Source organism: Lepidochelys kempii, chromosome 1 (assembly GCF_965140265.1).
Source record: "Lepidochelys kempii isolate rLepKem1 chromosome 1, rLepKem1.hap2, whole genome shotgun sequence".
NCBI lineage: Eukaryota > Metazoa > Chordata > Testudines > Cheloniidae > Lepidochelys > Lepidochelys kempii.
The window spans coordinates 123,935,218-124,007,306 of NC_133256.1; the positions used below are offsets into that span (position 1 = coordinate 123,935,218).

At 42.3% G+C, this 72,089-nt stretch overlaps 1 protein-coding gene across 1 annotated transcript; it reads right to left on the bottom strand.

The window, feature by feature from the left end:
• Positions 1 to 5,112: 5,112 nt before the first annotated feature.
• CRLF2 (cytokine receptor like factor 2) lies at positions 5,113 to 35,311 on the bottom strand. Its single transcript, XM_073327755.1, has 8 exons — positions 35,236 to 35,311; positions 22,583 to 22,694; positions 21,429 to 21,604; positions 19,982 to 20,121; positions 18,786 to 18,948; positions 11,049 to 11,169; positions 6,654 to 6,738; positions 5,113 to 5,370 (listed from the first exon to the last, which is right to left on the bottom strand). Exons 1-8 carry the CDS (start codon positions 35,309 to 35,311, stop codon positions 5,113 to 5,115), a joined length of 1,131 nt encoding a protein of 376 aa, XP_073183856.1.
• Between the last annotated feature and the right edge of the window lie 36,778 nt (positions 35,312 to 72,089).

Sequence of the window (72,089 nt, forward strand, 5' to 3'; positions counted from 1 at the left end):
ATAGCAGGTGACTGAGCCTTTCACTGCTGCAGGCAGAAGGGAAAGCAACAACAAAATGTTAGGAAATGGTCCGCCGGGAAATGAAATTGTAAAGAGAGGCTTCAGCTCTTGCTAGTCACGCTCTGTCACTACTTCAGAAAATATCTAAACTAGTAGGCAAGGGCTGTGCAGCACGGCATATCACAAGGCCTCCTGATTTATGCCACAGTGAAGCACACAGTTCTGCCACAGCATAGGCAGTAAAGCTAATTGGTTACAACAGCGTTTCTCAAACTAGGGTCTGCGAGGATACTCCAGGGGGTCAGCGGGCCCCCCTGATCAACTCTTCCTCCTTCTTCCCTCAACTCCTCTCCCTCCCTCCCAGGGCCTCCTGTACGCCACAGAACAGCTGTTCAGCAGCATGCAGGAGGCGCTGGGACGGAGGAGGAGGAGCGGAGATGGGGTGAAGTCAGGGGAGGGGGTGGAAAGAGGTGGGGAAGAGGAGGGGAAGGGGTGGAATGGGGGCAGAAAGAGGTGAGGTAAGGTGGGGCCTTGGGAGAAGGGGGTGGAGTGGGGGCGGGGCCTGGGGCTGAGCAGGGCGGCTTGGTGGTCTGTGAAAAATTTTAAATCAAAATGGGGGTCCTTGAGTTAGTAAAGTTTGAGAACCACTGGGTTACAACATCATTTGACAACTTCCAGGTTCATAATCTGAACAATGCACCACAGAGTGGAATTGTAACCAATGCACAATGTTTAATGGCACTGTCGGAGGCTTGGGAGGATCTTTTTTAGACTGGCAGAAGGTGTCAGCCTTCTTGGACTCCTGACTGGCTCAGGAATACAGCTTTACTCCTGCTGGGCTGCCTCCTGTAGGCTTCCACGTGCTCCTCACCAGACAGCACTTTCTGTCCTCCCATCCCTGAGTGGGGCTCCAGGAGTCCTTTTTGTCTGGAATCACAAATAATCTCTTTCTCCTTATCTGTCACTCAGTGCAAGAGCAGGGGCAACCAACCCACTGTTTTCCACTCAGAAAGGCGTTCAAAAAGAAATAAATAGGCCTGGAGGAAGAAGGTAAACTGACAAAGAATCAAGTGAAGGAGTGGGCAGGCAAATGGTCAGGCCTATGCATCTGAGCAATTCAGGTAGAAAATTGTGCAACATTTTTTTTTAGTCACCTAATCACATTATACAAGTTGCTTTAACAAAAGCACAGCATCATAGCACCACCAAAGGGCTGGGCTCAGCTAAGTGCGCTCTGCGTGGGTAGAACTAGGGCAAGGGAACACAAATGTGTGTCACATGAATGTCCAGGAAGAAGGGACGTCACTGCACTCATTAAAGTGGCTGCCCTACTGCTTGTAATCCCTGGACTTAAAATGAAACAAAACAAAACCAAACTTGCTGTAATGGGCTATAAATTACCCTGAGGTGACAAACCACTTGTACTGAAAAGACCAGCAGATGTGTGGATAAGAAAATCAGCTGGGTTAGCCTGGGCCCTGTTCTCAGCCCCTTAGATAGTATTAGGCTCCAGCCCTGCATTATGATCCATGCAAACAGACTACTGTGCGGGTGTGAATTTCAGTATGATAAAGCATATGTGTACTGCTACAAAGAAGCTTGTTTGTTTGCAACAAAGGGAAGAAAAACTCAAAGCCCTGAAAGTGTCCACATAATAAACTGCATGAAGTGGCCTTCTAGTCCCCAACTAGGGTTGTCAAGTGTCCAGTTTTCAACCGAACACCCGGTAGAAAAGGCACCCTCCCCAACCCTCCCCAGCCTGGTGAAAATGAGCTGGTGAGTGATGTTGGGGGAGAGCGAGCGACGGAGGGAGGGGGGATGGAGGGAGTGGGGCAGGGCCTCGGAGAAGGGGGTGGGGGGCAAGGGTGTTCGGTTTTGTTCAGTCAGAAAGTTGTCAATCCTATCCCCAACACAAGAGAAGAATAAAATATAAAAAGTGGATTCCAGATTTTCATGCCTACATTTTCAAGTGATTTTAGGTACCTCCACTGTGGGGAGGAGGGCCCAGCTGCAGACACCTGGCAGGGCTGGATGCTCAGGGAGAGCTGAGCACCCATGCACATGACATGAGACCCCTTTAAGGTATCTCAAGTCGGGGACCAAAAAATTAAAACACACAAATTAGTAATCACGTTTGAGAAATTTGGTTTTAAAATATAAAGTCAGTTGGAACTGGGGAGTCTAACAAAAGAACTCTTAAAACAATCATTGTTCTTTAATCTGCTGTGTAAAAGAATACCACATTTTAAAATTAATGTTAAAGTCTCTTAAATTCCCTTGTATGCGTCTTTAAGAAAATAAATTATGATAAGATGATGAGACTGCCTACAATAGCATGTAGCTAATCTCCATTTGCTAGCAGAAAATATCTCCAACAGCCAGTGATGGGACACTAAATGGGGAGGGCTCTGAGTTACTACAGAGAATTCTTTCCCAGGTGCCTGGTTGTTGGGTGTTGCCAAAATGCCCCAGGACCAACTGATCACCACATTTGGGGTTGGGAAGGAATTTTCTCCTGGGTCAGATTGGCAGAGACCCTGGGGGTTTTTTTTGCCTTCCTCTGAAGCATGGAGCATGGGTCACTTGCAGGTTTAAACTAGTGTCAATGATGGATGCTCTGTAACTTGAAGTCTTTAAATCATGATTTGAGGACTTCAGTAACTCAGCCAGAGGTTATGGGTCTATTACAGAAATAGGTGGGTGAGGGTCTGTGGCCTGCAATGTGCAGGAGGTCAGATTAGATGACCATGATAGTCCCTTCTGGCCTTAAAGTCTATGAGTCTAAAATACTCAAATCTGTACCTTAAGTTATGGGATGACCATAGGAAGAACTTGGAAGGTTAACGCAACATCCTGTTGGTTTTTGTTTTTCCCACTACATACAGGGGGGCAGAATTGGGATCTGATTCACTTACTCATATAACAACATCATGGAAAAGAAATTGTCCTCAGAAGTATATTTGGGTTTGCAATAAGATTTGAAGTACCTCAGACAGTCTTAGCACAATAATTTGCATATCTTGAACACTTGATGTGGCAATAATTTGGCTACGATAGCAGTCAAGGGATTTTCTGAAATCTCTGAACCATCTATATTTCAGTTATAAAATGTCATACCTCTTAATTGGCATCATACATATTCTCACTCCCCCCCCCAAAACTGTATATATAACATATTTTTGGCTAGTTCCTCAGACACCACAGAATGACTAATGCCTCATCACATGTAACCATAAGAATCAACTTCAACACTAGTAAAAAAACATCTTTTTTATTTCTTTAATCAATATTTTTAACAGCTTTGAATACATATGTCTAGATGCATGTGGAGAAATTCTGGTTTGCAAAGGATTTTGAGATTAAAAAATTTGGCTTCCTTCTGAATCAGAACAAACTCCCAAATGTAAAACTTATTCAGAAAGCTCCAAAAACAACAAATTGATCAAAATGTTTTGTTTCTATTTGACTTTTTATTTTATATTATAATATATAATGTAATACATTACAAATTAAAAATGAAAAGTCATTTCAAAATTTCAAAATTGATTTATATTCCTGAAAAAAGTCAACATGACATTTTGACTTTGTGGTGACTTTTCTTTTCTTTCTTTCTTTCTTTCTTTCTTTCTTTCTTTCTTTCTTTCTTTCTTTCTTTCTTTCTTTCTTTCTTTCTTTCTTTCTTTTGTTTTGTTTTCATTTGTTTTGTTTTTTTGGTTTTCTCCACAATGAAATTTCAGTAAAATCAACATTAGTTCATACAGCATTTCTATTTCAAAGGCACTTCACTGTCTCACAGAAAATGACTTCATCTGTGGTTTTTCTGACCAGCTCCATTTCCAAACAGTAATGTCAATTTACACTAACTGAGAAGCTAGTCCAACAATCTTAATCCTTGGTGTAACTACTTTGCCTTAAATAGACTTGTGCCAGGGATGAATTTCATCCTAAATGTTTGACTACAATGTTTGCTTTCAAGAAGCATGCACATTAAATGATGTAGGAAGATATTCAAAACACAGTTTGCAAGAATCAAGTGGGTTTTCCCGAGTCCGCTATCTAACAAAATGAGGTTAGAGAAAAAAAATATGACATAGTTTAGCTGAAGTTGGAACACATACAATAAAAGGCTAATAAATGAACAGCTATATCCGGTATAGCATAGTCATTAATAAAATCTACAGTTGCTGAACATGCTAGAAGATGTAAAATATCGAGCAAAGATGAGACTTTCTCAGTCAAATTAATCCACCATTAAGGGTGAATTATCCCATTTGTCTACAAGAATGTGTCTACTATATGAAGAGAAAACCTAAGGACATGTACATGACTAGATGCTTCGAGCCCGATCTTGCAATAAGGTCCACATGCACAGACTTCTGTGCCTGCATGGACCCCCTAGCGCATTTGAAAGGGCTGCCCAAACAGAGCTCATTGCAGGATCAGGACCCAGTGTGACTCTGTACATCCTCACTATCATATTCTTGGGGGCAGATTCTGGTTGGTTTTTTTTCAGATCCTAGCTCCACGAGGTGCGGTGCAAATGTTCACCTCACCCATGAGAGCTGCTGGAAGCATTGTGCACAGCTCCTGCCACCCCCTTTGGAAAGGTGTCGCATGTACTCCACCACGTTCTGCTACCAGATGAGAAGGAGAAGGTAGGTCGATGGCGCTGCCCTAACTCTTACATTTTCCGCCCACTCGGATATGGCTAGTGCAGTTGTTTTCATTACCTGCACATAGTGCGTGCACTCCCTCAGAACAAGGACTGAGTTTGTGCCCAGCTCTTAAAAGGTGTGCAGTGAGTGAGAAGGATTCCTTGAATGCTCACCATGCAGGATGGGGCTCGGTTTAGCCAAAGAGATGGGCCCAAACTAGAGCCCCACATCCAAATACACCTGAATTGCCATGCCTTCTTGTTTCTCTAATGGACCTGCATAGGTTGTCCCTGAATTCTGGGAAAGTTGCAATCCAGATCCAGATTGGATAGTTTTGTATGTTATGCCAGGCAAGCCTGATTCTAACTTTTTACTCTACTCAGATAGCTTCTTTAAACTCATCAGGATCCTGTGTACCTTTTCCCGACACCATATGTTCCTACTGCATTATATAGTTTCATAAGATGACATACATGTCTTCATTCATACAGAACTTAAAACTCCCAAAAGAAACTGTATCACTGGCTGGTGGTTGCAGGCAAGTGTTCTGAGCAGAACTCAGATAATCTCTTTCATTCATGTTTGACAATTCACAAAGCTTTTCACTAGCTTCCTTCTCATCTTCCAGCTCAGTTCTCTCCTCAATGATGCACTCATGTTCTACACATTCCATCTTGGTGTGGCCCATTGCATTGTCAGTTTGGTCAATCCATTCCTAGGAGAATGAAAGGTTGGTGTCAGCACACTCCCTAATTTCATTTGAAACAAGCACAGGCTACACTGACCTTCATCATTGCTCCAGTAATGGCATGACCCCAGGACCTATACATTTGGGGGATGTCATGTTGGAGAGAAGGAAATAGCAGGCAAGCAGAAAATAAGACAAAAGCAAAAAACATGAATGCACACAAAGAACAAGGAAAACTTCAAGAAAATTACCACTGAGGACACCTTCAATGTTGGATTTAATTTTATATAGCACTTACAGTGATAGGTGCTTTCAACACACACTAGATGAATACATTACCTCCCTCTCCCCCTCCATTTGTCAGGGTTTTGCAAATCCTTTAAGCCAAGTCCTACCTCAATCAAAGCTTCAGTGGGAGATCTGCCTGATTAAGGAGTTCAGGATCAGGCCCTTTATTATTATTTTGTATCTTTTCAAACTTACCTTGGGCAAGTACATTTTTGACTCACAAGTAAAACATTATTATTGGTTTTCATTTTCATCACTGTTGTAACGGTGGCCCAGTAGCTATTATGCATCAGATAGTGAATATTCCTAATTATTTTGCCAGGCTGCTTTCCGGTATAGCATAGTCTAAATAGTAAGGTGCTGGGCAGATTCAAGAACATTCAAATAACAAATGCTCTTCAGGTAAACTACATACATTTCAACATTTCAATTTAATGGGAAGCAAACAAAAAGTTTGTTCCTCTGTCAGGCTGTGTGAAGATTTGCTGTTTCACAGCAAGCTGTGTGCTAAAGGATTGGAGGGCATAGTGGTAAATCAGGCAAGTTGGGAAACCATGGTTAGTTTTGTAAAGGACAAAGCCTTTTATGACAGGAGGGCTGGAAAGAGGATTGTACAATAATTTGGCCTGTTGTGATCTCTGCTTTTCATGCTGGCCACCATTGCTTCAGTCTTACCCTGTCTGTCTGTATGTTTCCACATATCTTCTCTTCTACTTTCACTGCAAACTCCCCTGGGCAGGAACTGTCTTTGTACAGTCCTTAGCACATTAAGTCCTCTTCTATGACTGGGTTCTCTATGTGCTAATACAGTGCAAATAAGTAATAATAATCATTCTTCTGTAAGACCAGGTGGTCACGTAGTAGAGCGAGAGGCTGCTTTTGGATCAGAGAGCACTGAGTTTAAACTTCAAAAGAGACCACAAAGGTAGGCTACATTTTTTAAATTATGTGCAAGGTAGGACTGTTGTGTTGGAATGAATGCAACCTCACCAAGGGAAGTTCAAGAGTGCTTGGATATTTACCTGGAAGTTTCCATTATGATCATTAAAGAGATCAGAAAATATATGCTTTGGGTCTGGTATAACAGGCATAACTGATTTCTGCAATCTGTAAACAGAACAAAACAAAGTAAGCATTCAGCTGCTCTAAACTCTGCCAGCTGGTAGCAGTCCCAAGGGAACTATCCACTGGCTGGGAATTACCTGAGCACAGCACATCCCGCCATGTCCCCTCCCTTCTGGAGTGGTAGTGTAGGAGCCAGTCATAGTAGCTGTATGCCTGCTATGGAACTGAGGCCTGTTTCTGCTTTTTTGCTATTCAGAGTGGCATAAACAGAATGAAGAGGAGAAGCAATTCTGGGCCTGTAACATCAGTGGACTTTCCAGTAACACTTATCTCCAGTAATGTAATTGTGGTTCAACAGCATGGGATTTTTCAGAGAGAAAAAAGGCTAATTCAGTGGTTTTGGCAGTTGGCAGCTTTTGTAGAGCTGTAATATATGTCCTGTAGATCTGAATTGATGAGCACAGGCATGCAAACCATAAATCTTAACATTGGCATCATCTTGCATGTGCTGATTTTGCTCATCAGTGCAACAGAGACTGATGCCAAGATCACTGGTGCTCTGATCGTGTCCAGTACTGAAGCAGGCAGTTGACGGAGAAACAAAGGAGTGAAAGTCAGCTTATCAGTAATAGGAAAAAACAGTTAGTTTGAAAGATTTAATTTTGGCTCTATGTAGGAGCAATAAAAAAAGTGGAACAGACAGCATTTTGCCCTGAAAAACTGTCTTTTAATTTCCTCTGGAAAACTACTCTAGTACTGGCCTACGTAGGCCTCGTAGGACTAGAAGAGTCACCTCTGCATCCTCACAATCACCCTTGTGGTCCTTGAAAATGAAAGGAAGAAAAGTCTGGGGAAGTACAAGGAAAGGAAGTTCCACGGTGCGGCATATCCGGAAGCCTGAATTAAGGTGTTGGCTTCCAGCTCCTCAGCATCCATTAAAGCTGACTTCATTATCAGATAAGTAAATGAGTGCCAAGTAGTCTAATCTTGAAGTCAAATCCAGCGATAGCATGGGAATTAAAGGTAGCTCCTTCCTGGCAGCCAGTGTTCAGATGGGATTCTACATTTGGCAATCTGAGCAGTTTCAAGTACAAATCAAGAGGTGCTGCAAGGCCACTGTATGGAATTTCATAGTTACTCTGGGAAGGACTGAGGCTGTCTACACGAGCGGTTCTTAAAGCCGGTCCGCTGCTTGTTCAGGGAAAGCCCCTGGTGGGCCGGACCGGTTTGTTTACCTGCCGCGTCTGCAGTGTGGCTGATCGCGGCTCCCACTGGCTGTGGTTCGCCGCTCCAGGCCAATGGGGGCTGCGGGAAGTGGCGCGGGCCAAGCGGCGGACCAGCTTTGAGAACCACTGGTCTACACTACAGACCTTACAATGGCACAGCTGTATCACTGCAGCTGCTGACTGTAAGGTCTCCCGTGCAGCCGCTCTATGCCGACGGGAGAGAGCTCTCCTGTTGGCATAATTAAACCACCCCACAACGAGTCAGCGGGAGAGCTTCTGTCGGTGAAACTTATGTCAGTCAGGGGTATGTTTTTTCATACCCCTGACCAACAAAAGTTTTACCAACAAAAGTGCTAGTGTAGACAAACCCTTAGCTTTCAAGGGCTAGAGCCCTCTCACAATTCACACATTGTTGGAAGGCTGGCAGAAATTCAGCTGGGAGAGACTGTCTTTCTATTTTATTTTTAGGTCATATTGATAATTGGAAAGAGATGGTTTGTGTTATATTAAATGGGCAGATGGGACCCTTTAAGGTCAAGCCTTCCAAAATGTAGCCATTAGCTGTATTATTGTTATTTGTATCACTGTAGTGCCTGGCAGCCCCAGTTATGGATCAGGACCCCATTGCACTAGGACAGGGGTTCCCAAGCTTGGTTTGTGGCTTGTTCAGGGTAAGAGATGCTTTGTTTACCTGGGCGTCTGCAGGTACGGCCACTCGCAGCTCCCAGTGGCCGTGGTTCGCCATTCCTGGCCAATGGGAGCTGCGAGCGGCCGTACCTGCGGACGCTCAGGTAAACAAAGTATCTCACGGCCCGCCAAGGGTTTACCCTGAACAAGCCACGGACCCTGAACAAGCTGGAAACCAAGTTTGGGAACCCCTGCACTAGAACAAATGTTTTTGTTCATGTAGCCTTGGTGCCCAGGGGCCCTTTCCCAGGCCCACCTGCCATGCTTCCACTCTTTCCTATTCTACTGCTTTGTCAACACAAGAAAGTTGTACTTGTTTAACTTAAATCAGTTTTTAGAATAATTTGCCTAAACCAATGCAAACTCTTGTATGGATGCTCTTATTTCAGTTTAAGGGTGGCTTATTTTGGTTTAGCTGAAACTGATTTCTAACTCATTTGAGCTAGACCAAAATAAAAATGTCCACACTGGGCTTCACCCCAGTTTAACTAAATGTGTTTAGTTAAACCAATGCATCTTTCTTAAGTAGGTGAGGCCATGGGGTATGTCTCCACTGCAATCAATGGTGGGATTGCAGCTCAGATAGGCATACCCCTGCTAGCTTTAATTTAGTTAGCACAGCTAAAATAGCAGTGAAGACAGGGCAGAACACACCCTAGCATGGGCTAGCAATGCAAGTACACAGTCAGGATTCTTGAAGCTTGTACAGCCTGCACCGAAGGCCAGGCTGCTGGGTCTACACTGCTATTTTTAGCAACCTAGTTAGATTAAAGGAAGCATGAGTATGCCTACCTGAGCTGCAAATCACACCTTTGATTGCAGTATAGACATAGCCTGAGTTACTTCACAAAACACACTTCTTCAAGGAGAATTTTAGTCTATGGTCACATATATATATGTTTGACTAAAGAGAAAAGACGGAACTCTTTGTATTCCTCAAGGTGCACACATTATTCACTGAAACACATTATCTCTTTCTTTTCACCACCACCATCCCCTCACGCATCCCTGCCCTATATTTGTCCCCTTGTATTGTGCCTGTCTTAATTTATGTTGCTAATTACCGTGCATAATGGTTATACAATAGAAATAAACAAACAATGATGAATATTCTCAACTGCAGCTTCTTTAAACATGTTTCAAGTTCCGTAATAGCTATCACTCTTGCAACATGCACCCTTTTAATATTTAGTACTGTAGCTCAAAAAGTTAACAGAAACAGCCTAAATTCTCCTTGGAATTGCAAGCCCAAAAGACTGTTTGCAAGACAGAATGCTCATAAAATGGATTTTCTTTTGAACGCTCACAGATGTTACGATTATGTTGCTTCCAACGTGCACCTCAGTGCCACAAAGTTTCAGTTTTGGTTTCTCATGTTTCATTTGTAATAGATCAGATGAGGCAGGAAGGCAAGTGAGGGAGTTGGTAAGAAGAATCTAGTGCCAATGTTTTATAAACCCCAGCCAGGAGATGCTATTTTTAAACTATCTTTACGATTTATAAATGAAAGAGAAAAGCAAATGCAGATGTCTTGGGGCTTTGATCCCACATTTGTCATTCAAGCAGTATTGTAAGTAAGGATTATTACAATAATACTATTTCCATGCAACGGGCCCAAAGTGCTTTCCAGGTACTACTGACAAAATCTTCACAACGTCACTGAAGGTTATGGTAGTCTTGTTAAGACCATTAAATAGATCAGGAGACTGCCACTCACTTCACCTCACCTATCCCCTGCTCCTCTACCACTATTTGAAGCTCTCCCATTTAATCACCCTTTACAACTTTTCATCTTTTACCTGCCTCCTTTTCTTGGTCATCCATTCCACCACCACCTCCCCTATCTTCCCCTTTAACATCTTTTGCACTCCTCCCCTTTACTTTTGTCATCTTTTCTTCTTTGTTACCCTGCCTTTCTCACCCTGTGGCTCCATCACCCTTCCAACTGTCACTCTTCAGGTAGAAGGAAATTCTCACCTTCTGTTCTTAGCTCCTCTAGTAGAAAGTATGTGTCTGCAGCTGCAGAAGCTCCCTGCTTCTATGGCAGTGAGGGTTGGGATCTCTGATTACAGGCACTCCAGAGATGTGCTCTCTACAAGTATGGCAGCAGGAAACTAAAGAGCAAATGACTGGGTCTGCAGTCTGCAGACTTTAGGCTGAAGGTGCCAATGATTCCATGGCATCATAAAGACCAGTGGGAGCCTATTAGGTTGGGGAGTATTTAATATTTAATTATTCTTTGTTTTCCAGTAATACCTACAATGTGCAAGGCACAGGACACAACCATAAGGAACGCGCCATCCCTGCCCTCAAGAATTTGCACTTTCAGAGGACAAACAACAATGGATGGTGGGAGAAGGAGAGGATCAAAATATGCACATTTTTTGCGTACGTTGCATTATCATGACACAAATATCAGTAGGGACCAGTAACACTTACCTTTGGCACTTGCGCACAAAAATCAGAAGGAGGATTATGACTAGAAGGGCTGCCAGCACAGAAATTAAAAGGATCACATTGTCTGACAGAGGCTTTTTTTTTATATCATCAGCACATGAATCTAGGAGTAATCACAAAAATAATATTTTAAAATGTCATGTTTCTATAAATGTAAATTTATAAATGTACCTATTGCAGATGTTCTCTTTAAAACAGTAGCAATGTTAGGTAAGAAACTAGACAAACTAATCGAAAACTGCAAAAGAAAATCACAGTTCCTTCGCTCTTGCAATGAAATGCTTTCTGGTGGTGTTAGACAGAGAAGGTGGGTGAGGTAATATCTTTTTACTGGACCAACTTCTGTTGTGAGAGAGGCTATGTCTACAGTACCGACCTCACATCAGCCCAGCTGTACCACTATAGCTGTGCTACTGTAAGGTCCCTGGTGTAGCCGCTCTGTGCCGAAGGGAGAGCTCTCCTGCTGGCATAATTAAACCACCCCAAGGAGTGGTGTTAGCTATGTCAGCAGGACTCCTGCCAACACAACACTGTCCACACCAGAACTTTTACTGGTGATACTTATGTCGGAGGAGGGAGGGGTGCCAACAAAAGTTTTACTGACAAAAGTGGTAGAGTAGATAAAACCAAAGGCAAGCTTTTCAGCTGACACAGAGCTCTCTTGCAGGTCTGGGAGACTAAGACCATATCTACACTACACAGTTGTGTTGACACAGGGCAGCTTACATCAACCTCACTCTGGAGGTGTACACAGTGCAATGCTCCTGCTGCCAGTTTAACTCACCTGCTACACCGACATAATAAAATCACCTTGACGAGAAGCATCGAGCTTAGGGCAATGTAGTTAGAGTGATGCAGTGTCAGTGATGCAATGACACCACATTGCTTACAGTGACTTCCAGGAGGTGTCCCACAATGCCCACCTTGACTGCTTTGGTCACTGTTTTGAACTCTGCTGCTCTGCAGCAAGGGACACAGGTGAACACCCCTCCCCTGTTAAAGCCCCGGGAAGTTTTGAACTTGCTCTTCCTGTTTGCTCGGTATGGAGAGATCACATAGCAACTGCCCAGCTGAGCATGCCGGCTCCATGCAGCAAACCCACTTCTGCCTGAAGTACATGGGAGGTGGTGGATTTTCTGGGTCTGTGGGGAGAGGAGGCTTTGCAGTCACAGCTCCGCTCCAGCTGCAGGAACTTGCTCAGGGTATGGAGAAGGGCTATGATAGGGACACACGGCAGTGTCCTGTAAAAATCAGAGAGCTGCAGCAGGCATAGCAGGAGGCAAGGGAGGCAAATAGTCACTTCTACAAGGAGGGGACTGGGGTCAGAATGGTGGTGAATAGCCCCTCCCCGCACATTGAGCTCCTCCTAAAGCCTTGTATTCATAATGCACAGCACAAGACTAAAGGGCAGTGTGGGATCCATGCTTTCTGACACAGATGGCTGGCTCGCAGGTTACCAGGGCACCTGAAAAGCAGCTGGAAACCTAGTAGGATGCCCATGCAATGCTGAGATTGAGAAACCTGCATCATGTGATGCTTACCTGCCCCATGAGGCACTGCAAACCCTTTCCAAATCACCCTGCAGCCAGTTGCACAGTGGGATAGCTACCCACAGTGCACTGCTCCTTGTGTTGATGCAAGAGCTGCTAGTGTGGATGCGCTCTGCCAACAGAAGGTGCATAGTCTGGACATGCAACAGCAGTTTAATTATGGTGGTGGCTGGATGTTGCCGTAACTTAAGTCGACTTAACTTTGCACTAAGAAAAGGAGTACTTGTGGCACCTTAGAGACTAACCAATTTATTTGAGCATGAGCTTTCGTGAGCTACAGCTCACTTCATCGGATGCGTACCGTGGAAACTGCAGAAGACATTATATACACACAGAGACCATGAAACAATACCTCCTCCCACCCCACTGTCCTGCTGGTAATAGCTTATCTAAAGTGATCATCAAGTTGGGCCATTTCCAGCACAAATCCAGGTTTTCTCACCCTCAGCCCCCACCCCCCGACACACAAATGGATTTGTGCTGGAAATGGCCCAACTTGATGATCACTTTAGATAAGCTATTACCAGCAGGACAGTGGGATGGGAGGAGGTATTGTTTCATGGTCTCTGTGTGTATATAATGTCTTCTGCAGTTTCCACGGTACGCATCCGATGAAGTGAGCTGTAGCTCACGAAAGCTCATGCTCAAATAAATTGGTTAGTCTCTAAGGTGCCACAAGTCCTCCTTTTCTTTTTGCGAATACAGACTAACATGGCTGTTACTCTGAAACCTAACTTTGCACTGTAGACATAGCCTTACTCAGAGTGTCACTGCTAAATACAAGGAGGAACAGATTGTTTATCATAAGTAGTTAACACATTTCAAGGGACCATTCAAGGTGAAGTGACCTGATAACACCCCTCCAGTCATAGGGAGGAAAGGAAGGGGGTGGAGAAAGCAGCTGGGAGTGCAGGGGATTGCTAGTGGGTTACAGATTGTTGTAATTAGCCATAAATCCAGTGTTTCTATTCAGTCTATGATTGTTAGTGTCTAACAAAGTTATGAATTTAAGGCTGTGGTATTATCCATTAGAAATAGCCTTGTGTGTGATTAAAAGGAGGTCTTAGGCATCATTTGGGGTATTCCATATCATGTTCAACAAACAGTACTGATTAAACAATAATGCAATAATTATGGACAATGGTACATGTTTCTACTCAAAATTGCCCCCCAAAATGACCTAGTTTTCACATGTAATCCCTGCTTTTTATTTCTCAAAAACAGAACAAACAAACAAGACCTCCAAATGTTTCATACCTAAACCCAGAGAGAGTTAGGGAGAAGACTACTGGCGCAGTGTGACGCATTTACAAACCTCCTGGAATTCTTAGTTTTCCTTGTAGTAAAAACCTTTTATTGTGCCAGCTCAGCACTCTAACTGGAGCAAATAGGGCTTGATTCACAGAGGGACTTGGGTGTTGTGATATTCAGTGTCACAACACCTCACTTTTAGGTGCCTAGAAAATCACAGGAACACACTGCAATCTACAAAGCCTGAGTTAGGCCCTAGCTCCTTACACAACAAATGGGGAGAAATACAGGCGTTAGACTGTGATTCATAAAAGCCGGCATCTGAAGTGGGGCGCTGCCTCAGCTAGCAAGGGAGATGCTGCCAAGAGGAGTGTGTGGTAAGCCCCGCCTTTCTCCTACAGATAGGTGCCTAAATCCAGATTGCAGGGAGGAACTTATCTCCACTAGTGATTTCCAGTTATGGGTCCTCTTTGAAGTCAGATGCCTAAGGAACTTTTTGCAAAAAGCAGAGGGGAGAAGAGCTATTCCCTCATAAATATTAGCCCAGTGATTAGAGTATTCACTAGGGATGTGGGAAACCACCAGTTCAAGTCTCCCTTCCATTTCTTGAAGAGAAGGGACTTGAACAGAGGTGTCTTATCACTCAGATGAGTGCCTAACAACTGGATGAGGGGATATTCTGATGTGGGGCTCTCTTAATCTCTCTTGTTGAAGCTGGTTTCATTTAGGCCACACACAGAGAGGGTTAGCACATACTCCCAGAATGTGAGAGACCCAAGCTCCAATCCCCTTGCTCCAATGACTCTTTAAGGAATTAGCCACAGTGGAACAGCTTCAATAGGAGAGACTGAAAGAACCATACATCAGAATACCATATAGCTCAGTGGTTGGGGCGCTCCTCTGAGAGGTAGCAGAGGCCTTTTCAAATCCTTTTTCCACAGCTGGTGGAAGAGGGACTTGAACCCAGGGTCTCCCACATGAATAACGTAACCACTGGGTAAAAGTTATGAGGGAGGTCCTCCCATGGCTGTTGTGTGTGAACTTCTCTGAGGGGCCTAAGCCAGTAGGTGGCCTTTGAGCATGCCTACCAACTCAGGCCCTGCACATGCTCTTGGGCTTTGGAAGAGATAGATGTCCAGACTCCTTAAGTGAGGCAGCTGTGCTCAATTCCAGGGGCAGAAACATAGGCACTGAAGGAAAGTCTTACTGAAGAAACTGAGGTGCCAAGTGAGTTGAGGTGCCTAGAGGGTTCAGTGGGAGTTTTGTGAATCACAGTGAAGCCTAAAACTAAACTCAGGATCCTAAACCCAAGACTTCTGCTCGTAAGTACTTTTGTGAATCTAGTCCATGAGCTTCTGCTCTTCGAAAGGTAACATAACTTATATATTGATATAATTTAAATATTATTTAATATTTAATATATTGGAATGACTGCATTATGGGTAAAGTTCCAGTTTTACACCCTACCCAACAACAGAGTTTTCCACCTGCCCATCTGGTCCATATTCACAAAAAGCCACAAGGAGAAGGGATGATGTCTCTAGACAGTACTTGGATTCAGACATTATGGAATTTTAAGAGACTCTTCTTGGCTTGCCTTTCAGATGTTATTTAGTATGCAGGCACTGAAAACTTTGGTATGGTCCCAGAGTGAAATCCTGGCTGCACTGAAAACAATCAGAGTTTTACCATTGACCTCAATGAGGCCAGGATTCCCACCCTAGTGTTTCGTGTAGACAGATTTTCCCCAGGAAGTTACTATCCCCATGTGTCAAAGTAGAGATATCTTTTTGGGGAGTTAGAAATCTGAGTCTCTCACAGTTCCTATAAAGCCTAGTGGATGGCACCTTGTGGAGATCTGATTTGAAGGTGTGTGGACTGAGTGACTGCCTGTGTTCATGTAACTACAGCAACTCTCTCTCTATTGGTTCATGGCACTCATTGGGAGTATTGCTTTCCAGCAAAGCGATAAGGAATAATCCAGACCTACTAAAGCTTGTGAAAAGTGTCCTCTAACTTAATGTGATCTGTCTTTGAGACTGTACTTAGAAGAACGAGGCACAGGATGGCACTAGGGGGTCTTGTTAGATCCAAAGCTTACCTGATGTTCACGTAACAGCTGCTGGCAAGAGTTCTGGTTTTTTCATTGTGCTTGGCGAGGAATGAGCAAAAGAAAAGGTCAGAGGCAGACCTAGCCAGACACTTGATATTCTGGACTGCACTCTAGAGGGGGCTGCATCTTGAGACCACCAAATACTGAAGCTGGTGCAGCAGCTGTAACACCAGCGATCAGTGAGCTCCACTGTCTGCCTGTTACTTTGTAGGTGGAATATAAAGTGTTGATTTTAACTTACAAATCCTTAAAAGTGAGCTGGCTACTTGGAAGACACCTTCTCTCAGCCTACACTGATAGAGTTCTCTCATTTTAAACCTGATGGGATTGCTGGTGTGGCATTTTCTGTGAAGGCCACACAACTCTGGATTATACTTCCACTTTTGGCCTGCCAGAACCTGGATCTGTTAACCATACAGACATGCTGAAAAGCCCTTCTGTTTTCTGAGGATTTAGGCCAGTTGTTCTTAACCAGGAGTGCACGCACCCCCTGGGGGTGCGAGATGCCCTTTCTGGGGGTGAGAGACATGCCAGATTTTTTTAGAAGGTAAATCATCAAAAACACAAATTAAACACAGGCACGTAAGTACAATTACTTTGTTTCATCAAACCTAAATGTTAATTTATTAACATTATACATTTTTAAATTATTACTGTAATATACAAACAAAAAATATATCTAGGTTTAAAGAACTGACCTACTTCAACTATTTTTGATAAGGGATGTGGGAACATATTTTGATTTTTTGATAAGGGGTGCGAGAACATATTTTGAGAACCAAAGGGGTGCAGGCTGCAGTAAAAGTTAAGAACCACTGATTTAGGCAATGGTTGGCTGATGGTTTAAGGCTTTTCAACTTAATTGGCTGTGAGTATTTCAATTTCATTTTTATTGGAGGTTATTGTAGTATTCTATTTTATTCCATTACTTTATTGCACTATATTCTTTGTACTAGTCTCATAATTATAGTGATTATTGGATGTATGAACTATAGCTAAATTTCACAGAGCTGTGGATGGGAATTTTGCATTTTTAAATCTAAATAAATAAATAAATAACATTGAGGAACCCTGAAGAGTTCCTTCAAACAGGGATGTCAGCAGCATATATATCTCACAGACAAACCAGACAAGGTAAACAAAACTGTGGGAGAAAGGAAAAAGTATTATCTAGAACTAAAAAAATTAAATCATGTGTATAAGTTCTCAATGGCACAGACAGTATCTTTTCCTTATTTATCTCTGTCATTGAAAAATTGCACACATCATTTGAACAATCCATGAATCAACTTTGTGTATAATTATTAATGTCACTGTAATTCTGAAATAGTGTACTGACAAATTTTCCACTTTAGAGGGAAATTGTACAGGGCTTAGCACAACTGGAAACTAATTTCATTTAGGGTATGTAGGTGCTACTGTAATACAAAGCCTATTTGTTACTGGCCAAATCAGTAGTTTTCATAGATTCATAGATTCATAGCTATTTAGGTCAGAAGGGACCATTATGATCATCTAGTCTGACCTCCTGCACAACGCAGGCCACAGAATTTCACCCACCACTCCTGCAAAAAACCTCTCACCTATGTCTGAGCTATTGAAGTCCTCAAATCATGGTTTAAAGACTTCAAGGAGCAGAGAATCCTCCAGCAAGTGACCTATGCCCCATGCTACAGAGGACGGCGAAAAACCTCCAGGGCCTCTTCCAATCTGCCTTGGAGGAAAATTCCTTCCCGACCCCAAATATGGCGATCAGCTAAACCCTGAGCATATGGGCAAAATTCACCAGCCAGATACTACAGAAAATTCTTTCCTGGGTAACTCAGATCCCACCCCATCTAACATCCCATCACAGGCCATTAGGCCTATTTACCATGAATATTTAAAGATCAATTAATTACCAAAACCATGTTATCCCATCATACCATCTCCTCCATAAACTTATTGAGTTTAATCTTAAAGCCAGATAGATCTAGTTGCTTGGGACATCTACAGCAACATAGATCTGAACTGAAGGATCAGGCCACCAACCCAATTTGCACTCATGAATCAAATTATTTTTGAAAGGGCTATGAATTAACCTGATCCATCCATCATCATGATGGCAAATTGCAAAGGGACGTATTCTCCTTGCAGATTGAGCACCACCCACATAAATCTCTACCTGGTCCTTTAGGTGGTCTGCCTAGATATTCAGTTTATGTCTATTGCTGGCAAATTTATTCCGCCACCAAAGCTTTTGGTGACTAGATGATTGCCAGCTGTGTAGCAGCATTCCTAGATAAACATGCTTCGTAATTCATTGGTATTCCATCCTATTAATATCTCTGTACCAAGAAAGTCACTGAAACCAAACCAACATTGATGGAGGTGGCTGTTGGTTTCAGTTTCAAATATCCTCATTTCTGATCTTGTCCTGCCACTTGATATGGAACAGTGATCAAGTTCCCCTGCCATTTAATAGAGTCAGTATAACCATGGTTGTGTAGATCCACAACTTCATAGCAAGCTTGATGTCACGACCTCCCCCCATAAGTCACTGAAGAGCCTGAAACATGGCAGCAACTGTCTATGTCACTTCCCAAGTATTTGACAGATTCAAGGGAAATTTCCACTTCCATGTCAATGTCTTAAATCAGTGGCAAAGGCCAGAATACTCAGTGTGGCTTTAGACTCGGTTGTTCCATTGTTTGACTAGATCTTTACTTTGAATTAACCTGATGCACCACCTGACATCCCCTCTCCCAGCCTCCCCTCCCCTGATTATATTCCCAGCAAAGAACATGAATGTAGCTTAGCATTTACCTAGTAAGCTGCCATTTCTCCAAACTGTTGCCTCTGCCCATTCACTGGCATAAGGAATTCTATTGCAAAAAGGAACGAGTCTTTCCAATCTGACCCGGAAGGAGTAGCACTTTTCCAGATCAAATCCTTGCTCTTCAACTTTGCAACATGCAGATTTTCTAGACTGGACAGGAAGATATTTGATCATTAATTATTATTTCCAACATATATTTTTCTTCTCACAGTATTATACTATATCATTGTAATAACAAACATAGGAGATGGGCTGACACAAGTAGAACATCCCCAAAAATTTTAGGAGATCTGGATCTTGGATGGATTTTCCTGGTTCAAACTGATTTCTAGCCTTAAACAATGTTACAGTTAAGTTAACGTATAAGTTCTTTGTTACATTTATGTCTCAATAATTATTTGCAGTGAAACAAACAGAATTAGCTTTGGTCCACAAAGCATACCCGTTAGTTATGAGCCTAGGAAGAATTAATCCATGAAATGAAATGTAAAGCTGGTATTCATGTTCTAGATAAATAAGTTGCCTGAAACATTGTCTCTTCCCCATCTCCTGTTCTCTGTTGTTTTTCTTCTTTCTCCCATTTTTCATCATCATTTCCCATTTATGATTCCCCTCCCTGCTCCCATTCTTTATATATGGCCTTTCCCCTATGTCTTCTTGATATGTGTGTATGAGGTGAAGTGAATCTCCCTTGAAATGTGGCCATTTACTGGAATGCTGACATTCAGCACACATTAGATATCCAGGAGTCTAGCAAATGTTAGGGCTTGCCTTCACTGCTAAACAAGATGTGTTTTTTACTGGGGATAACTAACACTGTCTTGAGGTAAAAATACACTGAAGACCAGCCACTTAGTTTACCATGAAGTAAACTCCTCAAGGCTAATCCCTGGAGGAGGTATAGGATTGTTTTGCTTGACAACTTTACCTTTCTTTAAATTAAAGTGTCTGGCCTTCAGCATGTATTTACCTCAGGGTAGCACATGTGTGTTAGTTACCCCAAAGGAAAAAATGCACCTTTTTTGCAGTGAAGACTAGACATTATTCTGCTGCCAGCCCATCAAGTGTATGTTAATGGGATGGGATGGGATGGTCCTGTTGGGAAAACCCATGCTTTCTGTTCTGTGGAGGTGCCACTCCCATCTCTTTCCTGTGCTAAGTGAGAATTCCAAACTCTACCCACCTGCCATTCTTTGTCATACTTGCTTTTATACTGAAGTTCAAGCTTCAAGCACCTTGCTGTTGTCTTTGGTTTATTACATTCTATCGTAACCGTATCTCTTTTCCAATGGAAGGTTACATTTTCAGGCGGATTGGGTTTTACTGAGGAAAAAATTTGATATAAATTACACAATACGCTCTTAAAAAGAATCACTACAACTCACTTCAAACCATCGCTCCCAAACCCAAGCCTTCCTGGAATTCTTTAGACTGTCATGAAGTTCAGTTCTCCTGGAATGTTCAGTTCTCCAGCTGGCCTGTTTTCTGTACATCAAAATGTAATTCAGACCCATGGCATCATGCATTTGTGCTGTTCTAAATTGACACATTGATTACAGATGGTCAGCGGTTATGGGCACAATATTTTGAACCATTTGGTTGTTTACCTCTTAGCAGTGGAAGTTGCATCTTCATGGGAGTTGGAGCATAACACCCTTCCTAAAGTACATTAGTGCACCCTCTCTTTTGATCCACACCACCTGCAAGAAATCTAACTACTTCACTCCCATTCCTGTAGTATCTGAGCACCTGGTAAATATTAATGAATTTTCGCAAAACCCCCTGTGAGATCTGAAGCACTATTATCTCTGTTTTAGGGATGGAAGACTGAGGCACAGAGATCCAAAGTGACTTGCCCAGTGTCTCACAGGACATTTGTGACAAAGCTGGGAATTAAACCTGAGTTCCTGAACACCACTCCAGTGTCTTAGCCATAAGACTACCCTGCCTCCTGGGAAGCTCTCCTAACTTTAGAAGACATGCTCAGTGGTGCTCTATAGCTGGTTTATTTTATTTTATTTAGTATTAGTTCCTACTATTCTGCAGATTTCTTTGCACTAATAGTCATTACATGTTGAACCCATAAGGCACATCTACATACATAAAACCAATAAAAGTATAACAGAAATGGAAATGCCTCTTTCTTACTCTTCCAGTGTTTTCTCACTGTAACCCGTTGTCATTTTGGCATTGTGATATCATCTATTTACCCCTCCACTATGAAAATGGAAGCATGGCTTCCAGTTGTTGCTACATGTATGTTTACATGTTCTACATAGTCAACTATACTAAATATTTCAAAATCCAAACATATCTACATTTTTAAGTGTTCAAAATCCAGATTTTGATCTGAATTTGGGGGGCTTTATTCAAAACAAGTAGCCCCAGTGAAGGCAATGTGACCACTGAAGTAAGTGTTGAAGAAGAAGCCTCAGTATACCCAAACAGAGAACAATATTCTGTCCATCCTGATAATATTTTATACACTTGACTAATTCGCCATCTTCCTCGATAATATTTTATACTCTGAAATAGTTCTATCTCTTCATCTCAGACTCAATACAAAAGAAGATCACTGAAGGCACTAGCATTACCAAGGAATCTGGTAATGTCATTGCTCACTCACTTACTAAAGGAATCAGATTTTAGCTGATGATGGAAAAGCTCTTCACTTCCATTCTTATCCTTAAAAGAGATGTTAAGAGTGAGTCCCTCTGTCTTAAAGAAACAGCCAGAATTGTAACCTTGGTCAAGTATATAGTGGGGGCATTGCTTCCAAGTTCTGTTTTGAAGAGCTGTGCCAAATCTATAAGTAAAAACAAAATAAAATTAGTTAACACAGTTATTATGTTATCTATTGAAATGAGTTAGTTGCGTTTTGTCACTTTAGCTTATTAAAATACTTCTCCCATGGGAAATTTATAGATGGGATTTTCAAAGCGGAAAAGGGGAGTTTGGTACCTAATTGCTATTGCCTTTCCAGATAGCTGTTCATTACAATTTGAGATTGTGAGGTTTCTTTAATATTGTCTTTTCTAGGAAGGGAAGGGTTTGTTTTAACAGCTGTGTCAGACATTCACCATTTGGTGACATGTCCTATTTCTACACCATACTACTGGAAATGCTGTCTCATATACCCACTAACAATTGAGTAAACCTCCTACTGGTTGACTTGTCATTGACCCAAAGCAGCTATAAATGTTTCATTTCATTTGCAGCATCAACTGATTGCTGCACAGCTCTTAATTATAACAGCAGCTAAAGCTGTGTGTGTGTGTGTGTGTGTGTGTGTGTGTGTGTGTGTGTGTGTGAAAAATGGCTCCAACTGTTCTGACAAACTGGTGGGCATCAGAAAAATGGACAAAACTGTGGGTGTAACTACTTGCGTGCAGCTAAGTATTCAGCAGATCTGATGATTAGTTTGGAAAATAGGGTTGTGGTGTGGAGCGAACACAAACGAGTCTGCATGTTGATCTGGATCAAATATAAGATTCTCTTTCATTTGCGGGTGTAGCTCAAACACAACTTGGACTGAGTGAGATGGCGAAGGGTAGGTCTGAGTTGCAATTAAAACACTCACAGGTGCCCCATGTCAGTGACTCAGACTCGCAGGGCTTGGGCTGCAGGATTGTAAAATTGTGATGTAAACGGAGTTCCAGACCCCCATGAGCCCAAGTTAGCTGACACAGGCCATGGGTATTTAATTGCAGTGTAGACATACTTTCAGAATCACTAACCAAAGACATTAGCCAAGGGGAAGAGGATAGCCATTGCCAGTACTTACCTGTAAAAAAAAGTCACATTCCTGTCAGGGAAATAGTCTTTAGCTGCCCATGTGATCTGCATCTGTTCACCATTGAAATTGACTGCTGTGATTTTGATAGTTTCTTTCAAACCTGTCTCATTGCAATGACAAACAAAACAGTTTTAACCCCAGAAATCAAGGACATGACCACACATTTGTTCAGAGACCAGTAGTTCCGATTTAATTACTCCACGGTCACAGACGACAGAAAAAATGAGAGGTGACGTGAAGACTTGCAAGGCAGAGAAATAAGACTAAAGGACCTAGAGAGGTTAGAAATATGGGTGGAAAATAATAAGGGCATTGAGACTGGAAAAGTACAAAACAAGGCCTCTGCAGAAATATAATCTGAAACATTTGGAAGGAGAAACCTGGAGAACAATAGCGAATGAACAACACCGAGGGACTGTTAGGCCTGGTCTACACTAAAAAATTAGATCGGCCCAGCTGCATTGCTCGGGAGTTGTGAAAAATCCACACCTCTGAGCGATGTAGTTAAGCTGATTTAACCCCCAGTGTAGACAGCGCTAGGCTGACAGAAGAATTCTTCCATTGACATAGATACAGACTCTCAGGGGGGTGGATTCCCTACACCAATGGGAGAACCTCCCCCGTCTGTGTAGGTAATGTCTAAACTGAAGCACTACAGCCGCGCAGCTGCAGTGCCTGAGCTGTGGCTCGGTCGCATTTCAAGTGTAGACAAGCCCACAGTGTACAACAATAGATATGAGTCTGCAAGGCCATGTGGCAGCACAATAGGCCCAAATACGTATGCAGAGTCATCACACAGCAGAGCAGGTTGATGTCAGTCCCTCATTATACAACTTCAGTATAACTGCCCTGGAATATTTCATTTTGTTCTGTGCAGCTCAACGCCAAGAAGATGTCAGCAGACTCGGAGGAATGCAGAAAGTAGCAATAAAAATGATTACGTATTTGGGAAAGAAGAACTATGGTCCTGATTTCTTCTCTCACACCAGTTTTGAATAGGTGTAACTTGAGTGTCTTCAATAGATTTACTGCAGATTGGTGGCTGTCTGAGAGAAGTATCAGATCTGAATTTGGGTAGCTTGTGAGGCTATACTGAAATTCAGCTTTGAATAGCTCTTCAGAGGAAATCTAGCCAACTTTCCGATATTTGGCTTCAGCTAAATAATATTTCAGATACCTGCTTGAAGTGGAATCTTTAGAAAGAAACACTGCCTCCACATAGTATATGCAGCATCACTGATTTGGCCATTTTTTATCCCTCTCCTTCAGAATTAGTTTGGCTAGTGTCCCAGATTAGAATCAGTGGATAAGAAGGAATTTTATGGTTTCTCCCAATGGACCTGGCCACTTCTCCCTACCTCCTTATGGCCAGGTCACCTCAGAGCATCTTACTATCCTCACATCCTCTTTCTTCTCCCATCCTCCTGCTCCCAACTACCAGACTTCCCTCTTGCTCAGATTCTAGGCATCTGATCAAAGCCAATGTTGCTTCCATTTATTCAGGCTTGATTAGAATACCACAGTGGTACATCAAGTATATTCCTCAGAGCTTGATTTATCTTTAGACAAGATAAACAGCTACAAATATCTGAAGGGTGCATATATCAAGGAACCAAGGGAATTTTTCTGGGTTACACAAGAAGCATAACTATAGGTAGTGGAATGAAATCAAGAGTATGAAAATTTATGCTAAATATCAGAAACAAAACTCCTAAAATGAGATCTATAAACTGTAAGTTCCAGTTCGGAGTCATTTTAAAATATTTATCATAATACAGGAAAAATTACTATAGGGAACAATTCTGCACTTGCAGGATACAGGTGATTGGGCCTGATTCTTATTGACACAAAGGCCACTTTACACATCTCTGGCAGTGTCAAAGGGCATTAAAGTGGGCATAAATTATATCTGTGAATAATTAAACAAATTTATAGTGTGCTTTTTCTTATTTTTCCATCACATCTCTTCTTTTAAATAACGATCCCATATTATTAAATTTTAAAAAATTGAAATAGTGTGTATACAGAACACTACATATCTTGAAGTCCCTTTACACACATTAACTCATTAGTCTTTACAACAGCCTGTAGAGGTAGGCAAATAAATATTTTGATGACTATTATTATGGACAATTTTTCGTTCTATAAACCAAGTAGGAATCGTTAACTTTCATGTGTTAGAATCATAAAAAACAAATAGGGAATGTTTGCATTGCATGCTTGTTTAATCACATACTTTCAAGGCTAAGTCAAATTCAATGCTCATTTAATTTTTCAATGTCAGAATGCACTGAGTTATAGGTAAACATAATGGCAGGCAGTAAAGAGGCATTCCTATCCATATGAAGTATTTGTATGTAGGACCCAAAATGACTCTGGAGTACCTTGAAGCCCATATGCTGTCTGCTGGATATGTGTCCTTCTCTAAGGGAATTACTTCTTTAATGTCTTTCAGCCAGCTATTGTCTTATGGAACTGTCAGATGTAGCACTGTACTTTTTTTAGGGGAAGTACTGGTCTGAATTTCTTTATGTACACCTGAGAAATATTGTGGTGGCCAGATGTGAACATTTTTGTGTTAATTCCCCTTCAAATTTGTGGTGACTATCAGTACATATCTGGACGTTCCCTTGTCATTTTATGGCATATCACAAGGACCTCAACATACTCATAAAAATAAACCACAATTCCTGTCCTTTTGAACAAGTTTATAATTTATTTCTTTTAGCGAGGAATAACTAATCCCTGTGGAAGATGCCAGATTGGCATTTAATCCTTGATCTCAATGCTGAGATTACCAACAAGGATGCCAGCTCTAGGACTAATTGTGATGTTGTTGTTTTTTTTTTGTGATGTGGACACATGTGCCCTGAGAATGTGATCAGAAAACGTAACTTATTTTACTTAGAATACCTCACAGCCATCATATGCTAAGGGCATTTGATCACCGCTGACCTCCTCTCCATACTAAGAGGTGAAAGGTTCTGTAATCCTATTATCAATCCGCTGAACCAATCCTTCCTCAAGGCAAAATCCTGAAGTCCTTGATTGCGATCCTGCCTTTCCCTTCCATGAGCAAGCGGGCGCCTAAATGGCAAATTCCCCCAAGTGTTGGATCATATTAAAGAAGTTCTGTATTAAAATCACAAATGAGTTTGATTCCCCAGAGTTTCAATTCCAGGGTATTACTATTTAAGAGGTCTCTTGGTTTTTGGTACTGTTTCTCTCCCTCTATGTGTGAAACTTGCAAGCTGCTAATTGTGTTAGTACATTCTAAGACAGAGTCTGTTCTCAAAGCAATTCACAGAGAGAGAGAGACTCAAAGCAATACTCTAACAACAGAAACAGCACCCAGAGACTCCCCGCCCTTTTGTTGTATTAACCATTGTGATTAAAATAGAGAGAGAGGATGTATGTGGATGGATGCTTGGTGTGGATAATAACTGAATGATCAGGGAGGTGCCAGCCTAAGAATCCAGTGTCCATCGGCTGAAGAAGGTGTCAAGTGGAAATAACCAGAGGACCCCACCCGGAGGGCAGACTGGAATCCACCCAACAGCCTCAAGAATGGGAGAACCAAAGAACAAGATAACATCTTGGAGCCGTCAGGAATGTGCTATCTGCTGATTGATTCAGCAACAGCATGATGAAGCAATTCCCATAGACTGGCATAGGAAGAAATTCCTATAAAAATAGACTCTAAAAAGTGAGAATTTTGGGGTCTGATTCTGCAAACCAACTTCCAGGAGCATCAGATGAGCATCTGACAAGGCCCTGCTCCCTCCTCATGTCCAGGCCACCTGGCCAGTGGCTTGGCATGAGCAACTCTAAGGCTGGTAACTATGATAACAACCTTGCAGAACCTGTGAGCGTGTGTTTGTATGAATGAATGTGTGAATAAATATGAGATTGAATGGCATGTTATAGCTATAACTAACTGCTTACTATGATTCTTTCTGTATTCACAATAAATGTGGTATTTTGCCTTTTTCCCTTTAATAAGATCCTGCTGGTTTTTATTTTATTGGTACAACATTTTGGTGGAGAATTGCGAAAGGGGGAATATTGGTAAAAAACCTCAGTTATTGTAAATATTGGTGTGCACACCGCCAGCTCTAGTGAGCTAGGCATTTCTATTAGGTTAACCAGACCTGCTGGCCTCCGAGAAGGTAGCAGGGGACCTGCTGGCCTCCGAGAAGGTAGCAGGAAAAACAGATTTAACCAGACCTGCTGGCCTCCGAGAAGGTAGCAGGGGACCTGCTGGCCTCCGAGAAGGTAGTAGGGAAAACAGATTAAACCAGACCTGCTGGCCTCCGAGAGGGTAGCAGGGGACCTGCTGGCCTCCGAGAAGGTAGCAGGAAAAACAGATTAAACCAGACCTGCTGGCCTCCGAGAGGGTAGCAGGGGACCTGCTGGCCTCCGAGAAGGTAGTAGGGAAAACAGATTAAACCAGACCTGCTGGCCTCCGAGAAGGTAGCAGGGGACCTGCTGGCCTCCGAGAAGGTAGCAGGAAAAACAGATTAAACCAGACCTGCTGGCCTCCGAGAAGGTAGCAGGGAAGAACAGGTTAACCGGACCTGCTGGCCTCCGAGAAGGTAGCAGGGGACCTGCTGGCCTCCGGGAAGGTAGCAGGGGAAAAACGCATAGATTAAGCTATGATTTCAGAATCTAGGCTGTGTCACTTGCTAAGTAATACCAGCAGTGACAAAGAGATTGAAATATCCATGTTAAGATGTTTAAAAGAAAACAGGGTAAGCCAGTACTAGAGGGAGGAATGGAGTCAGAAGGAACTCCAACCTCACCTTTTGTTAAAGAAATTACACCTTTTAAACAAATCCTTCAAAAATTTGGGCACAGTCCTTGGACTAAACAAGGCCTAGCTGATGTCTGCACTATTTTGGACCTAGAGGATAGATTGGCTCAGTATATCCTCATATACAAACCTTCTAGTGCTGCCAAAAGAGATGCAGCAGCAATTTGGTTGTTGTGGGAGGCATGTAAGGATTCTTCTCTCCGCTTGTCTTCATGTAAAGAGGAAAAGGCACAAATGGAAAAGGGAGCAGACAATTGGAAGGTGCTGGCTACAAATATCCAAAGCCAGCTGAAAATAGTGAAAGAGGCACTCCAGGAATACAAAAAGAGTGAAAAAGTTAACTCTGCAGAGGCTGGAGGGAGGCAGGTAAAGGGGGAGAAGGTCCTATGTACGGCACCCCCAGGCATAATTACAAAGAGAAAAGAGAGTAAAAAAAAAAAAAAAAAGTTAACTCTGCAGAGGCTGGAGGGAATTAAGCAGTTAAACTTTGTATTTCACCCAAACAACTTTTAACCGAAAATGTTAAAAAGGAAAAGTGTTAGAGCATTCTTGGTTTCTTTGCAGCCATTCTGAAAGAAAAATGGGCCCTTTTCCAAAGGAATGTCTGTAAATTAGCCAGGCAAAAATAAACTATCTGATTAAAATCATTTGACTGGACAATTTAGTCAAATTTGCTAAAAGAACATAAGAGGGTTCTATTGGAACTTAACTGCGTCAAATGTATAAAGGGAATGTAAGATGTAAAAAACAGAGCAGTGTGGAAGGGATGTTGAAGGAAAAGAAAATGTGTATGTATCTGTCTGTGTGTGTGTAAATATGTAAAGTTCTAAGGACCAGTTAGTTTTGTTTTTGTTAATGCCACTAAAAATCCATTTGACTCTTTAATTCAAAGTTGCAAAACTGACAGACCTTTTTGCTAGACACGGGTAATTAGTGTTGTTTGGCTTTGGGATTTGGCATTTAACCCTTAAAAGGTAACTCAATGCTTTACAAAATTTAAAATGTTTTTAAGTTGTGGCTGCAGCAGGGCAGTCAAAATCAGGAGAATATATAAAAAAAAAAATTTGGATTCTTTTTGTTTGTTTTTTGTTTGTTTGTTTTTGTAACAAAATAGCAGATGAGAGTTGTAGTAAAAAAAATAAAAATAAAAAAAGACAGTGCCTCTCTGAAGCAACAGCAGGGGTGAGGTGCACAAAACAAAAAGAAGCAATGTTAGAAACACTGAGTCTTAAAATGGCTCTGAGTAATCAGACTGTCACTTTGATAAAGGTACATGAAAACTCTGTAAGCAAAAAAAAGAAATAGTGACACCTTATGTAAAAATGGATCTGGATAATGTTATAGAAGTTAAACTATGGAAGAAATGTGCATTTGCCCCAGAACATGTGCAGGGTATATTGTAGAAGGGGCAAAAGAAATGCAAGCATACCATGCTACTTAATTAAAATGCTATTAGGGCTCCAAAGGGACCCACAATAGGTTGGGTTTTCTTTTTCAGATTGCTGTGTGTTTTGGAAGCAGAAGTTAAAAGTAATCAAAACTCTGGTGAAAGTTGATTGTGTCCCTTTTAAGATAGAGTCTCTGAGCTGCTGATGGCTTTAAATCCAAAAGCAGGAAGTTTCTGTGAAAATGCAAATTACCTAAATGATAAAGGAAGGAAAGAACTAGCAGCACAAAGGAGCTGCAGATAAAGGACATACCTGGTCAGCAAACAAATTGTCTAAATAAAAGGCATGGGATAACAAGATAATTTTAATACATTTAATGATAATAAGTATCCCTGTAACAACGTATAGTGTGTATGATTTTTGGAAAAATCCTTTAAGGTCGTATGGTAATGATGCTTCTCAGTTATTACCTGTAAATACAACTTAAAGCTTAACACAGCAGGAAAAACATTATAAACTTGGTCTGCTGTATAAGAAGGAAAACTCAGGGATTTAATGACTAAACAGTGGGATAATTTCCCCATAACCCTTAAAAGATAAAAGCCTTTGAAACCTGGCCTGCCTATAGAACAAAAACAGGAAAATATGGGGGCAATTTCTCTGTTTTGCCTGCAATCAGCAAGGGTATTTGTAAAAGAAATATTTTAAGCAATAATCTGCCACCCCAAAAGGGGTAGAAACATGTTCTTTTTGTCTTTCAGAAAATCAGGAAAAGCTGCCAGCTGAAAAGCAACCCAATACCATGAATCTACTGTCACAATAGAAATTGTGTTCTGTGTTCTATGTTTTGTCTTGTGTTTTGTGTTGTTGCTAGCACTGTTGTGTGTTTAAAAAAAAATACTGAAGACCTGCAGGTAATTAAAAATAAATTAAGCTTTCTGTCCCAGCTACAGGACAGCCTGATACAAAAACAAGTACATGCCAATGTAGACTTGGTCCAAATTGGTCTGGGTAACCTAAAAGGCCGATGGAATCTTTAGTAGTGGCTTAATACTACCACATGGCTTATCCATAAAAAAATATATATATATTAGAAATAGGAAACTACACAGCCATAGCTATGGGATGCACTGAAATGCAGATACTTGCACTAGCTACTTTGGAACACAAAATGTTCTGGGTCATATTGGGAAATATTAAGGGTTTGATGCATTTGTTAAAAAAGAAAGAGATCATTGTTTGACACCTATCAATATGAATGGATGCAATATGTTTCCACTATTGTAAACCAGACTTGTTAATGGGAGAAATTGTTGTCAAAATTGCACACCAACAGTCCCTGGAGGCAAAGGTATTGAAGGTTAACCCACTCCCCATATTACACATGGGATCCTTTTGGCTACCCTGGACCTTGAGCCAGTGGGCTGGGGAGGGAGGGAAGCTATTGGACACTAGAGGTTGTACCGAATGGACTCCTCAAAAGTGGGTGTGCCTCACCTTGCCTGTTGCCCCAGAACCTTGTAGTAAAGATACATCACTAGGATCATGTATGTGGCATGAATTGGAATCACAAACTCAAATTGCCTCACAGTACTTTCTCTTGAATAGGCTACATAGAAAGTGACACTGACGATTATAAATCTTAGTGTCAAAAGGGGGATTATGTTGGATCATATTAAAGAAGTTCTGTATTAAAATCACAAATGAGTTTGATTCCCCATAGTTTAAATTCCAGGGTATTACTAATTAAGAGGTCTCTTGGTTTTTGGTACTGTTTCTCTCCCTCTATGTGTGAAACTTGCAAGCTGCTAACTGTGTTAGTACATTCTAAGACAGAGTCTGTTCTCAAAGCAATTCACAAGAGAGAGAGACTCAAAGCAATACTCTAACAACAGAAACAGCACCCAGAGACTCCCCGCCCTTTTGTTGTATTAACCATTGTGATTAAAATAGAGAGAGAGGATGTATGTGGATGGATGCTTGGTGTGGATAATAACTGAATGATCAGGGAGGTGCCAGCCTAAGAATCCAGTGTCCATCGGCTGAAGAAGGTGTCAAGTGGAAATAACCAGAGGACCCCACCCGGAGGGCAGACTGGAATCCACCCAACAGCCTCAAGAATGGGAGAACCAAAGAACAAGATAACATCTTGGAGCCGTCAGGAATGTGCTATCTGCTGATTGATTCAGCAACAGCATGATGAAGCAATTCCCATAGACTGGCATAGGAAGAAATTCCTATAAAAATAGACTCTAAAAAGTGAGAATTTTGGGGTCTGATTCTGCAAACCAACTTCCAGGAGCATCAGATGAGCATCTGACAAGGCCCTGCTCCCTCCTCATGTCCAGGCCACCTGGCCAGTGGCTTGGCATGAGCAACTCTAAGGCTGGTAACTATGATAACAACCTTGCAGAACCTGTGAGCGTGTGTTTGTATGAATGAATGTGTGAATAAATATGAGATTGAATGGCATGTTATAGCTATAACTAACTGCTTACTATGATTCTTTCTGTATTCACAATAAATGTGGTATTTTGCCTTTTTCCCTTTAATAAGATCCTGCTGGTTTTTATTTTATTGGTACAACACAAGAACTCCCCCACCCCATAGAGGCCCCTCGTCAGAGACTCTGTACTGTTCAAGATCTGCAGACTCTGAGTGGGCAAATCAGGGAAGCCACCTGGGCTCCTCTGGATTCCTTTTCAAAAGGCTGCCAGGGAAACTGAGGGTTAGATTCTGCCTATTTGGAGAGAACAATCCATTTACCCACTTTTACACACCCCTCACAAGCACAAGGCAGAATCCCAGGCTCTGTGGTCACTTCCTTCTGACATCCCAGAGTGGATGGAAAGGGATGGGGAGGAGGTGAGGCTGGGGGGTCTCACCCTCCATGGAAAACCAATAGAGATGACTGGTCACAAAGGATGGAGTAAGCTGCATCCCACAAAAAATGCCTCCTGGTCCTTCTCCTGTGGGAGGATAGCTCCATACTATCCTTTAGTATAGGCTGTCCCTTAAAGGCTCAATCTAACCCTGGATAAAGACCTTATGTTTTGGCTTTATATGCTTTTTATTCGGCCTTAAAGATTGTCATTTTTATTCTGAGCCTTCAAAGACTTACCCATATGCTTAACTTTACATTTAGTCCTCTTGGCTTCAGTGGGACTATGTGCATTGTGTAAAGCTAACCACATGCAGGAATCTTTGCAGAATCGCGGTCTTATTCTGCACATAACTATAGGCCTGCTGCATATTATGGATTGGAACTCTGGGATTTTCACATCTGTATTTGACATCTAGCAAACATGGTCATTGAAGTGTACACCTTGTAAATACATTAACAATAAACAGTGAGTAATTAATAGAAAGAGAGTGGGGGGTTATAATAAAACATCTGGTGAGATAGGAACCATCTGATGTACTCTAGTTTCTAAGAACTTCATAAAAGGTAAGTGATGGCATAACCTGTTAAAGATTTTAAAATAATGTATTCAATTACAGAGGACTTATATAATTTTAAATACATTTTAAAATCATTTGATTATTAAAATATGCATTGCTGTTGAGGAAATGAACTTCAGACTCTGCACTTTTTTGGTTTGTTTAAGTATTTCATATACATTTCAGAGCCCTCTCCAATACCCTATGTGTTCCAGAGTAGGGACCAGACCCTCAGACTCCCTCTGAAATGTGATGGGAGTAAAATACCTTTGAGGATCTGGACCCATGCTCTCTCTTTAAGTATTGGGACAGTACTGTGTTCATCTTTACAAATAATAATATAAATAAAGAAAAGGTATTATTTTAAATAATATTTTTAAAAGGTTGACTCAGATCAGCATCAGTAGTTTGGATTCTTTTCCATAGCTTATCCAAATGTTAATCATCCCTTCTTACGCCCAACACTTCCTGCCCCGTTTGCTGCAGGGATGTTTATTGTCCTCTATGGGCAGACACTGCATTTTTGGAAAGAGAACCGTCTTATGTCAGTGGAAAGTGGCTTTCATGGGAGTCAAGTCAGAGAGTTTTAACTTGGGGGGGGAGGAGCGGGAACAAGGTAGAGCGATAAAACAAAGGATATTTTCTCCCCCTTTCATAGGCTTCATGATTCCAAGGAGGGTAAGTGGGATGGTCTTAAGCATTGAACTGTCCACCCAGTCAGGATCTTTACAAGCCAATTGGGTGCCTCATTTCATAATAATTGTAGCCCCCTATTTTTCCCGCTGCCCCACAGTTGCACAAGAGCAGGGAGATCACATGACACCCCAAAGTGACAGGAAAGAAGCAGGGTTATTAGTTAATTATTATTATTATAATTATTTATTACTGTAGCATGGCTGGAAGCCAAGGCCTCATAGTGCTAGGCTCTGTACTACCATACAGCAAGGAGACAGTGCCTGCCCTGAAGAGCTGTTCTGGACCCATGCCCTCCTGTGTCAGCCAGTGGACCTGGCCAAGAACTCAGTAAGGAACCTGCTGCACTGCTGGAAGGGCCACAGCAAGGTCAGACTCTTCCAGCTCCGGGGAAAACTCTACTTTTGTTCTCTGAGGGAAAATTCTTGCTGGAACTCCAACAGCATTAATGGTGCACCACATGGCCCTCAATGACAGGGTCTTATTGGCACAGTTGATCACTGAATGCACTGAAAGTGTGTAGAAGCATAAATACATGAAATATGTGATCTCTGCATGTGCAGGAAGTCGTCTGGTAGGAAAAATAAGCAGAAAATGTGACTATTAGTTGAGCCCACCATCCTCAGTAATTTATGCAAGCAGAACCCAGAGCAATTAGGAAAGCAGCAGTACTGCGAACCACAAGTAATGTTTTTCTTTATCATTGAACCAAAAGGAACACCATAATAAACCTGAATGTAATGGAACAGACAAAAAACACATATCTACAAAGATAACAGAGTGGAACACCAATGTTCTGGAACCGTTGCAATCTCACCAAAACAACAAAACAGAACAAAAAAGAAAAACCACTTCTGATTTCCCCAAACTGATTAAAACCTAATAGGCAACCACACATAGTACTTCCACATGCAGTAGCTCCTAGCCTGCTGTATTGAGCCAGCCTGAGACTGATACCCTGCAACTGATTCTGCAGCAGCTACTTGCACTGAATATTATTTATCCATGACAGCAATCTCATCTAAGTCAGTAGAACCGCATGTAGGAAATAATGCTACTCAGGGTAAGCACTGAAAAGCATGAAATGAGCTCCCATGACTCAGAATAAAAGGTAAGTGAATCCCTGTCTTAAAAATGAGAGGGAGTGAGATGGAGAGAAAGTGAGTGCATATGCCTGGGAGAAACGTATTCCTTATTACATCTATTGGGCTTCATAGCAGGCGGAAGTGGCACACAATTGGTAGGATCAGCAGACACTGCAGTAGCTAGGCACTACTAGGCTGATTCTCCACAGCCTTGCATCTTATGAGGTCATTTATGCTTGTACAAATTGGATCTAACATATGTGAATAGTAGAGTGTTACACCCACTTTGTAAATAACCATACCAGGTAATTAGTACTGGAACATCGGTCCTTGTGTTACTGAGTTGCCATAAGTAGTATGTTTCAGACATAAAATATAATATAGTACAGATTTCTAAAGAAAATGATAAACTGTTGGAAGAATCTTAAACCATGATTTTTTTTCATGAAATTCAGAAATGAAAAACAGGAACTTAGAGTTAACAAGAATGAAGGTCAAATTGTCATCCATGTGTGCTGGGTGGTTTTTTTAATGGATTTTTGAGTTAATTTGTTTATTTCTTAGCACAAGTAATAATGATACTGTGCAATATAACTAAAGACAGATATTTTAATGTCCGGGTTATCAAATATCCAAGCTGTTACCGTGGATTAATAATAAGTGAGGTTTTCCCCTCTGGGAAATGTATAATTAAGTATATACTTTTTCAGTATCCTCAGGTCAATGGATATTTCAGTATCCTCAGGTCAATGGGCATTATCCCATATACTACTTAATATGAGAGAATATTAATTGTTTAAGTCTTACTTTAATCTCTGGTTTTTAATATGAATATCTTGTCAGAAGATTGCACTTCTATTTTTTGCACATGATCCCTGCTCGCATAATTCATAACTTCGGCAGTATGTACCACTTCTCAGAGTTTTGAGAGGCACTCCCCTTATCTTCAAACAAAACATTCATCTTCCCTGAATGTTAACTGGAAGAAACCATTTTAAATATTTCTGTTATATCCCTATAGATTTGTGAAGAAACAGGGGTCAAATACATGCCTGGTGTAGCTCCACTGAAGTCATTGTGATGTTACACCAGTGATGAAACGGGCCACATTTTTTAAGAAGGTATTGTACTTGATAAAACATGAAGCAAATAAAGCATCCACAGAAATAATGTGAATCTGCACATCAGGTTTTAAAATTAATATCTGGAAGTTCAACTTACTTTGTGCAAGTGGTTGAGAAGCCACCAGGTTGCCCAAGATAAAGATTGCTGCATGGGCTTGAAGGACTAACCCCATACTTGCAAATATTCATTAGTCTATGATCAGATTACCACGGGAAGCCTTGATAGCATTTCTTCATGAGTAATCTTAACCTCCGGAGTTCACTGCTTAATATCAGAGACTGGAAGGAACTAGAGGAAATGACAACAGGAAACAAAAAGTTAATTTTCATGTATATACAAATGTATGAATGAAATATATATTATTACAGAACAGCAGCACTTCACGTGTCTGCCTATGTTATTCACATTATGTGATACCACTGTTAGGCAGAAGAATAATAGTAATTGAATAATAATAATTACTAGTATACGGCTTAATCATGCCTAATAGCCTCTGGTCTGCTTTGGGGAAGGGTATTTTTAGCACTGAAGGCACTCCAGGACCCAGTGCACCATGATGACACACTCCATTAACTGGCTCTATCACTGACTGCAGTACCACAAGCAGGGGGAGAGCAGGATCCAGGAGTCAGCAAAGGAGAGGGGGCAGAATACTCTGGCATTCTGGGGAAGAACAGCAGCTGCTATAGCCCCAAAGAGGATGCAGTATGTTTTCCTCTCTGCCACTAAGTGGTCCCCTGGTTGCTGTACAAGGGCCATAAGATGATTTTTTTTTTCTTGCCACACTTTCTACTGGCTAAATCTCAGTTGGACTGCAGCTGTAGGAAAGCAGGCTGGTGCTGCTGTTATTCCAGGCCTGGGGGCGGGGGTGGGGCAAAGGAAGACACAAGGAAAAGGTTCTTTAGCACTCCCCTCACTAGCCCATAATTACTAAAGAAATACTTTGGAAAGGATATATTTTAAGTCAAAACTACTGCATTCCCCTTTTCTTCATTCAGGGACGGCCATTGACTTCAGAAACCAATCCTCATGTTGAGACATTGGGGACTGTAACCAAAGCCCCTCAAAGTCAACAGAGAGACTCCCACTGATTTCAGCGGGTTCTCAGACAAACCCTAAGGAAGGGATCTCCTTGAGCATGCCTAGGTGACAATCTGACTGCGTAAAACAAACTGACTCCACAGAGATGCTTCAGGAGCCAGCAAGGAAAGAGTTAACCACCATTTCAGGGAGCTTGGTAATTACCTGTTTTTATATATTTTCCACAGATAAATGATCTTCAGTCCATGAACTAAGATGCCGTGAGCCCTGAGATCTGTTCTGCAGTGCAGCCACCCATGAACCAAGGAGTAGCTCAGGTTTAGGTGCTTTGTTTGGGGATGTATAAATGATTAACTCACTCTCACCCTCTTGGTCTTTGCTCCGTTTGCCCCTGAGACAGTGCCACAGCCCAGTTAGTTTGGACTAGGGTGACCAGATGTCCCGATTTTATAGGGACAGTCGTGATTTTGGGGCCTTTTTCTTATATAGGCTCCTATTACTCCCCACCTCATCCCGATTTTTCACACTTGCTGTCTGGTCACCCTCGTTTGGACCCTGCTCTCCAGCCTGACATCCCAAATGCCTATCCCTATGTCAGGATGGAGAGGAGGGTCCAAAAAACCTGGCTCCAGCACAGCCTCCCTCAGGCCTAAAGGGAGCAAAGATCAAGAACAAGTTAATCATTTATAGGCATGGATGCTGAAGGAGGCTGAACTGAGCAAGGCTGTAAGCTGCCAGGTGACAGCTGCTAAAGAATCACCCAGAGAGTAAGGACAGTGCCTTCTCTCCTAGGGCCTGATCCGGGGTTCATTAAGTCAATGGAAAGATTCCCTTTGAGTTCAATGAGCTTTGGCTCCAGTCCAATAAGAACTCCTGGCCCTGTGCCAGCAATTGTATCCTCCACCCAGGATTAGTTGCTTTTAGAATTGCTCACCTACCTCCTCCTGCAGCATCTGCAGCTGCTCTCACCAACTTCCTTCCTCTCCTTTTTATTCCCCTACCTCATCTTCAATTTGAAAAGGGCCTTTGATCATCAGATATCTCAGCAAAGTAAATTGCCTCAGACAATTTACTTGTTCCTTCTTATAGGGACCTAAATAAACAATAGCCTGTGTATAACTTCTTCTTCTTCTTTGTTTGCTTTTTTGCATTGCTACACATTCCACGGAACAGCTGATGGATATGTAAATGGAACGTTCACACTGTTCGTTCCTGTCTGCAGGGCAGGTCACTGTATTTTTATTACCAACCCAGCACTCTCAGTGCGCTCTGTGCTGTACAAAGTAGAGGAAGTAGAGAGAATAGTAGAGAATTAGTAGAGAATAGTAAGGTCTGATGCTCAGCTGCTGTAAATCAGTTTAGCTCAATGGAGCCAATTTGCACTAGTCTGGCCTTCAGTTTGTACTATTCTGTGAATGACATGGCCTGTAGGGCACAACCCCTCTTTGCAGGCTGAGTGGGAGCTCTAGGCAGCATAGACACAATGACTGCAGAAGCTCCCAAAACTGAAGCTTCCAAACATCACTTAAGAAAGTGTATTGTACCTGGTGCAGATACATGGTCTGCATCTCACCAACACCCAGTGATTCCCCACCACCTTTGGTGTAGAGAGTGCCCCTACCAGTGCTAGCTTTGCATTCTCATTTGGTTGAGAGGTGTGTAAAGACTGTGTCCATCCAAGCATGGGTGAGATGCAATGGATGAAGGCAAGAAAGAGGGAGATATATCACTGGTGACTATCTAGTGAATAAGACTTGTTGTGACAATATTTTCTGTGCTCTGAGACAGAGAGGAACTAAGGAATATGGTTAGTGTTAGTCAGCCCGGGCAGAGTACAATGAGAAAACAATATGAGTTAGTACACCTTCACAGATTTTAAGTTCAGAAGGGACCCTTAGGGCCAGCTAGTCTGTTCTCCTCTATAGCACAGGCCATAGAATTTGACCCTGTAAATTCTGCATTGCAGCCCAGCCATGGGAGTAATCCATGACTGAAAACGAATATTGTGCGTGGGAAATATGGATCTTCCTTTCCCCGGGCAGAATGGCAACATTCAGATTCAAGCTGTGGGTGGAAGGGCTCAGAGTTACATCTGCTCATCAACCTTGTGATGCCATTTTAAAAGGGGCAAATGCCATTCTGGTGTGTATTAATAGGAGTGTCATATGTAAGTCACAGGAGGTATTTGTTCTGCTCTGCTCAGTAGTGATGAGGCCACAGCTGGGGTATTGTGTCCAATTCTAGGCACACACTTTAAAACAGATGTGGACAAAATTGGAGAGAATCCAACAAAAAGAAACAACAATGGTAAGAGATTTAGAAAACCTGACCCATGAGGAAAGGTTGAAATAGCTGGGTATGTTTAGTCTAAAGAAGAGAAGGTTGAGGGGGCACATGATAACAGTCCTCAAATATGTAAAAGGTTGTTATACAGAGGACAGTGATCTATTGTTCTCCATGTCCACTGAAGGTAGGACAAGAGGTAATCACTTTTGAGAAGAAAAGAAATTGCTCTTTTACAAAGAGAGTTAGGTTGGGGGATTAGGCAAAACGTTCTAATTATAAGGGTGGCTAAGCACTGAAATTGGTTACCTAGAGAGGCTGTGGAATCCCCGTCCTTTGAGGTTTTTAAGAACAGGTTAGACAAACACCAGTCATGGTCCTGCCTCGGCAAAGGGGAGTGGACTAGATGTACTCTCAAGGTCCCTTCCAGCCCACACTTTGAATGCAGCTCTGGTCACTCCATCTCCTAAAAGATATATTGGACATGGAAAATGGGCAACAAAAATTATTAGGGGCATGGAACAGCTTCCATATGAGCGGAGATTGAAAAGAATGGGACTGTTCAGCTTGGAAAAGAGACAACGAAGGGGAGGGGATATATGATAGAGGTCTATAAAATCAAGAACGGCGTAGAGAAAGTGAATAAGGAAGTGTTATTTAGTCCTTCACATAACACAAGAGCTAGGGTCACCCAATGGAATTAATAGGCAGCAGGTTTAAAACAAACAAAGGAAGCACTTTTTCACACAACATACAGTCAACCTGTGGAACTCATTGCCAGGAGATGTTGTGAAGGACAAAAGTATAACTAGGTTCAAAAAACAATTAGGTAAGTAACCTCTGACTGCCAGAAGCTGGGACTGGATGGCAGGGAATGGATCTCTCAATAATTGCTCTGTTCGGTTCATTCCCTCTGAAGCATCTGGCATTCACCATTGTTGGAAGACAAGATACTGGGTTAGATCAGCGGTGGGCAACCTGCGGCCTGTGGGCCATATGCGGTCCATCAGGGTAATCCACTGGTGGGCTGCTAGACGTTTTTTTTACATTTGTGCGGCTGCCCACAGCACAGTTCATCAGTTTCAGCCAATGGGAGCTGCGGGAAGCGGTGGCCAGCACATCCCTGCAGCCCGCACTGCTTCCCACAGCTCCCAGTGGCCGTGGTTCACCATTTCCAGCCAATGGGAGCTGCGGGAAGCAGCGGCCAGCACATCCCTGCAGCCCGCGCTGCTTCCTGCAGCTCCCAGTGGCCGCGGTTCCTCGTTTCCAGCCAATGGGAGCTGTGGGAAGCAGCGGGCAGCACATCCCTGCAGCCCGCGCTGCTTCCCGCAGCTCCCATTGGCTGGGAATGGCGAACTGCGGGCACTGGGAGCTGCAGGTGTCTTTGCCTGCTTACGGTCAATATAAAAAAATACCTCGCAACCCCCCCCACAGTGGATTACCCTGATGAGCCATGTGTGGCCCACGGGCCGCAGGTTGCCCACCACTGGGTTAGATAGACCATTGGTCTGACCCAGTATGGCCGTTCTTATGTTCTTATGTACATTTCTATATTTTTATGTTCTTCAGAAATCCCTGCAGATTTTCCTTATGCAGGGTTTATTCTTGAGCAAACGATTTTTAATTTTTGATGTGTGTGCAAGAATGTTATCTATTTAACTTTTAGCTTGCCATCAAGCATCATTTTAGTCTGTTGTAGATGCTGCATGTGATTACAGCATATACATTTATCACTGGAAGTTTCCTGTTGCCTCGCAGTCACTTGCATCATATCACTATAATCTGCATGACACTACAGAACTTTCTGACTTGATCTTTCATTCGTAGTTGAGCATTTCTCATCACCCTAGTGTTCTGACTTAGTTTACTTCCATGTCAGCAAGGAGGATCCACAGCAAGCAACAGCTGAAAGTCTAGGAAAGCCCAGGTCTACACTACAGACTGACATCGGTGTAACTACGTCACTCGGGGGGGGGTGAAAAATCTACACCCCTAAGCAACACAATTCTACCGACCTAACCTCTTGTCTCTCATGTTGACATAACTACCATCTCTTGTGTAGTGGATTAACTACAGCGATAGAAGAAGCTCTCCCGCGGGGTAGTTGTGTCGTCACTGAAGTGCTACAGCAGCACGGTTGCCCCAGTGCAGCATGCCACCGCAGCCTTGTAAGTGCAGGCCTGCCCTAAGAGACTGCAGCAATGTAAATGAAATACAATGGCCTGAGCCTCCATCGTCCCTGCACCCTGTGCAGTCATTGGCACCAGTGCAAAGTGACTGTGAAATGCTGCCATTCCGAACTGCCCACTTCCCACTCAGTTTGCACTGGATTTAATGACTATCCCAGGGCAGAGCAAGTGAAACTATATTACACACAAAAACTAAACTACAAGAGCATTATTAAGGTTGCAAAGTCAAGCACTCAAAAATTAGGAAATGCCCGAATTAAGGTTCTTGTGAAACCTTAATTCAGCCCCCTTGGACGTATGCGTTATGATACAGTCTTTACATGATCATATACTATTTTTTCCAACTACAGGACTCCTATCTCATTCACAGGACGGGCGGTGTTCACTTAATCAGCAGCTATTCAATATTTTGCTTACACAAAATATTCAAGGTGTGGCTCCAGGCCTTATTTCCTGCACATGTTTCAAACCCTGCTCTGAATACAGAATAATTCATTTTCTCATGGGCTTTTCTATGGCACCCATCAATATCTGAGTGCTTCAAAACATTAATAAATTTATTTTCACAATGCCCCTCTGAGGGGAGGGCAGTGGGGTGTATAATCCCTATTTTACAGGTGGTGAACTGAGGCACACAGAGATTAAGGTCAACAGTATCCACTAATTCTAGGTTTCCAATCTGAGATTCTAGGACCTTATTTTCAAGAGTACTTAGCATTATATCACAAAAAGAAAAGGAGTACTTGTGGCACCTTAGAGACTAACCAATTAATTTGAGCATAAGCTCATTCGGTGGATGCATCCGATGAGCTGTAGCTCACGAAAGCTTATGCTCAAATAAATTGGTTAGTCTCTAAGGTGCCACAAGTCCTCCTTTTCTTTTTGTGAATATAGACTAACACAGCTGCTACTCTGAAACCTGTCATTATATCTCATTTTATATGTTCAAGCCCAGCTCCCATAGATTTCAGTTACTGCTGCGAGTGCTCATCTCTTCCGCAAATCAGATGCCAGCTATCTCAAACTGGGTACGCAGAAAATGAAATACACATAGTGGTCAACTGTAAAGTCTTTGGTTTAAGTGACTTGCCCAGTAGGGTTGCCAATTGTGGTTGGATGTATTCCTGAAGTTTTCATCACATGACATAATCTTGTATTAAAGATTAATCTTTAGTTCCTGGAGACTCCAGGACAATCCTGGAGGGTTGCCTACCCCATTGCCCAGCATCATGCAGGAACTCTGTGGCAGAGACAGGAATAGAATCCAGTTCTCCAGGGAAGCACTTCACTGTCTTAACTATAAGCACATTCTTTCTCTTCCCGCAATCCCTTGTCTCTAGCCATAACTTTTTTCCACCCAAAAATGCAGACTTGGGTTGACCGAAATATTTTGCAAATTAATAAGTGTTGCTTAATTGTTTTGTCAAAATAAATGAGGGGAAATGTGAGGCTAGATTCAGAAAACACAGGCAATGGTGCTCCTTTGTATCCAATAGCCCACTCACTGCAATCCCGATTCTGCAGCAGGTCTCCCATATCCCAGTGAATGCCCTAACAAATGGGCTATTGGGTATCAGTTTTGTTAATCTAGCCTGAAATTTCAGTTGATTTAATAAAAAGAGAAGTTTAAAATGCCTGGAAACAAAATGAAAGAAAACATTTTGTTAAACCCAAAACAAAGAAACAAAGTCTGACTTTTCAGTTCACTGAAAATCTTTTACAAATTCAGGATTGGGTGCCCTGAAACAATTTTTTTTTTTAATGAACTGGAATGAGCCAAAAAAACCCAGTTATTTGCATAGCTGTATTCACTCTTTTCTATAACAAATGAAGATAGGGTCCTACAGACAAGTCTCCCTTATTGCGTTACCCTGCCCATCCCCAGAGCAGTGTACTAAATGAGATAGGGTTCTATGGAAAACATAGTATGTGACCATATAATTATAGACTGTATCAGAATGCATACGCACAAAGAGACCTCAGTTCGGACATTCCTAACTTCAGATCTACCACACAGGCTTTTGACACCTGAGCTTATGGCAGAATGATAGCAGTAACAGGTTGTCATCCTTTACATGGACCATCATTAGAGGAGTATGAGAAACACACTTTGCTTGTGGGTTTCACCAACATTTGCTGAGAGCAGAGCACTGATGAGACTCAAGAATCATGGGCTGCATTCCAGGCTTTGGAGGGGAGTGCGCTCTAGTGGGCACATATTCTTCTCCCTGTTTCCCCAAGCTTGACCCCCTTCTACCCTATCTCTGCCAACGCTATCCCTGTCCCTAGTTCTAACTCTTCTCCACCCCTGGCTCCTTGTGCCATTCCCGTTCTCCTTGTCCCATCTGTGCCTACCCAGCCACACTCTCTAGTCCTTAGGGAAAAGAAAAGGAGTACTTGTGGCACCTTAGAGACTAACCAATTTATTTGAGCATAAGCTTTCGTGAGCTACAGCTCACTTCATCGGATGCATACTGTGGAAAGCACAGAAGATCTTTTTATACACACAAACCATGAAAAAATGGGTGTTTACCACTACAAAAGATTTTCTCCCCCCCACCCCACTCTCCTGCTGGTAATAGCTTATCTAAAGTGATCACTCTCCTTAACAATGTGTATGATAATCAAGTTGGGCCATTTCCAGCACAAATCCAGGTTTTCTCCCCTCCTCCCCCCACAAACCCACTCTCCTGTTGGTAAAATACATTGTAAGGAGAGTGATCACTTTAGATAAGCTATTACCAACAGGAGAGTGGGTTTGTGTGGGGGGAGTGGAGGAGGTGGGGAGAAAACCTGGATTTGTGCTGGAAATGGCCCAACTTGATTATCATACACATTGTAAGGAGAGTGATCACTTTAGATAAGCTATTACCAGCAGGAGAGTGGGGTGGGGGGAGAGAATATCTTTTGTAGTGGTAAACACCCATTTTTTCATGGTTTGTGTGTATAAAAAGATCTTCTGTCCTTTCCACAGTATGCATCCGATGAAGTGAGCTGTAGCTTACGAAAGCTTATGCTCAGATAAATTGGTTAGTCTCTAAGGTGCCACAAGTACTCCTTTTCTTTTTGCGAATACAGACTAACATGGCTGTTACTCTGAAACCTGTCTCTACTCCTTAGGTTTCTGTCACCTAGCCCCAGTCTCCTTGCACAGGCTGCCCCAATTCCCTTGGCTGCTTATCTGACCTATCTCTTCCCTGTCCCACCCTTTGGCTCCCAGTCTCCCTTTCTGGGCTCCTCATCCAATCTCATCCAATCCAATTGCGATCACAGGGACAGGCTTCCTGCTCTCAGTTCCATGCTCAGCCCCATCCCTGCCAGAAGCATTGGGGATAAGCAATTACAAGGAAAGTCCTTCTGAGCCCATAATGCTAAGGTGACCAGATGTCCCGATTTTTGGGTCTTTTTCTTATATAGGCTCCTATTACCCTTCACCCCTGTCCCAATTTTTCACACTTGCTATCTGGTCACCCTAGTTTGAGAATGCTCAGTGTCACTCTCTAGGGACAGCATATGCACAGTCTGGTCAGAACTAGGAGCGGGGAGGGGATGAAGATGGCTCAGTCACCCTGTGGGGATAATGCATGTGCAGGCTGATCAGTGATACAAGCTGTAAGAGACATGAGCATGGTCAGGATGATGAAATCGTCAGAGATTTGAGCTGCTAAAATTGAAGAAGTCTTTACTGAGCATATGCAAACTTGATTTTGTTAAAGGTTTATAACTTAGCCAGATTTGGGCAGATTTTCACAATGATGGCAAAAGGCACATCCCTGACACAAAGGCTACCTCCAACCCATGCCAAATTTCAAGTCCTTACTACAAAGTGGGGGTGGATACTAGAGCATCTCAAGAAAAGTCACCAGCATTTTTTATTATGGGGAAAGCAAAGTATGCTTTCCTAGCCTCATTCTTAGAAATGGCTGAACCATTTTGGCTGAATTTTCCCAAAATAATGGAACCTGAGGCAGACACCCACTATTGAAAAAGTTCACCCCAAATAGTTGAAGTTTTCCAGGGTTATGAACAACTGAATATAGGCTCTAATGCTGGGAAGTGTCAGGGAATCTTAATAAAAAACCTAAAATAATTCTTGTCAAAGTTCTACTGGGCAAGACATGTTTCACTTTTTACTGAATCACATTATTAAAATTCTCTTTTGCCAGGTGTCATTTTTACTAATCACGACATAATGAGGATTTTGTTTCTGGGGAGCAGAACATAAGAGCTTTCATAAACTAAGGGATACAACTGAATCAAAATCCCAGAACTGAACACTCTAGACCTTAGGAAGGACTTTGAATCCAGACTCAGGTCTGGATACAAATTCTGCTTCTTTCCCCTTTGTCTAAAACTGGCTGAGCCAAAACCTTAAATGTAAACACTATACATCTTTGGGATATTTGAAATCCAGATCAAAGTGTCGCAATTTAGTCCTATCTCTAGATAAAAATGCACAATCAACATATTAAATATACCTGACAATGTTATTTTAACCACAAGGTCCTCTTAGCAATTAACCTATGAGAGACAAAGGAGTAATTGTATAAGTGTATTTATGATGGCCTTTTAATCATATAATCATTGATGATGGCGATTAAGATAACCTACTGAGTCATCCAGTTGCTCTGTTCGCTGAAGCAGGATTGTTTCGTATCAGGTGCTAGTACTCTGATACTGTTTTAAAGCTTCCAATTCTCTGCCCTATTCTCTTCCAGAATAAGAAATTCAGATAGCTTCACTTGATCTGTTTTCGTGAAAGATGTAGCTTCCTTCTTACCCCATGTAAGAACCAAGTGACACACTGGAGGGCTTGTAAGAGAGACTGAACTTTATTCACTTTTTGCAAGGAACAGTGTAAAGGGGTTAGAAAGTTTGCAGCCCAGAATAGAGGCTGATCTGTTTAAACTGGACTGGGTAATAAATCACCAAGCCATATAATTATGGCAAAGCAGCTTCATAATAATTTTTGTTTTGTGATTGTGTGGCAGAGAACATGAGTCGGAAACAGTCATGGGAAAGTATGACAGACTACGTGGGAGATGAAAGGAAACCAAACGATGTGAAAAATCAGCTGCAATCAGGGAGAAGAAATGTTGTACCAGCACTAATTTAATCCATCTTCATTGCACCTTCCCCCACATCCTAAAAACTAAGAGGAGAAAATGCATAATGTGAAACTGGCAGCCAGTGTTTCCACTATCAGAGGGAAAGAACAAGTGATAGAACAAGATATAGCAGCAGTAACCTCTCTTTCTTCCACTCCACAACTATCTCGTCCCATGGGGGTTCTGATCCCTATCTCCTCTGAGTCATCCCCTGCCCTGAATTGTGATAAAGAGTTCTGCCAATGGGTATTTAAAAGCAGCACTTCTTATCTGAGTTCTCAGGTGGTTATTTCAGGATACATAAAACAAAACTGATCAGGCCTAAAGGGGGTGCTGGAATCTGTAATACATATTAGAAGGAAGAGACTCTCACAGATTAGAAGTCATGGGGGTTAAATAGATATTTGAAGGTGGTTCAAGGCTTGCCACTTTACAAAGAAGATATTCATTGACCGAAGCCCTGTTATTAAAATCTTGATTTATCTTGTAGACAATGAGAGAAATCAAATTGATTTTGAGACTATACATTTTTCCCCACACCTGGGGAAACTGTAAAACATAAGGCATAGCTGTGTTAGTTAAACATTATTTTTATTTATTATTATTTTACTTCAAATCCTGGAGTCCTCACTGAAGTTCAGTTTTTCACAGATTTCACTCACCCAGAATTCCCAACTTCTCAGCTAGTGACTTTAATGAGAGTTTTTCCTGAGTAATATCTGCATAAAAATGAAGCAAGGATTTCAAGATTCAGCCCAACTCTAAAGTTATGGTCCTCTTTTGTTTCTTATAAAAAGACGGCAGACAGAGTAGTGAGTTCTGTCATTGTGGAAGGTGAATGCAACAGAACAATTAATGCTGTCATTTAATTATTTAGTATTCATATCTCATTCTTTTAGAGACCCAGGCATGGAATCACCAACTTTGAACCTGAAGAATATATATGTCTCATCTGTTTCCGTGGACAGTTCAGTCTCAGTCCATTCTTAGTTAAGAGGAAACAGCTCATTCACTGAAGATCTTTCAGTACCATTTTCCTGGACGCAGAGCCTGTATTACTGCTTTCCTGGCTGTGTTTATGAAGGTTGCTTTCTTAACAGCTTACAGGTTCCTAGCTTCTGGAACAACTTGTTACAACAATGTACAGGACAAAATCCTCTGTAATCTGCTCTTTGGTGGAGACTAGATTAATTTCTATCTGGGATGTCATGACAGATAGTTAGCTGGGTTGCCCTTCGAATTCTGTGTCACTTGGTATAGCTGCAGCCAAGAGACCATAGTTCTACCTGAGCTGATAACCTAGATGCAAACAAGTTAGTTGAAGATTCTTTCTAGTGGTTTGTGATCAGCTGAGCTGTTCCCCTCTAACTGCTTGGATACTGCTGGAATCTATAGAGGGATATTTCTATACGATGTGTACAAACGGTCATGGAAAAGATAGGATTTTCTGTTCCTTTCTATTGGGGTTTAGAGTAATCTCTGCAGAACTTTATTTAGGGCTCAATTGTGGCTTTACAGGCAGCCCTGTGTAAAGAACGAAGCATAGCTGTACTACCCCAGGAGTAGTCCAGAGAAAGAGATCTTCCCCTACTCCCTCTTGCTCTGCCTTGCTCTACAGCCCCTTACTAGAAGCTGATTACTTTCCTCACCTGTGCTGACTCCACTGGCTAACACATTGTAGAATGTAGAGGAGTCAAGGCTTCACCCTCTCCTGCCTCTCTTCCCCACGCTACTCTCACCTGCTTATTCACACAGCCTGTTGTTCCCCTGATTCTGGACTGGTGATCTAGAGAAGCTGCACGGTAGAGGTTCAGGAAAGAGGGATGTAAAGCTGGGCCACAGTTTGCTCTTGTATCAGTACAAAATTGGTTTTTATCCCTACATTTCATAAGGGGAGGGAGGATAGGAAATGGAAGGGGTGAGCCATAAAGGAGTAAAATGTGTTTGTATCTGATGGTGTCAGAGGAGGGGATAGCTATCAGGAGAAAAGAGGAAGGAAAAGAGTAAAAGGAAAAGCTACATGTGGGGGAATTCGCTAATCTGATTGGTTGTTTAGAGGCTGAGTCACATACTGCGGCACCCATGAAGGGAAGGAAACTGCATGAAGTTCACCTTGGAATTTCCAGTAGGCTTTTCTTCCTTCTGTGCGCCCTACTTCTAGAGAAACTCATCAAGGAATATACATAAATTTTAGTTTAAGAGCTTTTCCGAAGAAGCCTCTGCCTATTCAGTTAAATCTGAGATACTGAAACTAAGATAAGAAAACTCAGAGAGTTTTTTCCATGCTTTGTTTCACTTGTAGAAACTTTGTACATTCATTTTCTCACACTACAACAAAACAGATATTTTTGCTGCTGGATGCTTAATTTGACTCCTCGGTCAAAGTATGTTAATGAAACAAATTGTTCTAACCAGTCTTTCCTGCCTCATAGAGCAAAAGGCCAAGAGACAAATGGTGCTCGTTGCAATGTCTACACTAACAATGGCAAGAACAGCAGTCATTCCAGCTGCAACACCAGTTGCTATAACCAAGGGTATTTCTCCTCCCTCAAACCAGCAGTTCACTTTAAATATTGGGGGTGAAATCCTGGTTCCATTGTAGTCAATTAAGTCTTACCATTGACTTCGGTTGAGCTAGGATTTCATACTTGGACTTTCTGAAATGATGGAGTTGCCCTAAGAGCTCCATAGTTAAGACTGTGGTGAAGGTTGGACTTGAAGCAGACTAAAATCCCTGTTCTTCACACTCTAATGAGTGAATTTATTCTCCTCACACTATAGGCCAGATTTTCAAAGAACTTGATTTGTATTTAGGCACTTAAATGAAGTGGCCAGATTTGAAAATGCCAAATTAATGGTGTGGGACACTATGCCTCAAAGCAGCACCCTGGCACCCCTATATTCACCACTGTCATATAATTATGACATGTTTTATATAAAGTATACCTTGTGAGGTATCATTTTAAAGTCTTGATCTGTTGAACGTTAATATCTTGTGTGTGTTACTGAAATATGGTGTGAGGTTGGGAACACCCACAACCAGCCTTTCAGGTACAACAATAGAGCAGCTAGATGCTGTTGAGGGCCCAATAAAGGAAGTCCACACTCACAAGGACTATCCTAGGAACTGTATAAAAGTGGAGACTTCTCAGAGATAATACATAGACAATGGAGACTGCTTGACTCACGTCATAGCAAAGGCTCTTTCCAGCAAGCTGGAAGAAGCTATAAAAGAGGGGAAGTGACATCATCACTTGGACTTACTCCCCCTACAGCTCAACACCTGGAAATAAGTCTGGAGGACTGAACTGGGAAGGTTCTCCCAGGCTGAAGGAGAGTCTCAGCCTGTGTACTGAAGATCTGTGACCTGTTTGTACTATCTATCAGGGTGAGACATTGCTTGATTTAAATCCTGTTTATAGAACTTAGATTGTGTGCTTATTTTTATTTTCTTTGGTAACCATCCCTATCCTTTTTGCCTATCACTTAAAATCTATCTTTCTGTAGTTAATAACCCTGTTTCATGTTTTACCTAAAACAGTGCATTTGGTTGAAGTGCTTAGGAAATCTGCTTAGGAACAAAAAACTGGTGCATGTCCTCTCCTTATTGAGTGAGGGGCGGACTGGATTATAAACATATACTGGTCACACTTCTGATCAGGGCAGGACAGTACAGCCCTGTGACCCTAGAGAGCTTGGGGAATTGGCTGGAACCTCTCTATTGTTAGTTTATGAGTGGCTAGGAGAAGCATTCATGTAACTCAAGCAGCTGTGTCCCTGCCTGTGGATGTCTGTGTAAGTGCAGTACCTGAAAGAGGTTTGTGGCTAAGCAACAGCATCATGGTGTGAGAAGAAGCCCAGGTTGGAGGGACAGAGGGCTCAGCAGTACCCCAATTCCAGGTTGCACCCCGGGGAACGCATCACAGATGGGTACTGACAACTGATGAAAATCTGGTCTTCGCTCTTCATAGGCCAGCTGAATTTCCCATAGTATTTTATACAGTTTGTTTATACAGTTTGTTTGGTCAACTTGATAACTTTGGCAAAAAGAACATTTTGAAATGAGTCCTTTTTGAAATTCACCCTGAGCTGCTGTGTAGCTGTAAGTAACCGCTGTGGCCTGAAGCCCTAGAGAAAAGGAAGCTCACTAGTGACTCCTGTTGGTGAACAGGCAAAGAGTGACCCAGAGCTGCTTGAGAGTTCCAGATGGGCAGGGGTTCTGCTGGGGAGGGAGCTCTCCGCCAGCATCTGTTAGTGAGCAAGAGGGAATGACTGAATGGGCCAGGCTTCATTTGCATTGCAGTTGTGGGACAGTTTGGGGCATTTTGGATAAAATACAGTTAAGTTTTCAGTTTGGGAGCAATAAGATGTTACTGTCCCTAGTGGGAAAGGGAGATGAGATCTACAACAACTATGCCTGGGGGAAAGGGTCACCCTGACTGACCACAATCAGATTCGGTTGGGTAAGGGAGCCTGGACATGGCTAAAGAAACAGAGAAAGAAGAAAAGGGCTCTGACCTTTTTCTGGGAGTACCGCTCTGCTGGGAAGGACTCTGTCAAGTGTCCTATATTCCATCAATCCCTCTCTAAAGAGCTGAGATGAGGCAGTTACAAAACAGAGGACAGAGTAAAGCTGAGGTGGCTTTGGACGCAAAGGCTGGCACAGAGGCAGCAGTGGCTTAGTGACTGTTCTGAGGAAGCTTGGGCTGAAGCAGCAGACGCAAGGGACCCTACCTGTTGGTGAGTATCTGAGTGTCTGTTGTGGGGACAGTTTGACAGTTTGACTGTGTGCTTGATTGGTTGTTTGTTTGAAAAGTGTGAATTGGGAGTGCTTTGTTCCAGGTGAGCCTTGAGTGGGCCTGACTGTTATAAAAAGCCAGTCGGCTGCGAACCAGCTGAGCGGCGAACAGCAGAGAGGCTAACAGAGGGAGTTTGCCTGGGATCTGTCTGAGAGGAAGTACGCTAAGGGCTGCATTAGGGAGGTTGTGTTGGTGAGCCTTGAGTGGGCCTGACTGTTATAAAAAGCCAGTCAGCTGCAAAACAGCTGAGTGGTGAACAGCAGAGAGGCGAACAGAGGGAGTTTGCCTGGGTGTTCACTCGGGGAGAGCCCACTGAGGCTTACACCTTGCCGGCTTCTCTGAGTAGTTACTACAACTCCTGAGGAAGCTCTTAGAAGGAAGGTAATATGGATGGGGAGCATTCAGCTGTTGTGACTTGCACTGGATGTGCCATGTTTCTCTTTCTTCCACAGGACAGAAGCGACTTTGTCTGTACAAAGTGCAAGCTGGTCTCCATATTGGAAGAGAAGGTTCAAGGTCTGGAGAAACAAGTATCGACCCTGCGTTGCATAAGAGAAACTGAAGATTTCCTGGACAGATGTCAGGATATGCTTCTATGGGCACAACGTTCTCAAGATTCAGAGCAGGTTGCGCAGAAGGGACAGGAGGACGGTGAAGAAATTTGGCAGTATGTGACCTCCAGAAGAAGAAAGGGGAGCGTCCATGTACCAGCAGCACAGATACAGGTAAGCAACCGTTTTCATGTTCTCACCACAGGTACTAATGCGGAGAGTGGACTAGATGATACATCTGAGGGAAGGGAACAGAAGGAGACTCCACCGATTGGAAGGCACGAGATGCAGTGTCCTAGGGATGGGGTTTCCACGACCACTGCTCCGACGAGGAGGAGGCGGGTAGTGGTGGTCGGGGATTCTCTCCTCAGGGGGACTGAGTCATCTATCTGCCGACCCAACTGGGAAAACTGAGAAGTCTGCTGCTTGCCAGGAGCTAGGATTCACGATGTGACGGAGAGACTGCCGAGACTCATCAAGCCCTCGGATCGCTACCCCTTCCTGCTTCTCCACATGGGACCAATGATACTGCTAAGAATGACCTCGAGCAGATCACTGCAGACTACGTGTCTCTGGGAAGAAGGATAAAGGAGTTTGAGGTGCAAGTGGTGTTCTCGTCCATCCTTCCTGTGGAAGGAAAAGGCCTGGGAAGGGACCGTCGAATCGTGGAAGTCAACGAATGGCTACGCAGGTGGTGTCGGAGAGAAGGCTTTGGATTTTTTGACCATGGGATGGTGTTCCAAGAAGGAGGCATGCTAGGCAGAGATGGGCTCCACCTAACGGAGAGGGAAGAGCATCTTCGGAAGCAGGCTGGCTAACCTAGTGAGGAGGGCTTTAAACTAGGTTCACCGGGGGAAGGAGACCAAAGCCCTGAGGTAAGTGGGGACGTGGGATACCAGGAGGAAGCACGAGCAGGAGAACGTGAAAGGGGAGGGCTCCTGCCTCATACTAAGAAAGCAGGACAAACAGCAAGTTATCTCAAGTGCCTATACACAAATGCAAGCCTTGGAAACAAGCAGGGACAACTGGAAGTCCTGGCACAGTCAAGGAATTATGATGTGATTGGAATAACAGAGACTTGGTGGGATAACTCACATGACTGGAGTACTGTCACGGATGGATATAAACTATTCAGGAAGGACAGGCAGGGCAGAAAAGGTGGGGGAGTTGCACTGTATGTAAGGGAGCAGTATGACTGCTCACAGCTCCGATATGAAACTGCAGAAGAACCTGAGTGTCTCTGGATTAAGTTTAGAAACATGAGCAACAAGGGTGATGTCGTGGTGGGAGTCTTCTGTAGACCACCGGACCAGGGGGATGAGGTGGACGAGGCTTTCTTCTGGCAACTAATGGAAGTTACTAGATCTCAGGCCCTGGTTCTCATGGGAGACTTCAATCACCCTGATATCTGCTGGGAGAGCAATACAGCGGTGCACAGACAATGCAGGAAGTTTTTGGAAAGTGTAGGGGACAATTTCCTGATGCAAGTGCTGGAGGAACCAACTAGGGGCAGAGCTCTTCTTGACCTGCTGCTCACAAACTGGGAAGAATTATTAGGGGAAGCAAAAGTGGATGGGAATCTGGGAGGCAGTGACCATGAGACGATTGAGTTCAGGATCCTGACACAGGGAAGAAAGGAGAGCAGCAGAATATGAACCCTGGACTTCAGAAAAGCAGATTTTGACAACCTCAGGGAACTGATGGGCAGGATCCCCTGGGAGAATAACATGAGGGTGAAAGGAGTCCAGGAGAGCTGGCTGTATTTTAAAGAATCCTTATTGAGGTTATAGGGACAAACCATCCCCGATGTGTAGAAAGAATAGTAAATATGGCAGGCGACCAGATTGGCTTACCAGTGAAATCCTTGCTGATCTTAAACACAAAAAAGAAGCTTACAAGAAGCAGAAGATTGGACAATTGATCAGGGAAGAGTATAAAAATATTGCTCGGGCATGCAGGAGTGAAATCAGGAAGGCCAAATCACACCTGGAGGTGTACCTAGCAAGAGATGTTAAGAGTAACAAGAAGGGTTTCTTCAGGTATGTTAGCAACAAGTAGAAAGTCAAGGAAAGTGTGGGCCCTTACTGAATGAGGGAGGTAACCTAGTGACAGAGGATGTGGAAAAAACTAATGTACTCAATGCTTTTTTTGCCTCTGTCTTCACGAAGGTCAGCTCCCAGACTACTGCACTGGGCAGCACAGCATGGGGAGGAGGTGACCAGCCCTATGTGAAGAAAGAAGTGGTTCGGGACTATTTAGAAAAGCTGGACAAGCACAAGTCCATGAGGCCGAATGCACTGCATCCAAGAGTGCTAAAGGAGTTGGCGGATGTGATTGCAGAGCCATTGGCCATTGTCTTTGAAAACTCATGGCAATCGGGGGAGGTCCCGGATGACTGGAAAAAGGCTAATGTAGTGCCCATCTTTAAAAAAGAGAAGAAGGAGGATCTTGAGAACTACAAGCCAGTCAGCCTCACCTCAGTCCCTGGAAAAATCATGGAGCAAGTCCTCAAAGAATCAATTCTGAAGCACTTAGAGGAGAGGAAAGTGATCAGGAACAGTCAGCATGGATTCACCAAGGCAAGTCATGCCTGACTAATCTAATTGCCTTCCATGATGAGATAACTGGCTCTGTGGATGAGGGGAAAGCAGTGGACATGTTGTTCCTTGACTTTAGCAAAGCTTTTGACACGGTCTCCCACAGTATTCTTGCCAGTAAGTTAAAGAAGTATGGGCTGGATGAATGGACAATAAGGTGGATAGAAAGCTGGCTAGATTGTCGAGCTCAATGAGTAGTGATCAATGGCTCCATGTCTAGTTGGCAGCCGGTATCAAGTGGAGTGCCACAAGGGTTGGTCCTGGAGCTGGTTTTCTTCAATATCTTCATTAATGATCTGGAGGATGGTATGGATTGCACCTTCAGCAAGTTTGCAGATGACACTAAACTGGGAGGAGAGGTAGATACGCTGGAGGGCAGGGATAGGATACAGAGGGTCCTAGACAAATTGGAGGATTGGGCCAAAAGAAATCTGATGAGGTTCAACAAAGACAAGTGCAGAGTCCTGCACTTAGGACGGAAGAATCCCATGCACTATTACAGACTAGGGACCGAATGGCTCGGCAGCAGTTCTGCAGAAAAGGACCTAGGGGTTACAGTGGACGAGAAGCTGGATATGAGTCAACAGTGTGCCCTTGTTACCAAGGCCAATGGCATTTTGGGATGTATAAGTAGGGGCATTGCCAGCAGATCGAGGGACATGATCGTTCCCCTCTATTCGACATTGGTGAGGCCTCATCTGGAGTACTGTGTCCTGTTTTGGGCCCCACACTACAAGAAAGGTGTGGAACAATTGGAAAACGTCCAGCGGAGGGCAACAAAAATGATTAGGGGACTGGAACACATGAGTTATGAGGAGAGGCTGAGGGAACTGGGATTGTTTAGTCTGCGGAAGAGAAGAATGAGGGGGAATTTGATAGCTGCTTTCAACTACCTGAAAGGGGGTTCCAAAGAGGATGGATCTAGACTGTTCTCAGTGGTAGCAGATGACAGAACGAGGAGTAATGGTCTCAAGTTGCAGTGGGGGAGGTTTAGGTTGGATATTAGGAAAAACTTTTTCACTAGGAGCGTGGTGAAACACCTCAATGAGTTACCTAGGGAGGTGGTGGAATCTCCTTCCTTAGAAGTTTTTAAGGTTAGGCTTGACAAAGCCCTGGCTGGGATGATTTAATTGGGGATTGGTCCTGCTTTGAGCAGGGGGTTGGACTAGATGACCTCCTGAGGTCCCTTCCCAACCCTGATATTCTATGATTCTATGATACCACAGGGACTCTGGTATAGACCTTCCTACCCAGCAATTAAAGCTGAAATCCTTATTAAATCAAATCTTTGATCCCTGTCAGTTTCCCATGCCCATATGACAGACATAAAAAACAATTAGAAGCTAGGAAAGTTGGGGTTGCCTAATGCCAAGGTGTCACTTCTATAGCTCCCATTTCTCCCTTTAAAATTCTGTTACTAAAACAAAACAAAGATGCAACAACAATGAAATGAACAATGAAATTAGCTGAAGTGAACCAAAAACTAATTGGAAAAGTCCCTGTTGTATGGTAGTTAGAGCAACTTGAGAATTAAACATGCCACTTGTCAAGGTTCCTCCCCCACTCTGAACTCTAGGGTACAGATGTGGGGACCTGCATGAAAAACCTCCTAAGCTTATCTTTACCAGCTTAGGTCAAAACTTCCCCAAGGTACAAAATATTACACCCGTTATCCTTGGACTGGCCGCTACCACCACCAAACTAATACTGGTTACTGGGGAAGAGCTGTTTGGACACGTCCTTCCCCCCAAAATACTTCCCAAAACCTTGCACCCCACTTCCTGGACAAGGTTTGGTAAAAAGCCTCACCAATTTGCCTAGGTGACTACAGACCCAGACCCTTGGATCTTAAGAACAATGAACAATCCTCCCAACACTTGCACCCCCCCTTTCCTGGGAAATGTTGGATAAAAAGCCTCACCAATTTGCATAGGTGACCACAGACCCAAACCCTTGAATCTGAGAACAATGAAAAAGCATTCAGTTTTTTACAAGAAGACTTTAAATAAAAAATAGAAGTAAATAGAAATAAAGAAATCCCCCCTGTAAAATCAGGATGGTAGATATCTTACAGGGTAATTAGATTCAAAAACATAGAGAACCCCTCTAGGCAAAACCTTAAGTTACAAAAAAGATACACAGACAGAAATAGTTATTCTATTCAGCACAATTCTTTTCTCAGCCATTTAAAGAAATCATAATCTAACACATACCTAGCTAGATTACTTACTAAAAGTTCTAAGGCTCCATTCCTGGTCTATCCCTGGCAGAAACCAGCATACAGACAGACACAGACCCTTTGTTTCTCTCCCTCCTCCCAGCTTTGGAAAGTATCTTGTCTCCTCATTGGTCATTTTGGTCAGGTGCCAGCGAGGTTACCTTTAGCTTCTTAACCCTTTACAGGTGAGAGGAGCTTTCCCCTGGCCAGGAGGCATTTCAAAGGGGTTTACCCTTCCCTTTATATTTATGACACGCCCCCCAAATCTCAGCTAGGGTGAAACACTGGCTGGGATTTCTTCCTGGAGCTCTAGGAAAAACAGAGTTAATAAGACACATGCATCTCTAAATATACTACCAAGTACATAAAGACTAACAATATTTTCCACATCTCAAGGACGATTTTAACCAGTTGATTCTGGGAAACTTTCACGGGAGAGTGCATCAGTCACTTTGTTAGAAGCTCCTGAGATGTGTTGGATGTCGAAATCAAAATCTTGGAGAGCTAAACTCCACCGAAGAAGTTTTTTGTTAGTTTCCTTGACGGTGTGAAGCCACTTCAGTGCAGCATGGTCGGTTTGCAGGTGGAAACGCCGTCCCCAAACATATGGGCGTAGCTTTTCCAGAGCATAGACAATGGCGTAACATTCTTTTTCAGTGACTGACCAGTTGCTTTCCCTCTCAGACAGTTTTTTGCTGAGAAACACTACAGGGTGGAATTCTTGATCAGGTCCTTTCTGCATTAAAACTGCTCCCACACCACGCTCGGACGCATCTGTGGTTACTAGGAACGGTTTGTCAAAGTCTGGGGCCCTTAGTACAGGGTCAGACATGAGTGTCGCTTTAAGCTTGTTAAAGGCCTTCTGACACTTTCCGGTCCACTGAACAGCATTTGGCTGTTTCTTTTTGGTTAGGTCTGTCAGTGGGGCAGCGATTTGGCTGTAGTGCGGTACAAATCGTCTGTAATAACCGGCCAAGCCTAAGAAGGATTGAACCTGTTTCTTTGACTTTGGGACAGGCCACTTTTGGATAGCATCCACTTTGGCCTGTAGGGGGCTGATAGGCCTAAACAGAGTGACTTACCTTGGACACCAGGTGGGTCAAGGAACTATTTGACACTTCTTAGCCTTAACAGTTAGTTCTGCCTCCCTTATGCGCTCAAGGACTTTTTGTAGATGTTCCAGGTGGTCTGCCCAGGAATCTGAAAATATGGCCACGTCGTCAAGGTAGGCGACCGCATATTCTCCTAATCCCGCTAGGAGACCATCTACAAGTCTTTGGAAAGTGGCGGGTGCATTTCGCAGCCCGAAAGGGAGTACATTAAATTCATACAGCCCGAGATGTGTGATGAAGGCTGACCTTTCCTTGGCAGATTCATCTAGCGGTACCTGCCAGTACCCCTTGGTTAAGTCCAAGGTAGAGATGAACTGGGCCCGTCCCAGTTTCTCTAATAGTTCATCTGTGCGTGGCATTGGATAGTTGTCTGGGCGAGTTACAGCATTTAGCTTACGGTAGTCCACGCAAAAACGTATTTCCCCATCTGGTTTGGGAACTAGAACCACTGGAGATGCCCATGCACTTGCAGAGGGGCGGATTACACCCATCTGTAACATATCCTGGATCTCCCGTTCTATAGCAGTTTTTGCTTGAGGAGACACCCGGTAAGGTTGGACCCTAATTGGGTGAGCATTACCTGTGTCAATGGAGTGGTATGCCCGTTCAGTCAGTCCTGGGGTGGCTGAGAACGTTGGCGCGTAGCTAGTGCACAGCTCCTGGATCTGCTGTCGCTGCATACGCCCAAGGGTCATGGAGAGGTTCACCTCTTCCACACCACCAGCACATTTCCCTTCGTAGTAAACACCTTCAGGCCACTCAGCGTCGTCTCCTCCCTGGGCTGTAAACTGACAAACCTTTAATTCTCTGGAATAAAAGGGCTTTAGAGAATTAATATGGTACACCTTAGGCTTTCGGTTGGAGGTGGGGAATGCTATGAGATAATTAACAGCTCCCAGGCACTCCTGGACCATGAATGGCCCTTCCCACGATGCTTCCATTTTATGGGCCTGGAGCGCCTTCAAGACCATGTCCCCTACTTTGAAGGAACGCTCTCTGGCATGTTTATCATACCAGGCTTTTTGCTCTTTTTGAGCATCCTGTAAGTTTTCTTTAGCAAGGGCTAAAGAGGTTCGGAGGGTGTTTTGTAGGTTGGTTACAAAGTCCAGAATGTTAGTTCCTGGAGAAGGTGTAAATCCCTCCCATTGCTGCTTCACCAACTGCAATGGTCCCTTAACCTCACGGCCATATACAAGTTCAAATGGGGAAAACCCTAAACTGGGATGTGGTACAGCTCTGTAGGCAAAGAGCAACTGCTGCAATACTAGGTCCCAATCATTGGAGTGCTCATTTACAAATTTACGTATCATGGCCCCCAAATTTCCATTAAACTTCTCCACCATGCCATTTGTTTGATGGTGGTAAGGAGTGGCAACCAAGTGATTTACCCCATGAGCTTCCCAAAGGTTTTTCATAGTTCCTGCCAGGAAATTAGTCCCTGCATCTGTGAGGATGTCGGAGGGCCAACCTACCCTGGCAAAAATGTCTGCTAGTGCCTGGCACACACTTTTAGCCCTGGTGTTGCTTAGAGCTACTGCTTCCGGCCATCGGGTGGCAAAATCCATGAAAGTCAGTATGTACTGCTTTCCTCTGGGTGTCTTGTTCGGAAAAGGACCCAGAATATCCACAGCTACTCGCTGAAATGGAACTTCAATGATGGGGAGTGGCTGGAGAGGGGCTTTGACGTGGTCTTGGGGTTTTCCTACTCTTTGGCACACCTCACAAGACTGGACATAGGTAGAAACATCCTTGCCCATTCCCTCCCAGTGGAATGATCCCCCCAAACGGTCTTTGGTCCTGTTCACCCCAGCATGGCCACTAGGGTGATCATGGGCTAAGCTCAAGAGCTTGGCCCGGTATTTAATTGGAACTACCAACTGTCTCTGAGGATGCCAGTCTTCCTGGTGTCCACCAGAAAGAGTTTCCTTGTATAAAAGTCCTCTTTCTACAACAAACCTGGATCGATTAGAAGAGCTGAGAGGCGGTGGGTTGCTCCGTGCCGCCGTCCAAGCTCTCTGGAGGCTTTCATCTGCTTCCTGTTCGATCTGGAACTGTTCCCTTGATGCTGGGGACATCAGTTCCTCATTGGATTGTGGACCTAGGCTTGGTCCCTCTGGAAGCGATATAGGGGATGGAACTGTTTCTGTTGACTGTGAACCACTCTCCGCTGGTGCACTATGTTGGGATTCAGGCTCCGGCTGAGCCTCTTGTGTAGGGTTATCGGCTGCTGCCAGTTCAGGTTCAGTGGGGCCCTCTGGTGTTGAAGTTGCAAGTACTGGATTCAGTGCTGGCACGGGGTCTGGTGTTGGTTGTTTGGCTGGTTCCGGTTCTGGGACTGGTTCCATCTGGGTCTCTGGGACTGGATCCACTACTGCTGTTGCAGACATTGGCCTGGGGTCCAGGTCCATCACCTCTGACTGGGTCCTGATAGAAGTTTCCGGAACAGAGCTAGGCCTCACGGCTTGTTTAGCCTGGCTGCGGGTGACCATTCCCACCCTCTTGGCCTGCTTCACATGATTGGCCAAGTCTTCCCCCAACAGCATGGGGATGGGATAATCATCATAGACTGCAAAGGTCCACATTCCTGACCAGCCCTTGTACTGGACAGGCAACTTGGCTGTAGGCAAATTGAAAGAGTTGGACTTGAAGGGTTGAATTGTCACTTGGATCTCTGGGTTGATTAAATTGGGGTCCACTAAGGAAGCATGGATAGCTGACACTTGTGCTCCGGTGTCCCTCCACGCGGTGACCTTCTTCCTGCCCACACTCACAGTTTCCCTCCGCTCCAAGGGTATCTGGGAGGTATCTGGGCCTGTGGACCTCTGGTGTGATTCCGGTGCAATGAACTGTAATCTGTTGGGGTTCTTGGGGCAGTTGGCCTTTACATGCCCCAGCTCGTTACACTTAAAACATCGTCCAGCTGACGGGTCACTGGGGCGAGGAGGGTTGCTGGAGAACGGGGTGGTGGGACGATAAGGGGTCTGGAGGGTTCTTTGGGAGGTAGGTGGGGCTTTGGGTGGCCCCCGGTAATAGGGTGTGGTCTGGGGTGGTCCCTTCTGGTCTCCGCTCCAACTGCGACCAGTTTTCTTCTTCTCTGCCACCTCCACCCATCTGGCTCCAATCTCTCCTGCCTCAATTACAGTTTTGGGTTTCCCATCTAGGATGTATCTTTCTATTTCCTCAGGAACACCCTCTAAGAATTATTCCATTTGCATTAGGAAGGGCAAATTTACTGGAGATTCAACACTTGCTCCTGATATCCAGGCATCCCAATGTTTCACAATGTGGTAGGCATGTCGGGTAAATGACATGTCTGGTTTCCACCTTAGGGCTCTGAACCTCCGACGAGACTGCTCGGGTGTTATCCCCATTCTGACTCTCGCCTTGGATTTAAACAGTTCATACTTGTTCATGTGTTCTTTAGGCATTTCAGCTGCCACCTCAGCTAAGGGTCCACTGAGCTGCGGCCTCAGCTCTACCATGTATTGGTCAGTAGAGATGTTGTACCCAAGGCAGGCCCTTTCGAAGTTTTCTAGGAAGGCCTCAGTATCATCGCCTGCCTTGTAGGTGGGGAACTTTCTGGGATGGGAAGTGGTACTTGGAGAAGGATTACTAGGGTTTGTTGGGATATTCTGCTGAGCCTTTATCTTCTCCATCTCCTCCACATACTTCCTCTCTTTTTCCTTCTCCTCCAGTTCTTTGTCCCTCGCTTCCATAGCTCTCCTGTGAGCAGCCGCTTGGTGTTGTTCTGCCTCCCTTTCTTGTTCCTTCTTCAGCTGCATGAGTTCTATCTGTCTTTCATGTTCCCTTTGTCTTTCCTCAGCCTGAAATTTGGCTAATTCGAGCTGTAGTCGAGCCGCGGATTTTGCCATTCTAACCTCTCTGTTTTTACTAACTTTACACCCGAGGTTTAGAAATAAACAAACAAAACTTGGCTGTAAAATTTTGCTGTGCTGGAATAGAATACCTATTCTCTGATAGTGATTGTCAGCCTACAGAAAAAGACAATTCCCTTGTCTCTGCTCTGGGCCCAAATTAAAGTAAAAAACCTCCAACTACTTGGAAACCTGCTTACCCAGCCCAAAGAAAAAAAAATTCCTTTTCAAACCTGTGCTCCTTGTAAAACAAAAAAAATCAAAATCCTAAAAAAAAAACAAACCCTGCCACTTTTGTCTCCAGGCAAATGGGTAGAGCACACCCCCCCTATTTACTTTTAGGAAGAAAAGAAAAAAAAAACTCTGGGTTGCAAGACTGTGAATTTCCCTGCAGGAGTTAAGTACCCTGCCTCCAGGCAAGAAAACCTGCAATTCACAAGATAATCCCCTTTTATCTCTGCTTGGCCACAAAGCAGAGAGAAACCAAGCTGCTTTCAGTTTCAAAGCTGCTTTCTGGACTTCCTAAAAATTCCTTTTTAAAATCTGTATTTCTAGTTCAAAAAATCTCAACTGGATCTCAAAATGATTTCAGGTTAATCCCACCACTATGCCACCATGTCAAGGTTCCTCCCCCACTCTGAACTCTAGGGTACAGATGTGGGGACCTGCATGAAAAACCTCCTAAGCTTATCTTTACCAGCTTAGGTCAAAACTTCCCCAAGGTACAAAATATTACACCCGTTATCCTTGGACTGGCCGCTACCACCACCAAACTAATACTGGTTACTGGGGAAGAGCTGTTTGGACACGTCCTTCCCCCCAAAATACTTCCCAAAACCTTGCACCCCACTTCCTGGACAAGGTTTGGTAAAAAGCCTCACCAATTTGCCTAGGTGACTACAGACCCAGACCCTTGGATCTTAAGAACAATGAACAATCCTCCCAACACTTGCACCCCCCCTTTCCTGGGAAATGTTGGATAAAAAGCCTCACCAATTTGCATAGGTGACCACAGACCCAAACCCTTGAATCTGAGAACAATGAAAAAGCATTCAGCTTTTTACAAGAAGACTTTTAATAAAAAATAGAAGTAAATAGAAATAAAGAAATCCCCCCTGTAAAATCAGGATGGTAGATATCTTACAGGGTAATTAGATTCAAAAACATAGAGAACCCCTCTAGGCAAAACCTTAAGTTACAAAAAAGATACACAGACAGAAATAGTTATTCTATTCAGCACAATTCTTTTCTCAGCCATTTAAAGAAATCATAATCTAACACATACCTAGCTAGATTACTTACTAAAAGTTCTAAGACTCCATTCCTGGTCTATCCCCGGCAGAAACCAGCATATAGACAGACACACAGACCCTTTGTTTCTCTCCCTCCTCCCAGCTTTGGAAAGTATCTTGTCTCCTCATTGGTCATTTTGGTCAGGTGCCAGAGAGGTTACCTTTAGCTTCTTAACCCTTTACAGGTGAGAGGAGCTTTCCCCTGGCCAGGAGGGATTTCAAAGGGGTTTACCCTTCCCTTTATATTTATGACACCACTAATTCTATCATTTCTATTCTAAAACTTGTCTTCCCCAAAAAAAAGAAGTCTCAATAAGCCCATCGACATTGCTAGGTTCCCCTTCTAGGGCCATGACTGTTTGTTTGGGGCTTTTCCAACTGTGGATCCAGCCTTTGGTTGTGTCACCCCTTTAGTAACCATGGTACTTAGCACAGGAGAAAACCAAAGTAGTAGAGAGGGATTTAATGGGATCATATGCAGGTAACTACAGCATTTGTCACAACTGTGGGTTTTTCCAGTTGAGGCTTCTGCAGTCAGTTCAGTTCCTGTAAGCAGCCTTGCCACACCACTTCCAAAAGCCATACAAATAAGTTCCTCTCTTGACTGGTTTGTATGTGGGCTGCTAACACTGGGATCTTCCTTAGCCATCTTCTTCAGGAGCTCTGGCAAGGACTCACTGTCATATTTTTTTCCTTTGGAAGACACTGTTACCTACTCTGTTTCTGCATTTTTTCATCCTTGCTGCACTATTGTAGTAGCTAAGTTTCATCCATAGCAGCTGGTCTCCTGTTTGGTTTGAAATCTCTTGGACTAGAGTATTGTAACAGCCAGCTGCCGACAACATAACCAAACAGTCTTTAAAAATGAATCACTACTTTAAATAAAACATATTGAGGATTCAGCCCCAGTGGTGAATTGTTTATACATCATACATGATACTGCAAATCCATCCTGGGCACAAGAATGACAGGAAGGAAGATAAAGTACACACCACTCTCACAGTAGGGGGTCAAGGATTTTAAAAACAACAAAATAAGGCTTGGATGGAGGGTGGGGGATGGTACATGCCCTCTTCCTCATGAAGAATTTATTATATTGTTTCCTATATCTGGAATAACAGCCTCCTCCCCCGCCACTGAAAACGGTAGAAAAGAAAGAGAATGGCAGTGCTAAGAGGTAATACAGAGTATTGATTATAGAGTAATAACCTGCAGAATGGCCTTTGTAGCAAAAATAAGCATTTATGTCAGCTAATCAGCTCCACTAACTGGAGTTGTTATGAGTTGTCTGAACATTCCGACTTCTCTTCAGTGAACAGGAGTCACACAGATTAGTGGAGCTCTCACGGTGCCCCTCCGTATGTGGAGATACAATATTTCTAAATGTTTATGTCATTCCTAATATGGCTCAATATTGTTAGTGCGGAATGCAAAATGAAAATATGATTTGATTTAAAAATTCCAAAAAAAGTAAGTTGTTTTCACTTTGAAGGGTTTGAAACGGCTTTTTGGTTGTTTTGTTCTGTCAAACATTTTCATAATTTTTATTGTGGTGTTTTAGAATTTTTTATTGTGGTTTTTTAGAATTTTTTTTACCAAAAACATGATCAAAAATGGGTATTGAAAGAGTTCATTTACCAGATACCCAGCTTTTGTCAAATGAAAAATTTTCATTTCCTTGAAAACCCATTTTTCACTGAATGAAAAATTCAATAGCCATTTCCGTAACATTTCTGCTAAAGTTTTTAACAAAATATTAATTAAAACTGTCAAGTTTTAAAAGAAAAACTTCAGTAAGGTTGACAATGTTTAGTGGAAAAAACCAAGGGCATTTTTGGCCATCTCTAGTTATTTTGGGATCTGTTCCCAACCCATAAAAGTAAATGGAAAGATTCTCGCTGGCTTCAGTAAGCATTGAATCAGGCCTTTAGAGAGAAGCATTTGGGCCATGGCCACATGCAGCCTAAAGTCCTGATTGTGGTAGAGCAGTTAGACATCCCCGCAAGGATCCTCCCCCCCCCCCCCCAGAAAATTAAGTACATCAAAATCTTAAAATGAAGATAAGAAAAATAAGCAAAGAAGTAATGGATAAAATATTATTCACAAGCATATATGCCAAAATTTTGCATCTGGTTTTCAAAATTATTTTTAAAATGTGCCATGCTTACATGCATAATTTGCAGCATATAGTTATAATGATTGTACATGCAAATCAGGTAATTGTGCATGCCAGTTACTTATTACATGCCTGATTTCTTAGCTGAATAAACAATTACCTGATTTGTACAATCATGTTAATTATGTATGTGCATTACACACATAAATACTTCCATTTAATTCAGAAAACCAGGCTCTGTAGAACTTAGCAAGGGGAATGGCTATGAATCTTGGCACATATCTTGGTTTTACAATATTAATACTGTACATTTTTATCAACTTTCACCCCAAAGTCCTTTAGAAAGTGATTTAAGCCTTGATAAAGTTAAGCACCTCCTTAACTTTAAGCAGATGAGAAGTCCCTTGACTTCAGTGGGACTACTCTCAAACTTAAAGTTAGTCATGTGCTTAAGTATCTAGTGGAATCAGGCCCATGGAGACTATCTTTGGGGATCATTTAAATCCCCACTGAAATGCAGTTATTCCTAAGGTAGGTTAACCAGCACCACTTTCTGTACAATTTAGGACAAGAAGTGAAGAACCATAGAATTAGAGGAACATGGGACTACAAGGAACCTCACAAGGTCATCAAATTTAGCCTCCTGCACTGAGGCAGGACCAAGCAAACCATGACCATTTCTCACGGGTGTTTGTCCAACCTGTTCTTAAAAACCTCCAGTGATGGGAATTCCACAACATCCCTTGGAAGCCTATTCCAGAGCTTCACAACCTTTATAATTAGAAAGTTTTCCCTAATATCTAACCTAAATCTCCCTTGCTGCGGATTAAGTCCATTACTTCTTATCCTGTCTTTAGTCGAAATGAAGAACAATTGATCACTGTCCTCTTTGTAACAGCCCTCGACATATTTGAAGATTGTTATGAGGTTCCCGCTCAGTGTCCTTTTCTCAAGACTAAACATGCAGGTTTTTTAACCTTTTCTTATAGCGCAAGCTTTCTAAATCTTTTATCATTTTTATTGCTCTCCTCTGGACTCTTTCCAATTCATCCACATCTTTCCTAAACTGTGGCACTCAGAATTGGACTCAGTACTCCAACTTAGTCTTCACCAGTGCCGAGTAGAGTGGAACAATTACCTCCCATGTCTTACATATGATACTCATGTTAATACACCCAGAATGATATCAGATTTTTTCACAACTGCATCAGACCTAGCCAGGTATTCCCCATTTTGTTGTTCTGTATTTGCTTTTTCCTTCCCAAGTGAAGTACTTTGCATGTGTATGTGTATATATATCTTAAATCCATATAAATCCATCTTAATCCACAATAACCTCTAATTTTCTAAGTGTTTAAAACTTGTATAAAGAAGAATTTAGTGTCATTTAAGGATTAATCAGCTGAAGGTCACAGAGCCAACAGAAGGAGTACAAGAAATTACTTGCAAAATGACATATTAATTTTTCATGATACCCTTATTTTTAAAGAGCCTGATCCTACAAATCCTTACTCGCACAAGCAAAAAGTGTCATTGGTTTCATTGGGTGAGAATTACTAATGCCAGTAAGTATTAGCAGGATCAGGCACATAGGAAAATGTCTGGAGGGGTTAATCAGAACCGAAGCATTGAGCCTTTTGAAAAAGTTATATTTTTCATATTTGTGAAACCAAGAGTATAAAGTGGTAAGAAATAATTCTATGGAATTTCTTAACTGTATGGAATGAAACCTGAGGAAGAAAGGATGGAGGAATTTTTGAATAGTTTAATCGTTTTTGGCTTGATTCTTCAGCTCCCATGCAATTCTGAGTTTAGGAGAGGTAAAGTATGTTATTTAAGCTGTCTCCAATTCTGCCCCAGGTGTTGGTAGCATATGTTCTGAACTGTTTCAGTACTTAACTGATGAAAGCTGAAGGGTTGTTTTCAAACTGTATAATTGTATTTGGAACACTGGCAGAGTCCCGAAGATGTGGAAGCAATCTAGTTCTCTCTCTTTAGAAAAAATATCCCACCTTGGTTCTAATTATCCTAAAGCCTAACTTCAGTTGTAAGTAAAGCTGAAGGAAACCATGAGTCATCCTTGTTATCATCTTTTCAGACAAAGACTACACAGCCAACTCTGAGTGCTTTTAGTGGCCAACTTATTTTATAGGTTGAACTAAGAAATTCACACTGTCATTATATATTACAGTGTAGAGCTGGTTGAAATTTTTCAACAGAAAAATGGGGTTTTGTTGAAAATGTAATTTTTCAAAGGAAAATGTCATTTTCAATTAATTTTTTCTACAAAGGATTATTAAATGAAATTAAACAAATATTCATTTAATTTTCAATTTAAATGTTAAATATTTAGTTTGGTTTACAAAAACATTACAATTTTGGAAATTTAAAATATCTGATTTTGCCCTGTTTCTCCCCTTCCCCATGCCATCTTTTTCCACTGAATGCAATAGGGTGAATAATTTCTACAGTCTCAATCCTTCAAAAACATACACAGGTTCTTACCTTTACTACTGTGATTGGTTTTATTGATTTCAATGGGACTACTTGTAGTAATAAAATTACTCCTGTGTGTATTGTCAAGATCAGAGCCCAATTTTTGAAAAAGCTATGAAGCAATGAAAGGAAAAATGAAACACTAACTTTGCCATTCTGTACATTTTCAGAAGTTGAGGAAGTTTTGAAAAGTTACAGAATAGCAGAGTTACAGATTCCTTTTTTCTTTTTGCTATTCTGTAAATTTTCCAAAGCTGGGGAAGGTTTGGAAAGTTAGACTGGAAAAAGAAAAAACAAAACCAAAAAACCCCTACCTTGGACGTTATTCATTTTTTTTTTTTTTTTTTTGCATTCAGTGTCAAAAATAATAATAAAAAAGGAGGAGGCAGGGAAAGAGTAAAAAAGGGAAATTTCAAAATTCATTTTTTCTAAAATTGTTGGTGGGGGGAATTAAATAAATTAAATACTGTTCCATTTTGACCCCTACAAAATGGAAACAAATTCAAAAATTTGAAATGTTATGTGGAAATTGTTTTCTCATTTTTCAACCAGCACTATTACATTGTCTTTTGATGATTTTTTATGATGATACAGCAGTTGTCTGCTAATTTTGTATTGTCTTGCTACAAGTGTGATAAAGTATAAAGGGGAAATAAATTCTGACTTTTTAAAAAAAATGTCTGCAGTAAAGCTAAATATATAAGTAGGTTTGACAAAATTTGGTTTGTATGTATTTATAATTTCAATGGATAATATCAATGTTTATTTTTAAGCTTTTTAATTTTTATTTATTTAAATTTCCACAGTTGTGGGAAATTATAGGGGGGCTAGACTAATCATTTAATGACGGTAGATGTTGAGATTCAAAAAGTTTAAGCTTTATAACTGTTAAAACTCAAATTGTCCAACATACATGGCAAACTGTACAAAGTAGATAGTCTTAAATCAAACTCTCAGGTAGGTTCTCAAGCAGCATTCTTTTTTTTTTTTTTTTTTTGGCCTATCTGTTAATTTTGATGATCAAGGAAAATATTTTTTTTATCATTTTGTGTGTGAACAGTGAAATCAACATTTACTGATACAAATCAAATCCTTCCAATTCTACATATTAAATGCTGCCTGCAGCTTCACCGCACTGGACTATGATAATACTGGATCTCATAAAGTGTGCCGGGTTTGGGGCGTGCCCAGTACCCACTTGGAGGGGAAATCTACCTGTTACAGGAACAATGGTACCTGTGAGTCAGTAGGCAGCATTCTTCTCACTGAACCACTGACTTCAATAGGCTTTGGATCAAGTCCTAAGTAGTAAATACCCTAGCAGAGTAAATATTGTGCTGCTAGAGTTTCTAGGCCTGCTGCTCTCTTGCCTTGAGTAGTCATTTATTGCAGTGCACAGTGAGTTGAAAGTGGATGTACAATGCTAGCAAACCCAAAAGGTAGTGATTTACACTTTGCTTTGCACCAGTGTAAATGACAATGTAAGGTTCAGGGCAAGAGAGAATCAGGTCTGCTGTCTTTTGGATGAGACTAGTGGGAGGGGAGGCTGGTTCATTAACCGCTTAGAGCTCTGTGTAACCTACACTGTATGCTGAAAGAAAAGGAGTACTTGTGGCACCTTAGTGACTAACCAATTTATTTGAGCATAAGCTTTCGTGAGCTACAGAAGCTTATGCTCAAATAAATTGGTTAGTCACTAAGGTGCCACAAGTACTCCTTTTCTTTTTGCAAATACAGATTAACACGGCTGTTACTCTGAAACCTGTCTGTATGCTGAAAGTATTCTCTGAGGTAGAGTAGCACATATTGTATAAATATCCTAATGGGAGGTGGAGAAAGAAAACACTACTAACTGGTGGCATTAGTTCCATGCCAGTAAGCAGATGAACAATAAGGTCAACATCACCGTGACCAAAACATGCTCACTATATGCAAGGCAAACCCTGCCTGGGGAAAAAGGAGTTACTTATCTTTCACTGGAATCTCTAATGAGGATACATAACTGTGACCCAAAGATCTCCTTTATGTCAGCACACTGTTGTAAGTATATTTAGCCAAGCAATATCTTAAGGTATCATATAAAAACTGGTGACACACTGGTCATGAATGTCACTCCGTGATGTATGTACGGGTTGTGTATGAAGAATTATATGTGTGCTAGAAATATATTCTTATACTGTGTTTTGGAGGCCATGAATAAACAAGCATGCTTTAGTCAAAGGAATGTGGATTTACCCGTCTGCCTGTCCGGGCAATGGACAATGAAACAATATTTACATATATGGTAAACAAAGCCACCAAGCTAACAAGCTATGGAGGAAACACGGGGTGAGCACACCAGGGGACCTCACCCCCAGGAGGTCTTCCTGGCTCTTGACACAAAGAGAAAGGATTTGCGGAAATACAAGAGAAGCACAAAGACATTCTTCTTATCCATCACTTAGGGGATAGCAGCCTCTGCTTCTGTAAATGTTGGATCCTCCTACTGGAAGGGCTGGAGATGCTGGTAGCTTGATGCAAATAAGAAAGCTATTTAGCCAAAGATTGTAACTTGCTAAAGCTATGTCTTAGACATTAGGAAGCATGTTTTATTTTGTTTTATTTGTAACCTTTTTTCTGTTTCTGTTATCTCTGTTTAGTATGACTTAAATCTCTGTTTTTTATTAATAAACTGATTCTTAGTTTTACTATAAGCCATGTCAGTGTTGTATTTAAGGTACAGAGTATCCTCACAGAGCCAGCAGGATAATGTCTCTTTGGACATTATCTTTTGGAGACAACAAACTTAATAATTTCTGTGAGTGTCCAGTGAGAGAGACTGGACACTGCAGAGAGACATTCCTGGAGAACTCAGGAACTGAATGTTACCTGCAAGGCAAGTTTAAGACTGGCAGAGCTGCATGGAGTTTGCTGGTGAGGTGCACAGACTGGTGTGTCAGGGAGTTGACACACAGTTTAAGCTCCAGCAGAGCTCTCCCATGCTGATGCAGAGAGATAACACAGTGGTTTACCTTTCTGGGTGCTCTGAGCAGAGTGTCACAATAACACAGCTTAAAATTACAGAAAAGATTAGGATGTGCAGCAAGTGTGACGGTAAACGCCCCGCACAACATTGCAAAAACTCATGTGATATGAAATCATTATCTTGCACTGTATTTAGGAAAGCTACTTTCAGGCAATCTTATCTTTGCTGCCTGGAACCTTGGCTGAAGACTTCTTGCATTTTAATCATTTCTACCTGGTAAAACAACGAAATAAACTGAATTTATATAACCAAAAGAGATAAGGAGATAAAATGAAATGAGAATGGAAGTTATCTTTATCTTCAGGACCTTACAGTCTAGGGCAGTGGCTTACATGAAAATAGTGGATAGCAGACTTTGGTCCCACAGAATGTGTTTGAACATTACAAGAGGATGGTGTTCCATAGGTCTATTGGATTTGGACAGACATTTTTTTTTCAGTTGTTCACAGACTACAAATGTAAGTGCTTACTTTTTGAGAAGTTTACACTGTGCTTCTCTCAATATAATGAGCAGAAAAGATTGAACTGTTCTTCATGAGCAAATTATCTCTTGAATTTAGCCTTTATTTTTTCTGTTAGCAATCATTTGAAAACCAACCCTGATTTCTGTGACTATATTAGCAATACATAAGTATTAGCTAAATAGCTTGGACAAGATGTTGAACCTATGGGATGATCACAAATTGTTTACTTTGAGTATTCACTCTTTGCTATTCATTTTGCATATTTGGTCACCTAACTCTCATGGTATCATTGCTGCTCCCTAAATGGTTGACTTTTTAAAGAGGAGAATGATGAATAACAAATATATATATTTGTTTATGCACAAGTTTCATTGTTTGTCTGCAGATACAGGTATTTGGATTCAGAAAAGCCATTCATTCCCCATTCATACAAAAACCTGTTTTGCAAACAGAGAATAAAAGGAACATGAATGGGTTCAAGCTGAACAGCCATTCAGAATTTGAACAAAAGTTTGAACACTGTTCTTTTACAGGATTTGACCAACAGCCGTAATACGTGTGATTAAGGTTCCAATTATTATTATGGTAGTGTTCCAAGATCTTACTCAGATAGGATCAAGGCCCATTGTGCTTTGTCTTGTACAAACACAGAGAAAGAGACATTCCCTTTCCCAAAAGTCTTACAGTCTGAAGCCCTAATCCTTCAAGGATTTATGCATGTGCTTATCTTTAAGCACATGAATAGTCCTATTGAGTACAATCTACTACACACAAGTTCACATATTCCTACATAGGCTTTGCAAGATCAGGGCCTGGTTTTATGACAAGAGACTGCTGCTAAGAAGAAGATCATAGATTCTAGGTTTAGGAAGAACTCAACATTTTGAGGCTTGAGCTGTACCTTGTCTCTGGTAAAATGTGAATTTGAGCAGTTTGGTTTGGTTTCATTTTTACTTTGTTCCCTGGTAGCCCTAGAAGGAGGGTAAGAATTACTCTGGGGTAAGAATTATTCTCCATAAGAATCTTACAGTTTTTTGCATAGTATTTGCTCCTATTTGAAAATACATATTTTATTAATTAAATTATTAAAGTATAATGGTTTAAATAATGGAGGCAAATATTTTATGAATCTCAAAAAGCTTAGGGAAACTTACTTCTCTTTTTTTCCCCAAGTTCTAGGGGTTTTGCAAAACGCAAAATTCTCTCTTCCGTGCTTCTGGTTAAAGCAGAAGTATTGTAAGAGCAAAGTCCATCTTGTGATATTTCATCACTTCCTTCTGTGAAAGTAAAAACCTCAGGGAAAAAATATCTAACCATGTTCAGTCCTTCACATTGATTTAGTTCAGATATAGTTTGAGACTTGGGTTGAGAAGTCTGAATTTGATCTGACCCCATTTATCCATTTTGCTTCAATCCATGGTCATAAAATGTCACTTCTCCTATACCAAGAAAGAAAATGTTGTATCAGAAAATTCAACTCTAATATTTAGCCACAAACATTTAACCACTAATTATACACATCCTGACTGAGGATGAAATCCTGGCTCCATTGAGGTCACTGGGAGTTTTGTCACCAAATTCAGTGGGGACAGGATTTCACTCTGAGAATTCTGAAAGTCACAAAAAATTACAGTATACTTTATTCAAAAAAGGTCAAAGTCTGAAGAACTTACTCAGTTTTGACTCAGATTGAACTCCAGCTGATTTCAATGAGAGTTTTGCCCATGAAACTGTTTGAAATTTCCCATCAGAAAATGTTCATTTCATCAAAATCAAAACTTTTG

What these genes read in the sequence shown, in the direction of transcription:
- CRLF2 (XM_073327755.1), bottom strand. Translation starts at nt 35,311, where the DNA reads ATGGGGTTAGTCCTTCAAGCCCATGCAGCAATCTTTATCTTGGGCAAC. An exon ending in AATGTGACTTTTTTTTACAG is followed by an intron (nt 21,605 to 22,582) that starts GTAAGTACTGGC and finishes TTTTACTTATAG; the next exon opens with ATTTGGCACAGCTCTTCAAA. An exon ending in ATCATAATGGAAACTTCCAG is followed by an intron (nt 5,371 to 6,653) that starts GTAAATATCCAA and finishes TCATTCTCCTAG; the next exon opens with GAATGGATTGACCAAACTGA.